Source organism: Triticum dicoccoides, chromosome 6A (assembly GCF_002162155.2).
Source record: "Triticum dicoccoides isolate Atlit2015 ecotype Zavitan chromosome 6A, WEW_v2.0, whole genome shotgun sequence".
NCBI lineage: Eukaryota > Viridiplantae > Streptophyta > Magnoliopsida > Poales > Poaceae > Triticum > Triticum dicoccoides.
Window position 1 is genome coordinate 383560470 of NC_041390.1, and position 72089 is coordinate 383632558.

Below are 72089 nucleotides of genomic sequence, written 5' to 3' on the forward strand. Positions count from 1 at the left end.
TTGACCAAGATCTGAGCTCGTTAAGGTTCAAACGGCGGCTTGTCATGTGATAGCACGGTTTATAGATAGTCAGGATAGATCCAGACTTCATAAGCCGCCTTCCTTGAAACTTGGATAAATCGGCCCGTGATGTATGCTGTTACTCTGACCCCGCGTACTCCTGCTATGTCTATAAAGAAAGATATGACTTTATCTGGGTTCAAATGTCGATTGGGTACTGTGAGTCAGGCTCACAGAATGCACGAACAATCCAGTGGCTCCGGCTTGTTTCATTGAAGAAGACACTTTGGCTTGGCAGCCTACAAAAGCCTCGAATTTCTTTTGATTTCTTATTTGTATTTTTCATATGGTTTTTTCGTTTCCTTCTGGTTTTTTACAAGTTGGGACCAGCTGCCCTATTTATGGCTCATATTTGAAGCATACTCTGGGTTTCTACAACCCCTCAGGAGGATAGACTCTAAGTCGCCAGAGCATAATGAATCCTATGTTTAGAGTCATAGCTCTAACACCTCTAACTGCATGAACCTAATAAGCCGGCAGTCTAAGTATATACCACAAGTATGACATCTTATTTAAACAATTGTCAGATCGGCCCTGATTATGGACTATTCGTCCTCAATGGCTTTAATTGGGTATCATGACCCGCCCGGCGGTAAACCGCCAAGGCACTTGTGACTTGTTTGTACGCAGGAAATAATCAGGTTTGATTCACGTAAATCAATACTGTTATAAGAGTAAAAGGATCATCTTTCAAATTGGCGGATCAACAGTGTTCGGCAAAAATAGAAATGTGCACAATGGCACGACAGATTCAAGTTTTCACTACCCTATTACATGGCTCCATGAGCCGAATAAGATCAAGTTTTTTAAGGATCAAATATATAAACCACCAGGCCATTCAATCTTCATGGCCTTGCTGATTGGAGCCCTCTGGTTCATCCATGTCTGGTTCTCCATCCTTCTCCGCCGTCTGGAAGTTCGGTGTTGACCAGTCAATGCCACGTAAGGCATAGAATTCAGCTTCGTCATCAATAAGATTTGATGGGTCAATTTCAGGAGCGAAAGTGTGCTTACGAATAGGAGGAATCAAATCCATCAGTTTATATGCAGGAGTATGCATCTTCTGGTTCTCTGCATCATAAGCCGGCAGATACTTGGAAAGATTGGTCTCTTCAGCAATCACTGTCGCGCGAGGACGAATTTCTCTGACACAAGCAGTAAAGTCCTGCTGGTCAAAAGGAGTACCATCTTCCTTCAGACTTGGATAACCAGTAGCCACCTCAGCCGGGCCTAGATCTGGTACCCATGCTTTGGCACGGCACAAAGATGTTACGGCACCGGCTCTCGCACAAGACCACTTTATCTCTTGAATTATGGTGGGAAGGATTGACAATTTCTTCAACACATCACTTAACAGATTGGGTCCTTGGTTTTTTGGAGAAATGGTAGCTAATATACGCTGAGCTCCGGTATACAACTGCTCAACAAGAGTATAGACTGCCTTGAGCTTCACAAGCATGTCCTGGTTAAGGTTGCTGCTCCTGGGACCTGAGTAAATCACAGATCGGTTATATGGCGGTTTATATTACTACAACAAGTGCTCATTTTGGATGAATAACAAGGCGACTCACCAAACATAGTAGAAACCATCTGAGATACACAGTTTTTTAAGCCGGTGAGCTCAGTGGTTACCTCTTCAAGAGGTGCCTTTGCCTTTTCAGCTTGCTATATTAAGGCAGTCTTTTCCTCAGCCCAAGTCTTTTTCTCCTCCTCAAAATTGGTCTTCAGCTTTATCCGACTCAGCCACACTAAACTTGAACTTTGACTCAACTTCTTGGGTCTTGGTTTCCTGAGTCGCCAACCGGGTCTTTGCATCATTTAATTGAGATTCCAGTTCAGCAGTAGCAGCCTGCATGAAGCGCAAACTTGTCAAACACATTCATGGCGGATTACAACAATATAAGTCCCAAGTCCTTTGCAAGCAACAACACTTGGCACTTGGGGGCTAATGTCTGTCAAAGCAATTTTTTCAAGGAAATGGCTCTTATGAATAAAGTCCCAAGAACTTTGCAAGCAACACTACTTGGCACTTGGGGGCTAATGCATATTGCTTGTATCTTATTAATGATGAGCCGGATGTGCGTCAAACAGTCTCCGCCAACTCATGGGGGCTATGCAGTTAAGCTCTACTTTCTTACACAATGATAAATAGGACCGGCTCATTCATGCTGATTAAACCGGCCCTTGGGGACTATGGATGCAAAGTTAAACTGCTTCAACATCCGGTTTAATTTTAAACCGGACTTGGAGGGAGTCTATGACAGAAGCTTATGGATTCTTCTAAGTCTACAGCCTATTCAATCTTATCATAGCCAGTAGACTTGGGGGCTGGCAGGATGTACATAACTTATTTAAAAGCCAGAAGTCATAATCCATATTTCCGGTGCATCTATTTTACCATATCAATCTCAAGGTCGCGACTAGAATGAACTTGGTTAAGATAACCAGAGAATACTTCATTGACGGTCAGTTGAGAGTAATCAGCAATGTAAAATTTTATTTTTCACTTCTCAATGAACACGTCTTTAGCGGAGTGCTTGGCTAAGACGGTTGGACCTCCTGGTTCTCTGAAGCTGGTGCCAGTAATGATAACATCTTCACCATGTTCTTCTGGCGGCTTAAGTGGATTGGATGATTTAGTGAGCGCAGAATTGGCATCCGGATGATCATGGGAGAGGTCGGGAATCTCAAGCGGAGTGTTAGTGGTAGGTTCTTCTGGTTGTTTGTCAGAAGCTTCAGGTATAGGGACTTGCTACACCGGCTCAGCAACTTCAGGTGCCTCAGTTGGCCTGGTCACCTTTGCCTTCTTGTTAGGCTTTGCTTGACCACTGCACGGGTTATGAAAAGTCATTATAAATATAAGAGTATAAAGAGTGCGGAGTAAAATTAATTGCCATTACCCAGAGGTAGTTTTAAAAGCCGGCAACTCGGTGTGCGATGAGTCACCAGAAGAAGAACTGGCAAGTTCCTGGTCAATAGTCATCAACAGAGTTAAGTGATAGGCAAATAAGACCCGCCAGCGGGTTAAAGGAGCAAGTTAAAAAAATCACGTTTTGCCATTTCTGAGGAGCGGGGGTGTTCGGTAAACCGTAGGACAATTCTTCACCTCCACTGGTCTGGATCTGACATCGATTCTCGTGTTGCTATCGTTTCAAAAGAAAGTGAGGATCTAAATAAGCCAAGGGGTGTGAAAACCTTACTTTCCGAAGTTTCTGTCTTGGCAAAGGGTCTGAGCCGTAGGAAATAATAGTTAATTCTTCTTCAACTGCTTGGCTAGCTCCCGTGTCATCCTGATGATAGTCAGTGTCAATAAGATGATTGAAAAACAAGCCAAGAGAGGCAAGGGCTACCTCCGACTCAGAGGTGTCATCCAGATTAAGAAGATCAGAGGCGCTTGGTTTCTTCTTTTTCTTGGTCGTCTCCTTGATGGTTTTCTTGGCGGCTTTCTTGGCAGCCCTGGCCTTCTTGGCAGCTTCATGATCATATGTCTTCTTCCAAAAATCAGACTTATCCTATAAAAGTCATCAAAGGTTGAGTTAGCAAAATGTTTGAATAATGAGGTAAATATAAATAAGTTTAGAGACTCACATCCCGTGGTGGGTTAAGTTTACAAAAAGTGTTTAGACCCACTTTGCTGCAGTCTTCAGAATCTTCATTCGGAAGAGTTCTTGTCATTTCAATAATTGCATCATCAGACAGACGCAAAGGGCTATGGCGTAATGGATCCTTTGTACTGCCTGTGTATGTACACACTAAACCTGACCGATGGCTTAAGGGTATGATCCGCCATGCAACCCAACATCGAACTAAGTCAATGCTGTCAGATTTCGTGTTCCAGCAAAACCCTTGAGGTTCAAACACTAGGGTGCGCACAAAGATCTCTCCTCACCCTTGGACTCTCCCTCACCGCGATCTCAAGGCTCAGCGTGTCAAACTCGCAGAACAAAGGGACACAAGATTTATACTGGTTCGGGCCACCAATGTGGTGTAATACCCTACTCTAGTGTGGTGTGGTGGATTGCCTCTTGGGCCGAGGATGAATAGTTACAAGGGCAGAACAGTCTCCTAAGGAGAGGTGCTCTTGTGCTTGGTGAGTTTGTCTAGATGAGGATGATATGAATGGCCTCGGATCCATCTGTCCATTTGTTCGTTGCCTCCTACTGTGGTGGCTATCCCTATTTATAGAGGCCCTGGTCATCTTCCCAAATGCTGGCGGGAAGGAATGCCACAACGGCCAAATTTGAAGGGATACAACTAGTACAAGTTATCCTGACTAAAGATGGTCTTCGCCTGCCAAAGGCTCTGGTGGTGACGCCGTCCTGGGTTCCATGGCGACCTCCGTCCTGCCATCCTGCTGGTCTTGATCTCGTTGCACTGATACGGAAACCTTTGCCTGATGCCTCGAGACTCCTCGCCTGTGCCTGTCCATTTAGCACCAAAGAGGAAACGAGGACACTGCACGCGCTAGCGCCCGCCTGGTGCCCGCCTGGCCTTGGTCGTCATGGCTTGCGTCAGAGGAACCTCGCGAGGTTCCCCTTTTCTTGATCTCTCCGCCCCTCACGAGCCAGCCTGGTGAGGCCGCCCCCGGGGAGGTCTTGCATCGTCCACCTCGCGAGTCTCGGCCCCTCGCGAGGCTCGGCCCGTCGCGACGGTCTTGAGTCTTTGCTGGTAAAGATGGGTCATACGGGGCCGCTGGCGGAGCCACGCTGTGGGCCGCAGGCAGGCAAGTCTGGGGACCCCCATTCCCAGGACGCCGACAGTAGCCCCCGGGCCCAAGGCGCGCTCGGACTTGGCATCGAGGCAAAGCCAAGGGGCAAGTGGCGAGCTCCGCGGGCCCCAATAGCCTACGGCCTCAGTTAACGCATGGCGATTGATGGGACATGGGCGTCTCCGCTTCCCCATGCTGTCTCGGCAACTGCCTGCCTGACAAAAGGCTGGCGCGGGCTGCATTTTCCTTCATTGCTTTCCATCGACTTTCTCCAGATCCCCTTTCTCGCTCCTTGCTTCCGGAGACTCCAAATCCGCCTGGATCCTCCTTCAAGCCTGCCGCCAATGGCGCCCAAGAAAGCTCGGGCCACTCCCTCATCGTCTTGGTACGAGCCGGTGCTCAATGCGCCGAGCGTTTCGGAGAAGAACCTTGCCTTCGTGCTCCTGATGACGACGGATGGTGATAAGAAGAGGAATACTGTGCTCCGGAATGGCTCCGATGAGCCGGAGGCCTCAGGCAGCACCTTCTACCCCTTCTTCATGAGCAGCATCGTTGCCGATCTGGTTCCCCCCTTCTCCTAGTTCTTCTACTCTGTCCTTAGCCATTACAGGATCCATGCTCTCCATATTCATCCCAACTCCATCCTCCTCCTATCGATCTTCGCTTTCTACTACGAGGCGTATGTGGGGGTGATGTCGTCCGTGGCGCTTCTGCGCCACTTCTTCTTCCTCCGGATCAAAGAGGTCCACTTCTCTGGGTGCGTTGGCTTCGTCGCGGCCAACAAGACCAATGCCATCTATAAGGCCGGGAAGAAGGCCGAGGGCTTCAGGGGCAAGTGGGTCTTGATGGACGCCAAGCGTGCCCAACCCTGGATGGTGCTGCCAACGGAGATTCCTTTGTCCCACGAGGGGTGGCTTCGTGCGAAGCTCACCGACTCCCTGGCGGCGCAGGTGTTGGAGAGGATGACCGTCGACCCGTGGCCTGGTGATTCTAGGGCGGCGAAGTTGACGGGGGCCATGATCATCAAAGAATTCATGAAGCAGCGCGTGGCTCCCCTCCAGTTGCGCCCGCGCCCTTTGTGGAAGCTTGGAGACGAAGGGGACGACCTCCGCCTACGCCCATAGGCCCTCTCTGACGAGGAGCTACGCTCGGCCCTCTGCTCTTTGGTTGGGGATGACCAAGGGTACCTGCCGGACTCCTTCGTTCCCTTGTACCGCCGTCCGGATGGGGCGAAGGTTGTCGCCGCTCTGCCTATCTTCGACGGGCGTGGGATCGTGCCGCCTGTGCCCTCGAACGTCCCGGTGAGGAAGAGTCCGGTGGACATGTCTTCCGATGAGTCTCAAGCGGAGGAAGAGGAGGAAGAAGAGGAGGAGGAGCGTGACTCTGAGGCGACCCGTGAAGGGGCAGGGGAGACCTCCCCATTGCGCATGGTCGACATCCTCCGCGCCCTGCCTGATGACGATGACGAGGCCGATGTCCTCCTAGAAAGTGGGGAGCTGCGCGTGGGAGGGGGCTCCACGGGGTTCAAGGTTAGTCCTCGGAGGGGGTCACTGGCCGAGGTTCCAACAAGGGGAAGGTCGGCGCTGATCTCCCAAAATGACGCCCCCATTCTGATGCTGCCTGGAGCTGCTTCCGACCTATCTGCTGCCCCCTCTTCAGCGCCTGGAGGCCGCGCGCTCGCGCCTCAGGCTGCGAGGCTCTCAGGTTACAAGCTTAGGAAGCGCAGAGACTACGCTGCAGTGGACCAGTAGGTATTCCCGTCCTCCCTTGTTTTTGCTTCTGCTGTTGATTCTTGACGCTTCTCCGCTGCGCAATTAGGCCGACGCCCACGGCGAAGAAGAGGATGGAGGAAGCGACGGTACTGCTCGGGACCAAACCGCCTGCAGCGGCCGCACCCTCGTCCGCGGGGAAGGGCAGTGAGAGCGCTCGCGCTTCCCCGGCCTAATTGTCCTCGCGAGACTTGGGGGAGCGTCCTCCGGAGGAGGCAGCCCCCGTAGCCCCGCTGGCTCCAGAGGTGCCGACGTCCGGCTCGGTTGCTCGGGCCCCCAAGTTCGGGAGCTCCTAGCCTCTTAGGTCATGGTGATGACGTTGTCTCCTCCTCCTTCCACCGCACTGCTGACCTTGCCTTCCGCCTCCCCTGACGTCCTGGAGTGCGCTCTCTCCGCGCTGACCTTGCTGCGAGAGGATCTTCAAGGCACCGACCGTCACCTGGCGGCCAGGCGCCTGGAGCTGATTTCTGGCTGGCTTCACTTTGATGCATCCGTCCAGGCGACATTGAGCCAAGATGCGGCGGCCTCCGAGAAGGACAAGCAGGCCGCCGCCCAAGCCATAGCTGCTCGTGAGGTGGCGTTGAAGGACGCCAGGGCCGCCCAGGATCGCTGTCGGTCGCTGGAGGCCGAGCCGCACAACGAGCGTGCGACCGAAGCTTGAGACCACAAGGCGGAGGAGGAGAAGATGAAGGCCCGGGAAGACGCTGTCAGGGGTCGCGACGCCGAGCTGGAGCAGCTGGCGAGGGCACAGGCCGCGGAGCATAGCCAGCTGGAGAAGCTGGAGCAGAAGGTCAAGGCGGAGAAAGCCAAGCTTGAAGTCAAGGCAAAGGTCCTGGCTGAGGACCGCGTGGTCTTCACGTCCCTTAAGGAGAGGTCCTGCATGGCCCTACGGGCACTCTACGAGAAGGGCTTGGAGGAGCCGCTGGCGACAGCCGACGAGGGCCCCACCCAGCTGCTTCCTCATCTGGTCGCAACACTTGAGGATGTCATGGACGGGATCGGCCCCTTGGTGGAGAAGGAAGCCCGCACGCTTTCCTCGGCCGCGCTGACACGCGTCATCAGCCATCTCCATCTTTCGTGATCCCGACGCCAACCTTGACGAGCTGCTAGAGCCTGTGGATTGCAAGCTCTACGCAGCTGCTGCCGAAGCCGTGAAGGGCCAGGTGGAGGCTCTACTAAAGAAGTTCCACGCCTTCAACCCTGCTCCCCCAACTGGTGACGCAGCTGAACCTACAACTCCTGCTTGCGGCTCAGGTGAGGGCGGCATCACTGTCGAAGGGACACCTCTTGCAAGCGACGGTGGCGTCCAGGGATGATGGGATGACTTGCCAGTGGCTCCTTTTCCTGCTTTGCTTCTGCAACATGAACCATGCCTCGCGGAGGCGTTTAAACTTGTGCTTGGTATTCGAGAAACAGTATGTCTTGTAATATTTGTTTGAAATTCCGTGATTTCCTTTCCGTTTGCTTTGGTGTTCTACGTTGGCAGGGCCCGACCCCGCACATACCTCAGCCGCCATTGGGCCGTCTGGATCACTAGGACGGACCAAGGAGTGAGGGGCTACGTGGCCAATTAGGCTCATGAGTCCCCCTTGACGCGCAAACAGCTTATAGAAAGGAGATGCGAGAGTAGGCCTAGTGTTCTACGTCGGCAGGGCCCAACCCCGCTGTTGGTGTCAAAACCGGCGGATCTCGGGTAGGGGGTCCCGAACTGTGCGTCTAGGATCGATGGTAGCAGGAGATGGGGGACATGATGTTTACCCAGGTTCGGGCCCTCTCTATGGAGGTAATAGCCTACTTCCTGCTTGATTGATCTTGATGAATATGAGTATTACAAGAGTTCATCTACCACGAGATCGTAATGGCTAAACCCTAGAGGCCTAGCCTGTATGACTATGGTAATGAGTATATCCTTTCTGGACTAACCCCTCCGGTTTATATGGACACCGGAGGGGGGGGGGAATCTAGGGTTACATAGAGTCAGTTACATAAGAAGGAATCTTCATAGTCGGTCACCAAGCTTGCCTTCCACGCCAAGGAGAGTCCAATCCGGACATAGGTACAGTCTTCGGCCTTCATGTCTTTACAGCCCATCAGTCCAGCCCATGGATAAGAGGCCGGACGCCCGAGGACCCCTTAGTCCAGGACTCCCTCAGTAGCCCCTGAACCTGGCTTCAATGACGAGGAGTCCAGCGCGCAGATTGTCTTCGGCATTGCAAGGCGGGTTCCCTTCTATCCAAACTTCAATATAGTCTTTGGATGCGATGATAGTATCCGGACCTGTCACACACACCATACATAACCGCAGAGAGAATATATTTTTACACGAGTCTAATCTGCTGACAGCTTTTTACAACATGACATCACGTCTGTCCGGTGATAATTTCGAACCGTCTCTCGTCTGCCGCTCCATGTTTCGAGATGCAGTTTCCATTGGCACGTCTTGTCGAAGCAGAGATCATGTCCCCTTATTACGGGATTCTCATTAATATGGGTGTGGGTGACCCAATCGTGCCGTTTGCACGACCCTTGGGAATATGTGAGTTTAAGGCGAGTGGGGAGACACTTGATATTCATGGCCTTTATAAGGGGATAAGGATTCCCTTTCTTGACCCACACCTTGGCTCCTCCTCAATCATTCCGTCCCTGAGCTCCAGCGCCCAAGCTTTTAGCTTTTTCCCTCGACCGAGAAAGCACTCCAAAGATGTCTGGATCCGGAGCTGGGGGTAAGTGGATGGCCTCCTCCGTCAAGAAGAGGGATATCAAGGTGCTCCGGGAGGCCGGATATCTGGCCAAGGAGATCGCTCACTGACTCCCGGCCAAGGGACAAATCGTCCCTACTCCAGAGCCCCACGAGAGGGTTATGTTTCTTACACATTTCGTCCATGGGCTGGGCTTCCCTCTTCACCCCTTCGTCCGTGGACTGATGTTTTACTACGGGTTAGACTTCCATGACGTAGCCCCCAACTTCATCCTCAACAACACGGCATTCATTGTCGTGTGCGAGGCCTTTCTTCACATCCCGCCTCATTTCAGCCTATGGCTGAACACCTTCAATGTGAAGCCGAAGGTGGTGAGCGGCCAACAAGCAGAGTGCGGAGGCACCATGGTGGGCAAGATGCCCAACGTTACCTGGCCCGAAGGCTCATTCGCGGAGACGGTGAAAGGGTGGCAATCGGGGTGGTTCTGTATCACCGAGCCGTGTGACGCCAACTGGGTGGCGGCCCCCGAATTCCGATCCGGAATCCCGATGCGGCTCACCTTCTGGCAAGAGAGGGGCCTAACCTGGGGTCCCTTGGACGAGCTGACTGGGCTCTAGACGTGCGTCCAGAACATGATAGATAGGAAGATCAAGCTTGTCAACGTGGTCCAGGTCATGCTCATTCGTCGGGTCCTTCTGTGCCAATGTTGGACTTGCTATATGTGGGAGTACGATCCGGCCAAGCACCAGACGCTACTACAGCTCTTCGGCAGGACGCACGAAGAAATTTGGAAAGTGCTCTTCAAGGCCGGCGAGACGCCACCGCCCACGACCGAAGATCGCGGGCTTAGCTTAAAACGCCAGGCTAACCCAGTAAGTTCTTTTAATGTTTTCAAGGCGTACCCTTTACTAGCATATTTTGAGAAAAAGTCTAAGATTTCCTACCCATGTTTTCAGGCCTGGATCAAGGTAGCTGAGGGGATTAACTGTCCGGCTCCGCTGCCCGAGGACCAAGAATTCCCATTGCTGATGAAAATGCTTTTTCCAGCACCTTATGAGGTGCCAGAGAAGACGGCGAAGAAAGCGGCCAAAGGGGCCAAGAAGGGCCCTCGCCAAAAAGGTGCTCCGGACGTGATGTCCGAAGATGAGACTTCCTCTTCGTCCGCTGACGACGATGACGAAGAGGAAGAAGAAAATGACTCCCCACCTGAAGTGGGGAGGAAGAAGAGAGCGGCCCCCACACATCCGGATGCGAAAGTGCCTAAGAGGGTTAGAGGCTCCCTTGCGGATAACTCTGTGTGGGATGTTGATAGCAGTCCAGAGCGACCTTGCCGGACCAAGCCTCGAGCCGCCTCGTAAGTACAAGAATCCGGAAACGTCTGTCCTTCCTGGTTGGTAATATTGATATACCTTAAACCTTGTTATTGCAGTCCAGCACGCGTTGGCTCCTGCGATCCTCGACAGAGGGATCGCTAGACTCAAAGCAGATGGCTAGCATGTCTCCGCCACCTACTCATTCTATCTCTACCAAGGGTAACGACGAGGTGGTGTCGCAAAAGACCTTCCCCGACAGGGGGAGCTTCCGGAGATCGACAGGGTGGCGCCGCAGGACGATTCCTCAGTCGCATGACACATGGGGGAAAAAGCCCCTATGGGGACTGGTGACGGTGGCTGAGTTCCCTTCGGACCTGAGCCGGATACCATTCCGGAGATCTACGCGGCTCGAGAGTCCAGCGAATGGCATTCCCCAAAAGGAGGGAGTGTGCCTGTTTCACCGGTGACCTCTATCCAACCAGAGGCACCAGATAATCTGCTGGAGACGCTACGAGGCACCTCTATTGTGGATGAACACCGCACCCTTATGGGCATGGTAATAGAGAAGGTCCAGTTCGTCAAAAGCGGACTGGCCGAAGCCTGCATTAGCCTTCTATCAGGATTTGAGGTAAGTAATCCGTTTGTAGGAAGAATATCACAGTATAGACAGTAGCACCTGATGCTCTGTTTGGTGTTTGGGAAGAAAAAGCCGAACAGAGGATCAAGAAGAAATATCGCAGGAGTCTAACATAAGTTGTCTATGTGAATAAGCAGGTATCGCTGCAGGCTACCACTACTCATGCTGCGGAGGTCTCCGGACTGAAGTAGAAACGGGAGCGGGCCAAGGAGGAGTTCGGTCTGGTGAAGAAGCAGCTGGAGGATAGCCAAGGTATGTAGTAACCTGTGGGTATATTTTAAGAAAAAATGAATAGTCCATTCAGACTGAGGTGTCATAAACTTTATTAGGGGCCACGACCGAGATGGCAGTCCTCAAGAAGACGTTAGCTGAGGCCAAGGACAAAGCGGCCAAGGAACACGCCGTGCGCGAGAAGCACGAGGCCCGGGTTGGCGAGGCGCAGCAACAGCTCCAGGGCGCGATCGAGAGATTTGAGTCCTTGGAGCGCGATTCTAAGGCACAAGAGTCCGAACTAGCGAAGGCCCGCCAGAGCGCCCAGGATGCACGAGCCGAAGCCCAGAACGCCCTCCAGGAAATTCAGGTAGCCAAGGAGATTCCGGCGGGTAATTCTTTCACCATGCGAAGCAAGTATGTAGAAGAAAATTTTCCTTGTACTTATCCGAATTTGGGTTTTCCAGGGGCGTTTACGGATCTGCCATGCAGTATATCAGATGCTGCCGAGCATTATAGAGCCGAAGAAGGGATGTCTACGGAGAAGCTATTCTGGTCCCAATATCTTGGACCCGAACATCCGTTGCCCTTCAGCGACCAGCTAAACAGTTGGTCGAGCTGCACAGGTTGGCAGAACTAGCCATGAAGGATCTGATAGTCCGGTTGTGGCCCACTGAGCCTATAACTAGCAGCTACTTCGGACTTGTTAGGCGGCTTGTAAGTGCCTGTTCGTGGCTCGAAGCCAGTCTGTATTGAAGGTGCGTGTATGGCATTTGCCAGCGTCAAGACGCATTGGGAAAAGCTGGATGCCAGGAAGCTTATGACCGAGGGGCCGCCAGAGGGCAAGGAGCATCGTCGACTTGAGCTCAATTTTGATGGCATCCTGGAGGGGTCCCGCCTTGTGGCGGAGCAATGTTCGAAGGATGTCATATTCCGATGAGAACATTTGTATTACCCTGTCCTGTAATATGGAACAATGATGTTATGTATTATAATGCTTGCGATTTACATTTTACCTCCTGTGCGGCCGTTTATGAAATCTGAGGGTTAACTAGTCGTCGGCTTCTGCCCCCGCGTAGATAGTATGGGGGTGTTCGGGATAAATCTAAACACTCTTTACTCCACATTCTGGAGGTGTTTAGCGCAACGAACAAGGCAATCAGACTATGCGGCCTTTACCACCCTCACTTGGCCATAGGAGTTTGACAATTAAGAAAGTTGGTGAAGCCCCTGGTATTTGGAAGGCGGAACTAGGGGCGTTATACACGCCTAATCGGAGGAACCAATTCTTTGCAAGAATCAGAAAAAAATCTCTAACGATTTGGAACCTCTCGAACAGCTGACCAGCTCTCGCCGCATCATGACAGTCAGGTTTCGGCTTTCTCTACTGAGTGCTCGTCCGGAAGAACCGGGACACAATCGCAGTAGTTCTCCCTTTACTACCCTAGCCGATATAGAGGAACATAAGGTAGTAAGCACAGGAGCCGGGCAACCCAACTATTGACCAAAGACATGATTCGGAGCCGATGCATATAATGCTATAAGTTCGGGGTGTAATGAACCCCCTGGTGCAGTAATACGTACCGTGGTGTACGTGTGCAATAAGTAATATATACAAAGGTGAGGAAACAGAAATATTAAGTAATAAGCTGACGCCAGCATTTATTCACCATTGTGATGTAATTAGTACGTCGAGGCATACTTTGTGCAAGTAATGTAAGCAAGTAAAGCTATTTAGCATGCCGCAACCAAGGGCGAGCTGCGTGCGGGTGTGTAAAACAAATATGGCAATCATTTAGTAGAGACCACCTGGGGATTCCCTTGTATGCCAGAGCTCCTTGCCTCCTTGGTATGTTCTACAAGCGGGTCATCCGCATAGACCTCGAAATGAGAAAAACCCGTAAAAAGAAAAAGTAAAGGCGTGCGAATACCAGGGTCGATCAAGCCGCACTATGGATCGTGAGTGAGTTATGCCTCCGTCAGTACCCATGGGGTTTTGAGTGCGTAGTTATGTACGCGCGGTATGGATGCCATTTCCTCATCGAGGTTGGGATGGAGGCCGAATTTACTAATTCAACTCTTGACGAACTGAGCTTCCCTGTTGAAGTGTAGTCCGGACCTTCTTAACGATCTCCAGGGCCTCGGCAGCCAGATTATGGTGCCGCTTGAGAAGGCTGAGGGAGTCCTGGATTAGGGGGTCCTCGGACAGCCGGACTATATACTTTGGCCAGACTGTTGGACTATGAAGATACAAGATTGAAGACTTCGTCCCATGTCCGGGTGGGACTCTCCTTTGCGTGGAAGGCAAGCTTGGCAATTTGGATATGTAGATCTCCTTCCTTGTAACTGACTCTGTGTAACCTAGACCCCTCCGGTGTCTATATAAACCAGAGGGTTTAGTCCATAGAACAACAATCATAATCATAGGCTAGCTTCTAGGGTTTAGCCTCTATGATCTCGTGGTAGATCAACTCTTGTCATACTCATATCATCAAGATCAATCAAGCAGGAAGTAGGGTATTACCTCCATCGAGAGGGCCCGAACCTAGGTAAACATTTTGTCCCCCGCCTCCTGTTACCATCAGCCTTAGACGCACAGTTCGGGACCCCCTACCCGAGATCCGCCGGTTTTGACACCGACATTGGTGCTTTCACTGAGAGTTCCACTATGCCATCACGATAAGGCTTGCTGGCTCGTCTTGTTGTCAAGGAAAACATTACCTCTAGGGGAGCCCTGGCTATCGGCCAAACTCTCCAACTAGGCGGCTTCGTCATGACTGCCCGTTCGGTCGTTGCGCCGACGATGACTTCTCGGGTCATCAAAAACAGCCTCCACGCCGGCTCGGGATTCACCGAGCAGATGGATCCAATGGAGCTCTCTTCCTTGAATGATCTCTTGGATCACATCACCGCCTTGGGAGTTGCTACGGACTATGATCAGATTGGTCTTAAACCCGACCAAAGGGAGATTAACTCTCCGCCAGTCACCCATCAGATAGCGGTGGTGGAGGAGCGATGCAACGATTCTTCCTCTATTTTGAGGACAAACTATGTCCGAATTCCCGAGCTCTCCGAGCCGGATACCCGTCTACGGGAGGACATGGCCCAAGCTTCGAACCTAGAATCGGACAGTGGGCCAGAACTATTGGGCAACGTCCCGGAGCCCGAACTGCCAAGCTCGGAAACTCCTCTGCCCCTGGGTCTCAGATCGGGTCAGGGTTTGGACCTAAATCTACCCACCCACCCTAACATAAGTGATCTTTCCCACATTAGACAAGAGCCCCAAGAGATAGTACATCACTATTGGGCCAGATTCCTCCTTGTAATGAGCAAGGTCAAGGACTATCGCGGGGAAGACGCAATTTCATTCTTTTGCAAAAATTGCACGGGCAAGGGAATCCTCAACGCCATAAGTCGCCGTGACATAGCACAATTCACTGACTTGGCGGCCATAGTACAGAAGTACTGTGCGATGGAAAGCACCTGGAAAACCCAAACGCAATTTTGGGATAATCCGGCTCAAAACCCCCAGTGCGAACTAAAAGGGTGTACTCTCGTAAGTCACCCGACCCAATTACAAAGAAACCAAAGCCCACTACAGGGCGTGGAACCGTATTGGAGGGATGGCCCAATGGGCCATGCAAAATTCATGGTACACCGGATACCATGCCAACACATAGCCTTAGAGCATGTTGGATACTCCGGCAGGTGGCCAAGAGCGGCGAGGATCTCCTCATCAACAATACCACAAAGCACCATCCCGTGGAAAATAAAAATACAATATTGACAGTCTTCGAGACTTTCGCCTCAAATAATAGGCGCAAGCGAGCACTCCGCAGCCTCGCCGAAGTCTGCCACGTTGCAGCAATAAATCCATGGAATGGTACAACCATAACCTTCAATGCCAGTGACGAACCTCAATTCCAAACAGCCCGAGCACCAGCCGCTTTGGTCCTTAGTCCAATTGTGGACGGATTCCGGGTTACTAAAGTGCTCATGGACGGTGGCAGCGGATTAAACCTCATTTACGAGGAGACTCTTAGCAAAACGGAAATAGAAAAGAGCCACATTGAGCAAAGCAGCACGACCTTCAGAGGAATCATCCCTAGCCGGGAGGCATGATGTGCAGAAGAAATCACACTAGATGTGGTATTCGGCACGCCAGAGAATTATAGGTCCGAAGAAATCACATTCCAAGTGGCCCCGTTTATTAGCGGATACCACGCCCTTTTAGGGCTGGAGGCATTCACGATCTTCCAAGCTATACCCCATTACGAGTACATGAAGCAAAAGATGTCGGGCCCAATGGATTCATCACTCTAGCTAGTGATCCGGACATAGCACTCCGTGCCGAAAATAAAACCGCCGCACTAGCCCTCGAGGCGTTATCTGAATCCCTCGCGGCCGAATAACTAACTGCGTTGTGCTCCACAGTGGACAGGGACAACGTGATACTCGACAAAAGACCCAAGTCCACCTCTTTTAAACCAGCGGACGAAATAGTCAAATTCCAGGTCCACCCAATGGACCCTATAAAAACAACATCCATCGGGGCACAGTTGAACCCCACAACAGACACCACACTGCGGGAGTTCTTGCACAAGAATTGGGACATCTTCGCCTGGCATCCTTCAGACATGCCAGGAATCCCACGTAGGCTGGCTGAGCATAGCCTAAACATTCTAAAGGGATACAAGCCGGTCAAGCAGACTCTTCAGCGTTTCTCAGAGCCTAAGCGACAAGCCATGGGAGAAGAGCTAGCCAAGTTACTCGAGGTCAGATTTATTAGAGAAATAAAACATCCAGACTGGCTAGGAAACCTGGTGATGGTACCAAAGAAGGACAAATCTTGGCGCCTATGTGTCTAGTTCAAGGACCTTAACAAGGCTTTCCCCAAGGATCCCTTCCCCCTCCCCCACATCGATCAAATTATCGACGCTACCACAGGACACGACTCATTGTGTTTCCTCGACGCATACTCCGGATACCATCGAATCAAGATGGCGGAGTCCGATCAAGCCGCAACGGCATTCATCACTCCATATGGCCCCTTTTGTTTTAACACCATGCCTTTCGGGCTCAAAAACGCCGGTGCAACCTATCAACGCATGATTCAGACATGCCTGGAAACACAAATCGGCAAAACAGTGGAGGCATACATAGACGATGTGGTCATCAAAACCAGACACGTCGAATCTTTAATAGACGACTTGAGGCTTACGTTCGACAATCTCCGAACATATGACATCAAGCTCAATCCGGAAAAATGCATTTTCGGCGTGCCCGCGGAAAGCTCTTGGGCTTCATCATTTCCAATAGAGGAATTGAAGCAAATCTGGCTAAAATCCGAGCTCTGTCACGGTTGGCTATCCCAACAGACCTCAAGCAAATCTAGAAATTAACCGGATGCGTGGCTGCCTTAAGCCGCTTTATGTCACGATTGGGAGAAAATGCATTACCTCTTTATCGCCTTCTTCAACGCACCAAACACTTCGAGTGGACGGATGCGGCCACGACTGGATTGGAAGAAATAAAAGCCCCAGCAACCCAATCTTGGCCGCGCCAAATATCGGTGAACTAATGTTGTTATATATAGCGGCAACACACTAGGTTGTAAGCGCAGTGCTCGTTGTCGAACGAGAGACGGACAGACATAAGTTCCCGCTTCAAAAGCCGGTATACTACGTATCCACTGTCCTCACTCCACGCAAATCACGGTACCCACATTATCAAAAGATAGCATACGCGGTCTTCATGGCATCCTGGAAACTACGACACTACTTTCAAGAATGTTCAATCACGGTGGCCTTTGAAGTACCACTCAACGACATAATAAATAACCGCGATGCCACGGGCCGGATTGCTAAATGGGCTATTGAGCTCCTCCCATTTGACATAACATACAAGCCACGACGTGCCATTAAGTTGCAAGTACTGGCTGATTTCGTTGCCGAATGGACAGAAGCCGAACTCCCTAAAGAGTACGGCGCGTACTCCAATTGGATCATGCACTTTGACGGCTCTAAGATGCTGGCTGGTCTGGGGGCGGGCGTCGTCCTGACATCCCCCACCGGAGATACAGTCCAATACGTACTCCAAATATTATACACAGACTCTAACAATGCAGCAGAATATGAGGCCCTGTTGCATGGTCTCCGGATGGCAGTCTCCATGGGCATTCAACGCCTAGTGGTGCGCGGGGATCCGAACCTTGCAATATCTCAAATGAATGGAGACTTTGACGCCAAGGACCCAAAGATGGCGGCTTACCGCAATGTCGTCCTCAAAATGTCAGCTCGGTTCGAGGGGCTCGAATTTCACCATGTGGCCCGAGAAAACAATCAAGCGGCGGATATCCTCGCCCGCATCGGCGATAAGCGCGACCCTGTCCCACCTAATATCTTCTTGGAAAGGCTATTTAAGCCATCCGTGGTGTGGGAAGGGGAGACCGGCAACAACAGTCCGAATCCGGCCACAACACCAGATCTCGAACACTCTGACGTAATCGGAGGCTCCGCCACCCAAATAACACCTTCGACCCACGTGATTATGGCTGTCATCGCCCCGTGGACAGATCCCTTCTTAGCTTACCTAAATAGGCAAGAACTCCCTGAGCACCCAAATGAGGCATGTTGCATTGTGCGGCGGTCTAAAGCCTACAAGGTCCATGAGGGAGAGCTTTACAAGAAAAGCGCTACCGGCGTACTTCAAAGGTGCATCTTCGAAGAGGAAGGACGACAACTTTTGGCAGATATTCATGTTGGACTCGGTGGCCATCACGCCGCAGCTCGGGCCCTTGTAAGCAAGGCCTTCCATACAGGTTTCTACTGGCCGACAACCTGAGCAGATGCACAGGACCTCGTCCAACATTGCGTCGGTTGCCAGCTTTTTACAAACCAAAGCCATATGCCACCTACCGCTCTCCAAACAATCCCCATTACTTGGCCCTTTGCGGTCTGGGGGCTTGATATGGTCAGACCCCTTAAAGGAGGAAGCCATAAGAAAAAGTACCAATTAGTCATGGTGGATAAATTCACCAAATGGATAGAAGCCAAACCAGTTAAAACGGTCGAGTCCGGACCAGTGATAGACTTCATATCCGGGGTTGTACACCATTATGGTGTCCCCCAAAGCATCCTCACCGATAACGGCTCGAACTTCACAGCTGACGAGGTAAAAACTTGGTGTGGCAACATGGGCATTAAGCTCGATTATGCCTCCGTCTATCACCCCCAAACAAACGGTCAAGTCAAACGAGCAAATGGTCTTATTATGAGCGGCATTAAACCCAAATCAGTGTGATCCTTGAAGGAATCAGATACGCACTGGGTTGAGGAGCTCAACTCCATACTATGGGGCCTGCGGACCATGCCGAATCGCACCACCGGATACACACTGCTTTTTATGGTGTACGGCGCAGAGGCGGTACTGCCCTGCGACATCATTCACGACTCACCCCGAGTGCGCATGTACGAAGAGAAAGAAGCCAAGCTTGATCGGCATGATAGTTTAGACACCCTGGAGGAGGAGCGTAATGTTGCAAAAGCCCGCTCTGCATTCTATCAGCAGCAGGCTGGACGGTATCAAAGCAGAGAAGTACGGGCCAAAACTTATAGCATTGCCAAACTCGTTCTACGCCTACCCTAGAAGAAAAAGACAAGCTTAAGCCCAAATGGGAAGGTCCCTTCATCATCGACAAAATTTTGACCGGTGGAGCATACCGTCTGCGTGATGCATCGGACAATCAACTCGAGCCAAATCCATGGAACGCGGCCAGACTCCGAAGGTTCAACGCCTAGTGCTGGACTCTGTGTTCGTCTCCTTACCTCCGCTTTTTTATATATATCTGATATCTGTCTTTCTTTCTTTCTTTCTTCCCTTTTTCTTCACGGCCTTAAAAGGTTAAAATGTGTCTTGACTACACAATCTTGATGCGCCATGCGTGCTCATTATACCTGGGGGCTTCTTATGCAGAAGCTTAATATAATTACGTTCTGGGCTCTATGCCCCATACACATGTGTTACTTTTCCACATGTACCTTTTCTTCACCATTATATGCATCAACATGACTTAAGTTCTGGCCAAGCTGGGTTGCCTGGCTCTTGTGTTTATGCCCTAAGTTCCCGTTAATTCGGCTAGGGCATAAGGGGAGCACCTCTGCGATTGTTACTGTTGGGTCAGCCGGATGTGTACCTCAGACTGGGTGAAGCCGAAAGCTAGCGTTCTTAAGGGAATATCCAGTCGGTGAACAAAAGATGACTTTTACTTATTGCAATACGTGCCCCCGGATGTTTATATCCTGCGTCTCTTTTCGCAGTTCGGACATGCACATTAATGCATGCGTACCCACGGAAAGGAACCCTTAACGGAACTATTCTCCCTGGAAGATGTTTCTTACTATCCATGTAATATAACATAGCTAGTTGGGTGCTTGTCTGTTCAAGCACTTATGACCCCTACGCCTAGTTTCCACGCGTACCTCGGTTTTTACATAACTGAGTGGGTATTCGGATACACTCCGGACTGACGGGTCCGGAGGTCGAAGCGAAAAGGTCCGCCATGAAAAATGATTTACAATCGGGCTAGGGACAAAATATGTCACTTGAAGTACACAGTCACTTAGACTGACTAAATTCTTCTTCTATACCATCCAACATGATGTCTAGCCTACAATCCTATTGGGAATACTTTGCGGCTAATTTTACCTGGTCATATACCAGACTAACGGGGATCTCTTTCCCATCAGACCCTACAGGTCCGACCTCGGCCATGTGGTTCGGGTCAGCCTTGGTATATCGCGTCTTCACCATGGCACAAGCTTCCCTCGCACCTTGTCGGCAGGCAGATATCTTCCATAATCGGAAGCGCCGCCGCACTCCCTTGAGCATCTCTACCAGCTCCCCCATGCCTCCTGGCAGGGAGGCGGATGGCCACAAGGCCTAGGCAATGCACTGCATCACCAGCCGAACTTGTTCGTGCAGTTGTGAGAGCTCTTGCAGAAGATCGCTCGCAGATCTGGGCATCTCCTCTTTGGGACGACCCGTCACCATACCTACAGATATAACTCTGTTAGCCGGTTTCTTCGCCGAACTCTATAAAAGTTCGTTCAAGCACTTACTAAAGATGCCACGTCGAAGCCTCTTATTCTCACTTACGGAGTCAGCGAGCTGGGACCGAACATCTTTCAGTTCAACGCCCAGCCGGGTACTGGCATCTTGGAGATCGTTTTTCTCCCGCGTAAGCACGCGCTCGCCATCCTCTAGCTGTCGTTGAGCATGTTGATCATCCCCAATCTTCGGATTCACTCCGGGATTATCTGCAGAATCTATTGTTAGATTTGCATGCATGCCAAATACTAACTGGTACATGTCATTTCATTCTTTTCAATCAGGACAAGTATTACCATATGGGGCCTTCTTGGACTCCTCCATTCTGACAACTGTGGCCCGTAGCTAGGCTTTGCACTCCTCCAGCTCTTGAGACAACTGGGTATTCTTCTCCGTAAGAATCTACGCATATAATGATCCTTAAATCAGTTGTGCCAACTGTTTCAAGTCTCAGGGGCTACTGATATACATAATTATCATATTTTCTTACCCATATGTCCTTTACATACCGGTATGTGGCTCTGGCAAGGCCATTTTGAGCAGCTCGGATGTACGCATCTCCTGAGTTGAAGGCATCGAATGCCTCTTCGGAGAAACTAGGGTCACGGAGTACGGCCCGGCGACGCCTGTGATTCATGGTACTCTCCACTTCGGAATTCATAGCGGACAGCCTATCCGCATCCTCTGTAGGAGGAACATCCGGTGTTGTCCCCACGTTAGCATCTGCCCCTAAGTCCGGCTCTGGAGTCCGGCTAGTGGAGGCGTGGCCGGTAGGCTCTCCGGACACGGTCCGATGAGCATTTTTTCTGCCAGGAACCATGGACATTATTATATTTTAAAGACGACAACCACGGAGCAGGGTTCTTTTTCATACCTCTGCGACGGCGTCTCAGTCCTGACCGCCTTCCTTTTAAACCAACCCGGCTTCGGTGCCCCTTGTTGATGAGTCACCACGGGTTCGGCATGGCGCCCCGAGGGCCTTCCCTGTAAGACGCAATACGTGTGCGGTGGGTGAAGTGCAAAAAAGGGATCCTTCTCGGAAATTGGGACTCCGGTTTACTTACATGCGATGCAGGGAGCAGGACAGGATAATCGGCTATGATGGCCACCAAGGCACCATCGCAGCTTAATTGATAGAACGTCCTGTCGACGAGCTTCACAAATATGTCCGGATCTTCTTGGAGTCCAGGGTCGGGGGCCCGGTCCGGGTCCTCTGGCTGTAGAGACGGGTCGTGGACCTCCCTCACAGCTTTTTGCAGTTCCTGCTATGAAATAGCAAGGTAAATATTTATGATGAAGAATGCGGGAAGGTCTGGAGTAAAAGATAGCATCTCACCCAGTTTGGGGGGTTGTACATGGAGAATCCATCCCATGGCTTAATGCGGACGAACTCCTCTTCCTCTCCTTTGTACAAATCGGACAGTATTTTCGCTAGAGCAGCGACGGAGTCCGGATCTTTACGACCGCAGCGGGTGGCATCGTCTTCTCCATTGAAGTGCCACATGGGTTTCCCCCGATACTGAAGTGGCTGCACCCCCCGCATTATACATATTGACATAACCTCGACTATTGTCAGTCCTGATTTGGCCAACGTTTTTATCCTGCCCATTAGGTAAAGGACATCTCTGTTATCTTCCTCCTGGGGGCTCCGAGGGTGCCAGCTGCGGCGTTTCTTCAAAGGGGCATTATTAAATTCAGGAAGGCCCATCCGAATAGGGTCCGGAAGGGGGACGTCCTCCATATAAAACCACTCTGAAGGCTAGTCTTCGGATGTCTTCTTCGGACTACCGGACAGGTATCCGGTCCCGGCGATGCACCATATTTCGGCTCCGCCCACTTGATATATTGACCCCTCCTGTGTACGGGGTACGAGGCAGAATAGTCTCTTCCATAGCTCGAAATGAGCTTGGCAGCCCGGAATTAGCTCGCAAAAGGCGATGTAGCCGGCATGTGCAATATGGAGGCGGGAGTAAAGTTATGCAGCTGGAGGCCATAGAACTCTAGGAGCCCGCGAAGGAACGGATGGATTGGAAATCTGAGTCCCCGCAATAAGTAAGGGACAAGGCATACCCGCTCCCCCTGGATGGGTTGGGAAAGCTCTCCGCTTGCTCGCCGCCATTATAAGTGGCTAGTCCGGCTCGGGCGGGGATCATATACGCAGGAGGGAGAAACCCCTGGGTCTGCAACTCTACTAATTGGCTGTGGGGGACGGAACACTTCTCCCAATTGCCTGGCTTAGTGCTACGGGAGCGAGAGGAGGAGCTACGATGGCCAACCATGATGGGATGGACTTTTCCGGGCGCGCTCCGATGGATACTCGCTGTGGGAGGATGGTGTGATATGGATCTGAGGATCCCCGACTCTTTAAATTGACGATTTACTTACATGGTTAGGGTGGCAAATGTAAAAATGCCCGACTTCTTGCATTCGCTCGACACATGGAAGATAGCCATTATTAAAGCATAGAAGCCGAGGAGTGCAGCATTCATGGGAAGCCGGACACTACTCGTTACGACAGGTACTCGGGATTTGGAGAAGAACCCGCCTTGCAATGCCGAAGACAATCTACGCGCCGACTCATCATCATTGAAGCCTGATTTAGGGGCTACTGAGGGAGTCCTGGATTAGGGGGTCCTCGGACAGCGAGACTATATACTTTGGCCGGACTGCTGGACTATGAAGATACAAGATTGAAGACTTCATCCCGTGTCCGGGTGGGACTCTCCTTTGCGTGGAAGGCAAGCTTGGCAATTTGGATATGTAGATCTCCTCCCTTGTAACCGACTCTGTGTAACCCTATACCCCTCCGGTGTCTATATTAACCGGAGGGTTTAGTCCGTAGAACAACAATCATAATCATAGGCTAGCTTCTAGGGTTTAGCCTCTACGATCTCGTGGTAGATCAATTCTTGTAATACTCATATCATCAAGATCAATCAAGCAGGAAGTAGGGTCTTACCTCCATCGAGAGGGCCCGAACCTGGGTAAACATTGTGTCCCCCGCCTCCTGTTACCATCAGCCTTAGACGCACAGTTCGGGACCCCCTACCCGAGATCCTCCTGTTTTGACACCGACAAAGGCCGCTCTTTACTTCTGCTGCTAGGGCTGTGGTATGCTCCTCTGTACGGAGGGAAGGTTCCGTGTTTCCATTTACTGTAATGACACCGCGTGGAATGGGCATCTTTAGCTTGAGATAAGCATAATGTGGCACCATGCTGAATCTAGCAAACGCGGTTCGTCCGAGCAGTGCGTGGTAGCCGCTGTGGAAGGGGACGATATTGAGGATTAACTCTTCGCTTCGGAAGTTATCCGACGAACCGAAGACCAGCTCCAGCGTGATTGAGCCCGTGCAACGGGCCTCTACGCCTAGTATAACTCCTTTAAAGGTAGTTATCGTGGGCTTGATTCGTGAGGGATTAATGCCCATTTTTGGTAATGTATCCCGATAGAGCAGGTTGAGGCTGCTACCACCATCCATTAGGACTCGTGTCATGTGAAATCCGTCGATGATTGGGTCGAGTACCAATGCGGCCAAACCGCCATGACGGATGCTAGTTGGATGATCACGACGATCAAAGGTGATCGGGAATGGCGACCATGGGTTGAATTTTGGGGTAACTGGCTCTACCGCATAAACGTCCCTGAGTGCGCTCTTGCACTCCATTTTGGGGATGTGTATAGCATATATCATGTTCACCGTTTTGACTTGAGGCGGGAATTTCTTCTGCCCCCAGTGTTCGGCTGCCGGGGCTCCTTGTCATCGTCCTCGCTCTGCGATTCCCCTTCCTTGTTTCCGCTATTTACCTTGCTGGCTTGCTTAAAAACCCGGCAATCTCTGTTAGTATGGTTGGCCAGTTTGTGTGGGGTGCCATGTATCTGGCACGGATGAACGAGTATGCGGTCCAAGCTGGATGGTCCTCCGCCGTTCCTTTTATAGGGCTTCTTTCGCTGGCCGGAGTTGGAGCCACTGAATCCGGCATGAACTATAGTGTCATCGGTGTTATTGCCATTGCTTCGGCGTTTGTGTCTATTGCGCTGGAGCTTGCCGGTGTTGTTCTTGGCCTCGGAGGGGCCTGTGTCGCTGGCTGTGTTTTTGCTACGAGCCAGCCAGCTGTCCTCACCCATGCAAAAGTAGGTCATGAGTGCCGTAAGGGCTGCCATGGACTTCAGCTTTTCTTCGCCAAGGTGGCGTGCTAGCCATTCGTCACGGATGCTGTGTTTAAACACCGCTAGGGCTTCGGCATCCGAACAGTCAACGATCTGGTTCTTTTTGGTTAGCAACCTAGTCCAGAATTTTCTGGATGATTCTCCAGGTTGTTGAACTATGTGGCTTAAGTCATCGGCATCGGGTGGCTGGACATATATACCTTGGAAGTTGTCAAGGAAGGCTTCTTCCAAGTCCTCCCAGCTATTGATGGAATTCTCGGGCAGGATATTTAGCCAGTGTCGAGCTGGCCCTTTGAGCTTTAGTGGGAGGTATTTGATGGCGTGGAGGTCGTCTCCATGGGCCATGTGGATGTAGAGAATAAAGTCCTCAATCCATATTGCGGGATCGGTTGTTCCGTCGTATGATTAAATATCGACGGGCTTGAACCCCTCGGGGAATTCATGATCCAGCACCTCATCTATGAAGCAGAGAGGGTGTGCGGCGCCTCTATATCGGGCCGCGTCACAGCGCACCTCCGATGAAGTCCGTCTGCGGTTATCGGCCTGGGTGTGACTAGGTTTGTCACGTCCGAATAGGTAGCAGTCATCCCGAGTCGGGAACCGTCCTCGCGATCCGTAGATTAATCTGGTGTGTCCTGCTCTACTGTCCAGATCCTGCCGAAGGTCATATGTATGGTCCTGAGCTGTTCTGTCCCTGTTTTTGCAAGGCGGTTGGGCGGGCTATTGTTCGGCCTTAGTTGCCGTTCTATCCCGACCACGAGGTGGTCGGTCCGCCGCACTATCGCAACCACGTGGTGGTCAGTACGCATTGGTGAGGGAGGTATGCGATCTGTCTCAGAAGGTTTATTCGCAACTGGATCTCCTTTGTCATCGTCGCTAGCTTTTTCAGGTGTGTCGACCATGTACACATCGTACGAAGAGGTGGCCATCCAACGTCTAGTAAATGGCAGGTCTTGGCCTTGCTCCTTGTCAGCATCGTCATCCATACCGTCGATGTCTTCAGAGCCGTAATCAAGCACGTCGGTTAAGTCATCGACAGTGGCTATGAAGTGGGTGGCGGGTGGGAAGCGAAATTTCCCATCATCAGCCTCTGGCTCGAACCGAACATAGTTCGGATGTGAGTCCGTCTCCAAGGACAAGTTCTTTAAAGAGTTGAGAACATCACCCGAAGGTGAGTACTGGAAGATGTCTGCGGCGCTAAATTCAAAAATCGATAACCGATCCAGCTCGGTGTCTGCAGGCGTACCCGGTCCGGAACTAATAGCCGGAGACGAGTCCGGAGTTTCATTGACGCAAATATTGTGGGGTGCCGAGTCCATGCGCGGCTCCAACACCGCGGACTCTGTGGCCTCGGATGGCATGATCTGCTCTGGTTCAAAGGCTGTTGCAGCAAGAGGGACCATCTCCTGGATATGATCTGATGTCGGATTTAAGTCATGTTCATCGGGGTGAGGGGGAGCGATCGCTGCGGTCTCAAATCCATTAAAGATCAAGTCTCCACGGATATCCATGACGTAGTTCAAGCTTCCGAATCTGACCTGGTGGCTAGGGACGTAGCTATCGATCTTCTCCAGATGGCCAAGCGAGTTGGCCCACAGTATGAAGCCGCTGAACACAAAAATCTGTCCAGGGAGGAAGGTTTCTCCTTGGACAACGTCACTATAGACGATTGAACGGGCCACCGAACCTTTCGTTGAGAGCATAGTGGAACTCTCAATGAAATCACCAATGTCGGTGTCAAAACCGGCGGATCTCGGATAGGGGGTCCCGAACTGTACGTGTAGGATCGATGGTAACAGGAGACGAGGGACACGATGTTTACCCAGGTTCGGGCCCTCTCTATGGAGGTAATACCCTACTTCCTGCTTGATTGATCTAGATGAATATGAGTATTACAAGAGTTGATCTACCACGAGATCCTAATGGCTAAACCCTAGAAGCCTAGCCTGTATGACTATGGTAATGAGTATATCCTTTTCGGACTAACCCCTCCGGTTTATATGGACACCGGGGGGGATCTAGGGTTACATAGAGTCGGTTACATAAGAAGGAATCTTCATAGTCGGTCGCCAAGCTTGCCTTCCATGCCAAGGAGAGTCCAATCCGAACACAGGTACAGTCTTCGGCCTTCATGTCTTCACAGCCCATCAGTCCAGCACATGGATAACAGGCCGAACGCCCGAGGACCCCTTAGTCCAGGACTCCCTCACCCGCGCATACCTCAGCCGCCATTGGACCGTTCGGATCACTAGGATGGGCCAAGGAGTGAGGGGCTACATGGCCAGTTAGGCTCTTGAGTCGCGATGCTCAGGTGTCCCCCTTGACGTCCAAACGACCTTCATACCTTGGCTCTGCTTGGGAGGGCGCGCGACGACCAGGTCGGAGGGAGCTGGCAGGGTGGCGTACGCTTAGGCGTGACCCGAGCGCAGCCGCCGTGCCTAGCCCCCTCGTGCGACTCTCCTGAGGGGAGCTGTTGCGATGAGGCCAGACACTAAGCTCGGAGGCTCCCTGAGGTTGATATGGCCATGAGGCCGCCCTCAGTTGTTTATCACCAGCGCGGAGCATAGTGCTTCCGCACTTGCACGGGCATAGCCACTCCTCGGCAGTGTCGACTGCCAGCGCGGAGCATGGTGCTTCCACTGGTGCGTGGGTGAGGGCTCCCTCTTACTGGGTCCCCCGGGGCGTGTACAGCCCCGCCCTAACATGTGGCTTGCACGGCAGGGCTGGACGAGGTGTGTCTGGGCATTCGTGAGCCAGCACGGGACTCACGAGGCCCTACCTCAAGGCGGGTTGCACCTGGTCTTAACTCTTGATGGCTGTGGTGGTCCTGCGAGATGGTTAGGCAACCTACGCCGAGCGGATCTCCTAAGGGTATGGCATGAGGAGGCCAAGCACCAACGACCCCAGGAGGTGACATGAACGGGGCCGACCCACCAGACAGAGCTCAGCTGTTGGGTTTATCAACACTGCAGGGACGGACCCAAGCACAGGCGCCGTGCTTAGTATTCTCATGCGAAGGATCCTAAAGAAAAACGATCGACACGCGGCTCTTGTGGTGGGTGGCAATCAAGCAGGTGATGACTATAAATAACTCATGCATGGGAACCGGCTAGCTTAGATAGATGCAAGAATGACACATGCCACTAGGACGGACCCGAGCGCCCTGGGGATGATGCAGCCCGAGGGGTGCCCCCAATGAGGTAAGCTAAAGATGCAAGAGGATACACGCCGCAGGGACATGCTGATGACCCACAAGTATAGGGGATCTATCATAGTCCTTTCGATAAGTAAGAGTGTCGAACCCAACGAGGAGTAGAAGGAAATGATAAGCGGTTTCCAGCAAGGTATTCTCTGCAAGTACTGAAATAAGTGGTAACAAATAGTTTTGTGATAAGATAATTTGTAATGAGCAACAAGTGACAAAAGTAAGTAAGGTGTAGCAAGGTGGCCCAATCCTTTTTGTAGCAAAGGACAAGCCTGGACAAACTCTTATATGATGTAAAGCGCTCCCGAGGACACATGGCAATATCGTCAAGCTAGTTTTCATCACGTTCATATCATTCGCGTTCGGTACTTTAATAATTTGGTATGTGTGTGGACCGGTGCTTGGGTGCTGCCCTTACTTGGACAAGCATCCCACTTATGATTAACCTCTATTGCAAGCATCCGCAAATACAACAAAAGTATTAAGGTAAACCTAACCATAGCATGAAATATATGGATCCAAATCAGCCCCTTACGAAGCAACACATAAACTAGGGTTTAAGCTTCTGTCACTCTAGCAACCCATCATCTACTTATTACTTCCCAATGCCTTCCTCTAGGCCCAAACAATGGTGAAGTGTCATGTAGTCGACGTTCACATAACACCACTAGAGGAGAGACAACATACATATCATCAAAATATCGAACGAATACCAAATTCACATGACTACTAATAGCAAGACTTCTCCCATGTCCTCAGGAACAAAAGTAACTACTCACAAAGCATAACCATGTTCATAATCAGAGGGGTATTAATGTGCATATAGGATCTGAACATATGATCTTCCACCAATTAAACCAACTAGCATCAACTACAAGTAGTAATTAACACTACTAGCAACCTACTAGCACCAATCCCGGACTTGGAGACAAGAATTGGATACAAGAGATAAACTAGGGTTTTGAGATGAGATTGGTGCTGATGAAGATGTTGATGGAGATTGCCCTCTCCCGATGATAGGACCGTTGGTGATGACGATGGCGATGATTTCCCCCTCCGGGAGGGAAGTTTCCCCGGCAGAACAGCCTCGCCAGAACCCTAGATTTGTTCCGCCAAGGTTCCGCCTCGTGGATGCGGAGTTTGGTCCGAGAAGATGGCTTATGATTTTTTTCCCATCGAAAGAGTCCATATAGCAGAAGATGGTCACCGAAGGGCCACCAGGGGGCCCATGAGGTCGGGGGCGCGCCCAGGGGGTAGGGCGCGCCCCCCACCCTCATGGGCAGGGTGTGGCCCCCCTGGTGAAGTTCTTGCGCTCAATGTTTTTGTATATATTTGGAATACATCATCTGTGAAGTTTCAGGACTTTTGGAGCTGTGCAGAATAGGTCTCTAATATTTTCTCCTTTTCCAGCCCATAATCCCAGCTGCCGGCATTCTCCCTCTTTATGTAAACCTTGTAAAATAAGAGAGAATAGGCATACGTATTGTGACATAATGTGTAATAACAGCCCATAATGCAATAAATATTGATATAAAAGCATGATGCAAAATGGACGTATCAACTCCCCCAAGCTTAGACCTCGCTTGTCCTCAAGCGAAAAGCTAAAATCGAAAAATATGTCCACATGTTTAGAGATGAAGGTGTCGATAAAAATAAAATACGGACATGAGGGCATCATGATCATTCTTAGAACAACAACTTATATAATTCTTGTCATATGATATCTTATGCTGGAGTAATAATTCAATCACAATATCAAGTATGAATCGTAAACTTCATTGAAAACTAACAAACTATAATCTCAGTCATTGAAGCAATTGCAATTTATCATAACATAGGAAAGAGTCAATGTATAAGAGCTTTTTCAACAAGTCCACATACTCAACTATCATATAATCTATCACAATTGCTGACACTCACGCAATACTTATGGGTATGGAGTTTTAATCAGACACAGAGAAAGATAGGGGCTTATAGTTTTGCCTCGCAACGTTTTTCCGCAAGGGTAATGTCAACAGTAATAGTTCATGAGAACTCACATCCAATTAGCCATATATACCCGAATCTTTCCAACATATTGTGCTTGCCAAAGGATAAAACGTAAAAAGGAAGGGTGAAGATCACCATGACTCTTATGCAATGTAGGAGATAAAAGTAAAAGATAGGCCGTTCGCAGAGGGAAGCAGATGTTGTCATGCGCTTTTATGGTTGGATGCATAAAATCCTAATGCAAAAGAATGTCACTTTATATTGCCACTTGTGATATGGACCTTTATTATGCAGTCTGTCGCTTTTATTACTTCCATATCACACGATCGTATAAAGCTTATTTCTTCCACACCAATCAATCATACATATTTAGAGAGTAATTTTTATTGCTTGCACCGATGACAACTTACTTGATGGATCTTACTCAATCCATAGGTAGGTATGGTGGACTCTCATGGCAAAACTGGTTTAAGGGTGTTTGGAAGCACAAGTAGTATCTCTACTTGGTGCAACGAATTTGGCTAGCATAAGGGGGAAAGGCAAGCTCAACATGTTGGATGATCCAAGACAATATAATTTATCTCAGATGTAAGAAAACATAACCCATTACGTTGTCTTCCTTGTCCAATGTCAACTATTTAGCATGTCATATTTTAATGAGTTCTCACAATCATAAAAGATGTCCAAGATAGTATATTTATACGTGAAGACCTCTCTTTCTTTATTACTTCCTATTAATTGCAACGATGACCAAAACTATGTTTGTCAACCCTGAATAATTTTTATTCATCATACTATTTCTATGTGAGCTCATTACTCTCCATAAGAGTCACATGATCTCTTTGTTTCTTTTTATTTCTTTCTTTCTCTTTTCTTTTATTCACTTAGGATCATGGCAAAATAATCAAGCCCTTGACTCAACACTAATCTTTATTATATAGCTCACGGACTCGATTACATAGAAGGATAATAAAGCAAAACTCACAACTAGATCATACTAAGAACTTTTATTCTACTAGATAAAGATATTACCAAAAGGATCGAACTAAGAAAAACGGTAAAGATAAAAGTGACGGTGATACGATACCGGGGCACTCCCCCAAGCTTGGCAGTTGCCAAGTGGAGTGCCCATACCAGATGCTCAATTCTTCTTTGTTGGAGGAGACAGTGGTGATTTTGTTGATAGTGTAGGCTTGTCGTCCTTCTTCCAAGGCATAGGCTCACCATCATAGAAGGATGACCAAGTCTCCGGGATTCTCAAATCTATAGCCAAACTCATCCTTTTGAATCTATATTCATACTCGCAGTTTTGGTTTTGCAGGTCATAGATCTGAGCTTGAGGGTGCTCGATTTTCTCGTGAAGCTTGAAGATGGTCTCCCCGATGTTGTCGGCATCCAGCTTGTGTTTGTTGGTGAACTCTGTGATCATCATGTAGTTGGAGTTGAGTCCATGCTCCACCATCCCCTGACACTTGAAAACTTGTTGCTCCATTGCTTCGAGCCTCATCTCCATGCTTCTGTTCCCCTTCGGTCCCTCAGCATCACGTATGTGCAGCAACCCATCACGCATCTCAATGGTTTGAGGGTGTCTCTGCACCTCCGCGGGGTAAGGGTTGATGACCTTCTCGAAGAACTTGTCCTTGGGAGCACTTGGAGACGTCATGATAATCTAGATCTGTCAGAAAAACAGCTCAAAACAAAGACAGGAGATTTTTGCATGATACTAGAGTCAAAACCCCGGGGAGGTTATATAATGAATTTTTACCGACCAAAATACGTGTCCTGTAAGAAAACAAAGTCCGGAGAGCACACGAGGTGCCAACGAGGTAGGGGGCGCGCCCAGGGGGGTAGGGCGCACCCTCCACCCTCGTTGAGCCCTTGTGTCCTTTCCGGACTGTTGCTTATTTTTCTATTTTTCTAAATATTCCAAAACGGAGAAATATTGCCTTAAAAACTGTTTTGGAGTCGGTTTACTTACCGTACCACATACCTATTCCTTTTCGGAGTCTAAAACATTCCGGAAAGTGTCCTTTATGTATTCCTCCAGGGTTACGGTTTCAATAACATTGGTTTCAATATTTATGGGATTACCTGAGATATAGTGTTTGATTCTTTGACCGTTCACCACCTTTGGATTTGTGCCTTTGAAGTTGTTGATTTTTGTGGCACCGGAACGGTAGACCTCCTCGATAACGTAAGGACCCTCCAATTTAGAGAGAAGTTTTCTTGCAAAAAATCTTAAATGAGAGTTGTATAGCAATACATAATCACCTACGTTAAACTCTCGCTTTTGTATCCTTTTATCATGCCACCTTTTAACCTTTTCTTTAAACAACTTGGCATTTTCGTAGGCCTGGGTTCTCCATTCATCAAGTGAGCTAATATCAAATAACCTCTTCTCACCGGCAAGTTTAAAATCATAATTAAGTTCTTTAATAGCCCAATAAGCCTTGTGTTCTAGTTCAAGAGTTAAGTGACATGCTTTTCCATAGACCATTTTATACGGAGACATACCCATAGGATTTTTATATGTAGTTCTATAGGCCCATAATGCATCATCAAGTTTCTTGGACCATTCTTTCTAGACCTATTAACAGTCTTTTGCAAAATTAATTTGAGTTCTCTATTACTCAATTCTACTTGACCACTAGACTGGGGGTGATAAGGAGATGCAATTCTATGATTAACATCATATTTAGCAAGCATTTTACGGAAAGCACCATGAATAAAATGTGAACCACCATCAGTCATTAAATATCTAGGGACTCCAAACCTTGGAAAAATAACTTCTTCAAGCATTTTAATAGAAGTGTTATGATCAGCACTACTAGTTGGAATAGCTTCTACCCACTTAGTAACGTAATCAACAACAAATAAAATATGTGTATAACCATTAGAGGAAGGAAAAGGTCCCATATAGTCAAAGCCCCAAACATCAAATGGTTCAATAACAAGTGAATAATTCATAGGCATTTCTTGACGTCTACTAATATTACCAATTCTTTGACATTCATCACAAGATAAGACAAACTTACGGGCATCCTTGAAGAGAGTAGGCCAATAAAAACCAGATTGCAGTACCTTATGTGCAGTTCTATCTCCAGCATGGTGTCCTCCATAAGCTTCGGAGTGACACTTGCGTAGGATCTGTTCCTGTTCATGCTCAGGTACACAACGTCTAATAACACCATCTACTCCTTCTTTATAAACATGTGGGTCATCCCAAAAGTAATGCCTCAAATCATAAAAGAACTTTTTGTTTTGCTGGTATGTGAAACTAGGTGGTATAAACTTAGCAACAATGTAATTAGCATAGTCAGCATACCATGGAGCAGTATGAGAAGTATTTATGACATTTAATTGCTCATCAAGAAAGCTATCATCTATAGGTAGTGGGTCATCAAGCACATTTTCTAACCTAGACAAGTTGTCTGCAATGGGGTTCTCAGCTCCTTTTCTATCAACAATATGTAAATCAAATTCTTGTAGCAAGAGAACCCATCTAATAAGTCTAGGTTTAGCATCTTTCTTTTCCATAAGATATTTGATAGCAGCATGATCAGTGTGAATAGTTACTTTAGAATCAACAATATAAGGTCTAAACTTATCACAGGCAAATACAACTGCTAAGAATTCTTTTTTAGTAGTAGCATAATTTCTTTGAGCGTTGTCTAGAGTATTACTAGCATATTGAATAACATTTAGTTTCTTATCAACTCTTTGTCCTAGAACAGCACCTACAGCATAATCACTAGCATCGCACATAATTTCAAAGGGTAAATTCCAATCAGGTGGCTGAACAATAGGTGCAGAGATCAATGCTTTCTTAAGTATTTCAAATGCTTCTACAAAATCATCATCAAAGACAAATGGTATACCATTTTGTAATAAATTAGTCAGAGGCTGTGAGATTTTTGAGAAGTCCTTAATGAACCTCCTATAAAAACCGGCATGACCAAGGAAACTTCTTATACCTTTGATGTCCTTGGGGCATGGCATCTTTTCAATAGCATCAACCTTGGCTTTATCAACTTCAATACCTCTTTCAGAAACATTATGCCCCAGGACAATACCTTCATTAACCATAAAGTGGCACTTTTCCCAATTCAAGACAAGATTAGTTTCTTCACATCTCTGCAAAACTCGATCAAGGTTGCTCAAGCAGTCATCAAAAGAAGATCCATAGACGGAAAGGTCGTCCATGAAAACCTCACAAATCTTTTCACAAAAGTTAGAGAATATAGCCATCATGCATGTTTGAAAAGTAGGAGGTGCATTACATAAACCAAAAGGCATACGTCTATAAGAAAAAGTACCAAAAGGGCAAGTAAAAGTACTCTTTGATTGATCTTTGGCTGACACATGTATTTGAGAGAAACCAGAATAACCATCTAGAAAGCAAAAATGTGTATGTTTGGATAATCTTTCTAGCATTTGATCGATAAAAGGTAAGGGGTAATGATCTTTTTTAGTAGCCTTATTTAATTTGCGGAAATCAATTACCATCCTATAACCAGTGATAATTCTTTGAGGAATCAATTCATCTTTATCATTAGGAACAATAGTAATACCTCCCTTCTTAGGGAAACAATGGACAGGACTTACCCACTTGCTATCAGCAACGGGAGAAATTATACCTGCCTCAAGGAGCTTTAGTATCTCCTTTCTTGCCACTTCTTTCATTTTAGGATTCAGTCGGCGTTGATGATCACGAACTGGTTTAGCATCTTCTTCCAAATTAATTTTATGTTGGCATAGAGTGGGACTAATGCCCTTAAGATCATCAAGAGTATACGCAATAGCAGCACGGTGCTTCTTCAGAGTTTTTAATAATCTCTCTTCCTCATGTTCTGAAAGGTTATAGCACTAATAATAACAGGGTATATCTTTTTCTCATCAAGATAAGCATATTTAAGAGTATCAGGTAACGGTTTAAGCTCAAACACGGGATCACCCTTGGGTGGAGGAGGATCCCCTAGGATTTCAATAGGTAAATTGTTTTTCAGAATAGGTTCCTGTTTAAAGAATACTTCATCTAATTCCATTCTTTCATTCATAAACATATCATTTTCATGGTCTAGCAAATATTGTTCTAAAGGATCACTAGGAGGTATGGCAATAGAAGCAAGACCAATAATTTCATCCTTACTAGGTAATTCTTCTTCACGGTGTTGTCTACTAAATTTAGAGAAATTAAATTCATGAGTCATGTCATCTAAACTGACAGTAACAACATCCCTTTCGCAATCTATGGTAGCATTAATAGTATTTAAGAAGGGTCTACCAAATATAATGGGACAGAAACTATCTTGTGGGGAACCAAGAACAAGAAAATCAGCAGGATATTTAGTTTTCCCACACAAGACTTCAACATCTCTAAAAATTCCCATTGGTGAAATAGTATCTCTATTAGCAAGTTTAATTGTGACATCAATATCTTCTAACTCAGCGGGTGCAATGTCATGCATAATTTCTTTGTATAAGTCAATAGGTATTACACTAGCACTAGCACCCATATCACACAAGCCATGATAACAATGATCTCCTATTTTAACAGAAATAACAAGCATGCCTACCACAGGTCTAGGTTTATCTGTATCATAGGGTTTAACAATTCTAGTAGTTTCATTACAGAAATAAATAACATGCCCATCTATATTATCGGACAAGAGATCTTTAACAATAGCAATATTAGGTTCAACTTTAACTTGCTCAGGAGGTGTATATGTTTAAATATTGCTTTTACAAACCACAGTTGAAGCTTTAGCATGATCCTTTATCCTAACAGGGAAAGGTGGTTTCTCAACATAATAAGTAGGAACAATAGGATCATTATAAGTAATAGTCTTTTCTTCAACTTTAATAGGTGCAGCTACTTTTACTTCTATGGGAGGATGATATTTAAACCACTTTTCCTTGGGGAGATCAACATAAGCATCAAAAGATTCACAGAAAGAAGCTACTATCTCAGAGTCAAGTCCATATTTAGTGCTAAATTTACGAAAAATATCGGTATCCATAAAAGATTTAACACAATCAAAACTAGGTGTCATACCTGACTCCTTACCATTGTCGAGGTCCCAATATTCGGAGTTGCATTTAATTCTTTCCAATAAATCCCATTTGGATTCAATAGTATTCATCATAAAAGAGCTAGCACAAGAAGTATCAAGCATGGTGTGATTGTTACCAGAAAGCCGAGCATAATTTTTTTGAATAATCATTTCTCTTGAGAGCTCATGATTGGGGCATGAATATAACATTGATTTAAGCCTCCCCCAAGCTTGAGCGATGCTTTCTCCTTCGCGAGGCCAAAAATTATATATATAATTGCGATCATGATGAACAAGATGCATAGGATAAAACTTTTGATGAAATTCCAATTTCAATCGTTTGTAGTTCCAAGACTCCATATCAGCACATAGCCTATACCATGTTTATGCATCTCCCCTCAAAGATAAAAGGGAAGACCTTGTTCTTAACAACATCTCCGGGTACACCTGCAAGCTTAAATAATCCACAAACTTCATCCACATATATTAGATGCTCATCAGGATGTTTTGTTCCATCTCCTAAAAAAGGATTAGCTAGCAGTTTTTCTACCATACCCAAAGGAATTTCAAAGCAAGCTTTTTCATTTTCGGTAGGTTCAATAGGTTGAGGAGCAACTCTTTGCTCTACTGGTCGGGGTGAAGATACCCCGAACAAGCCCCTCAGAGGATTACTTTCCATAGTAACAAGTGACAGTAAATTTCAGCACACTATATAAATTTTTCCTTACCAAATTCCACCTACCAAAGGCGCTTCACTCCCTGGCAACAGCGCCAGAAAAGAGTCTTGATGACCCAAAAGTATAGGGGATCTATCGTAGTCCTTTCGATAAGTAAGAGTGTCGAACCCAACGAGGAGCAGAAGGAAATGATAAGCGGTTTCCAGCAAGGTATTCTCTGCAAGTACTGAAATAAGTGGTAACAGATAGTTTTGTGATAAGATAATTTGTAATGAGCAACAAGTGACAAAAGTAAATAAGGTGCAGCAAGGTGGCCCAATCCTTTTTGTAGCAAAGGACAAGCCCTGACAAACTCTTATATGATGTAAAGCTCTCCCGAGGACACATGGGAATATTGTCAAGCTAGTTTTCATCACGTTCATATGATTCGCGTTCGGTACTTTCATAATTTGGTATGTGGGTGGACCGGTGCTTGGTTGCTCCCCTTACTTGGACAAGCATCCCACTTATGATTAACCTCTATTGCAAGCATCCGCAGATACAACAAAAGTATTAAGGTAAACCTAACCATAGCATGAAACATATGGATCCAAATCAGCCCCTTACGAAGCAACGCATAAACTAGGGTTTAAGCTTCTGTCACTCTAGCAACCCATCATCTACTTATTACTTCCCAATGCCTTCTTCTAGGCCCAAACAATGGTGAAGTGTCATGTAGTCGACGTTCACATAACACCACTAGAGGAGAGACAACATACATCTCATCAAAATATCGAACGAATACCAAATTCACATGACTACTAATAGCAAGACTTCTCCCATGTCCTCAGGAACAAAAGTAACTACTCACAAAGCATAAACATGTTCATAATCAGAGGGGTATTAATGTGCATATAGGATCTGAACATATGATCTTCCACCAATTAAACCAACTAGCATCAACTACAAGGAGTAATTAACACTACTAGCAACCTACTAGCACCAATCCCGGACTTGGAGACAAGAATTGGATACAAGAGATAAACTAGGGTTTTGAGATGAGATGGTGCTGATGAAGATGTTGATGGAGATTGCCCTCTCTCGATGAGAGGAGCGTTGGTGATGACGATGGCGATGATTTCCCCCTCCGGGAGGTTAGTTTCCCCGGTAGAACAGCCTCGCCAGAACCCTAGATTGGTTCCGCCAAGGTTCCGCCTCATGGCGGCGGAGTTTCATCCGAGAAGGTGGCTTATGATTTTTTTCCCATCGAAAGAGTCCATATAGCAGAAGATGGTCACCGGAAGGCCACCAGGGGGCCCACGAGGTAGGGGGGCGCGCCCGGGGGGTAGGGCGTGCCCCCCACCCTCGTGGGCACGGTGTGGCCCCCCTGGTGAAGTTCTTGCGCTCAATGTTTTTATATATTTGGAAAACATCATATGTGAAGTTTCAGGACTTTTGGAGCTGTGCAGAATAGGTCTCTAATATTTGCTCCTTTTCCAGCCCAGAATCCCAGCTGCTAGCATTCTCCCTCATTATGTAAACCTTGTAAAATAAGAGAGAATAAGCATAAGTATTGTGACATAATGTGTAATAACAGCCCATAATGCAATATATATTGATATAAAAGCATGATGCAAAATGGACGTATCACAGGCCCATGCGACCTGGGAATAATGCAGCCCGAGGGGCGCTCCCAACTGAATGAACTTGGAAAATGTCACCCGGTTTTGTCGTCGAAGGAGCATTGGGGTAGCTGAAGGCGCGCGCTGAAGGCGCACGCTGAAGAAGTCGCTCTTCATGAGCCGCCAAGACCCTGAGCCTTGGGAGGCTCTAGGGGCTCAGGTGGCTCCCTAAGGACCGTCTCCATCTCTGCCAGGACCGCATGATGCCTGGCCTCCTGGGTTGCCAGGATGCTTCGTAGGTTGCGCTCGAAGGCGGCTGCCATGCTCGGCAGGCCAAACGGCATGCGAACGTAGCTTTGAGGTGAACCCTCGCACCGACCAGCGCGCGATGGCCAGAAGCGCTCCTGAGATGCGGCCCTGTTGAGCCCTGGGATGTCGATGCAGACGCGCAGCTCGCCACCCTCGCCTGGATGGGGAGCTACACCAGGTGGGCTGCAGTCGCCGCGTATTGCCCTTGCTTCCTGAAGCTCCTGGGTGGCCTTGACGATGAAATCTTGAGCGTCGGGCGCTCCTCGCCCGATGTCCTCCTGAGGGAAACGTGCCACGAAGCACGCCTCCACGTGGTGCCCAAGCGCCTCCCTCATGATGTCGGCTAGTTCTGAGGCTCCCCATAAGAGATACCTCTAGCCCTGCCTGAGGAGGGCGCTAGGCACGCCTTCCTATGTGAGGGAGGGAGGTGCGCCAGGTGCGGGCGCCGATCCTGATGTTGCACCGCTAGAGGTGCCGCCCCCTAAGGCCCTGTGCGGAGTAGTTGCTTCTTCTTCTTGGGGGTGGCCTCAGGAGGGTACTGTGTGACCTCGCTGTCAAGGTCTTCGATTGTTGCGGCTTGGAAGGCGCGCTCGAGGGAGCACACCGCATATCTTTCTTCGCAGGGGACTGTGATGATTCCGCCGCTTCCTGGCATCTTCAGGACGTTGTAGCCATGGTGGGTCACTGCCATGAATTTGGCTAGTGCTGGGTACCTGAGGAAGGCATTGTACGACAAACAGATGTGGGCGACGTTGAAGTCGATGAGCTTGGTGCGGTAGTTGTCGCGCTGACCGAAGGTGACAGGGAGATGAACTTGCCCTATCAGGGTGGTGGAGTTGTCAGTCACTCCTGAGAAGGGCTTGGTGGGCTGAAGCTGATCGTATGGCACTTGGAGGTTGTTGAATGTCTCGACGGACAGGACGTTAAGCCCTGTGCCGCCGTCGATGAGGGTCTTGGTGACTTGGACATTGCCAATGACGGGTGAACAGAGCATCGGGAGGACGCCGGCGGTCGCCACACACTTGAGCTGGTCCGCCGAGCTGAAGGTGATGGCGTACTTAGACCACCTGAGCGGGCGCGTGGCCTCGAGCCTGGGAAGGGCTGCATTCACCTCGCGAGAGAACTGCTTGAAGATGCGCTGGGAAGCCAAGGCCTGAGCACCGCTCAAGATGCAAGCGATGGCACGTGGCTCCTGGAAGCCCCCAGCCCCCTCATCCTGATGGTGGTCATCGTTCCTTCTTGGTGGTGACGGCAGCGGAGGGAGCCAAGATTTCCCTAAGGACGGCTCGCCAGGCGCCCTCACGAGGATGCTCCTGCCAATGGTCCTCACGAAGCTGATCGCGCCATTCCTGGCGGGGGCCGCGGTCGTCCCAGCATCCTCCACCTCGTCCTCCTCCTCCTCTGTCGTAGCCCCAGTCGTTGTGCTCGGGGCGTCGACCGAAGCGTCCTTCTCGGATGGCCCTGAGCTCTTGACAATCGTTGGTGTTGTGGCTATATATGTTGTGGAAGGCGCAATATGGACGACTGCTCTTGGACGACTCAGGGTGGTCCCGGCCGTGCTTCGTGTCCGGCTCCGCTGCGAGCACGGCCACTCCCTTGCGCTTCACGTCCTTGGCCTTGGCTCTCTTCTCCTCTGGGTCGGCAGCAGGGAGCTTGAGGAGGGAGAGATGCCCCTCCTTAGCTCTTGCACACTTGGTTGCTATGCTGAATAGCTCCAGAGTTGTGCATAGCTCCTCGTGGATGGCGAGCTCCTCCTTCATCTTGATGTCGCAGATGCCATCGGAAAATGCTGAGATGATGGCCTCGTCCGTCACCTTGGGGATCTTGAGACGAACATTGTTAAAGCGCTGGAAGTACTTCAGCAGGGTCTCTCCCGGCTGTTGCTTGATGCGGCACAGGTCACCCGTGGTCAGAAGGCCGTCGCGAGTGCCTTGGAAGTCAACAATGAAGCGGTTGCGCATCTCACCCCAGGAGGAGGTTAATCCCGCTGGCAGGTTCAGGAGCCATGAGCGGGCGCCATCCTTGACAGCCATGGGAAATCAGTTCGCCATGACCTTTTTGTCGCCGTTGGCCGCCTTGATGCTCAGCTCATAGATCTATAGGAACTCCGCGGGGTCGGGGGTGCCGTCGTAGCGCGGAGGCAGATCCGGCTTGAACTTGCCTGGCTAAACAATGTTGTGCAGCTCGGGAGCGAAGGCGTGGCAGCCTGCGGTGGCCAACAGGGCCCTCTGCAGGGGCGGAGCCTGCCCTTGATGTCCGCGCGCAGCCGCCGCAAGCGGCACGCGGTCTTGTCGTGGTGGTGCCGGGAGCGCTGGTGCGTTTTCTTGGGGCCAGGGAACCTCTTGGCAGCTTCCTTCTTCATGGGCGGGCACACGGCATGACGGATCACGCCGCGGGACCATGCGTCTTGGGACGAGGACACCGTCTTGACACAGAGGGGGCGGTGGCACTCCGTGAGCTGCGCGTCTTGGCGCAAGGGCGTCGTCTTGATGTGGAGGCGATGGAGACGCTCCATGAGCTACGTCGCCCGCGGCCGGAGGTGGGCGAGGCAGCGAGAGTGATGGTGCAGGAGAGCCCCCGGCGGCGCTGACGAGCTCGACGATGCGGTCTAACCAGTCCTCGTATAGGTCGTCGACCGGGTGGTAGCGTAGGAGCTCGCGTGCCATCAGCAGCGCAGCCTGCGCGTCTGTGGGTGCGCGATGAGCATGAGACAATGAGTCGGTCGGAGTCAGCGACAGGGTGGTGGTGCGGCCGTCCCGCCGCACGAAGGGGTGCAGTGATGATGCTTGCTGCTTGTTTGCTGCCGGGCCGGTAGCGGCATTGGCGATAGGAGATGGAGAACGACAAGGAGGCCCGCCGACAGGGGCTTCTAAGCGACACGGGCGGCGAAGGCGGCCCGGCGCTCGGTGCGGCCTCGACGCGTGTCTGACATGGACGCGTTGTACCGGTGGAACGTGGATCCATGGAAGGGAAGCTTCAGCGCACCCCTACCTGGTGCGCCAAATGTCGGATTTCAGGTTCCGGCAAAACCCTTGAGGTCTGAACACTAGGGTGCCCACGAAGATCTCTCATCCCCCTTGGACTCTCCCTCACTGTGATCTCAAGGCTCAGCGCGTCGAACTCGCAGAACAAAGGGACACAAGATTTATACTGGTTCGGGCCACCAATGTGGTGTAGTATCCTACTACAGTGTGGTGTGGTGGATTGCCTCTTGGGTTGAGGATGAACAGTTACAAGGGAAGAACAGCCTCCTGAGGAGAGGTTCTCTTGTTCTTGGTGAGTTTGTGTGGATGAGGATGATCTGAATGGCCTCGCATCCGTCCGTCCATTTGTTCGTTGCCTCCTACTATGGTGGCTAGCCCTATTTATAGAGGCCCTGGTCCTCTTCCCAAATGTTGGCAGGAAGGGATGCCACAAGGGCCAAATTTGAAGGGAGACATCTAGTACAAGTTATCCTGACTAAAGGTGGTCTTCGCCTGCCAAAGGCTCTGGTGGTGACGCCGTCCTGGGCTCCACGGTTACCTCCATCCTACTGTCCTGCTGGTCTTGGTCTCATTGCCTGATGCCTCGGGACTTCTTGCCTGCGCTTGTCCCTTTAGCACCAAAGACGAAAAGAGGACACTGCACGCGCTGGCGCCCGCCTAGTGCGCGCCTAGCCTTGGTCGTCATGGCTTCCGTCATAGGAACCTCGCGAGGTGCCCTTCCCTTGATCTCTCTGCCCCTCGTGAGCCAGCCTAGTGAGGCCGCCCCCGAGGAGGTCTTCGGTCGTCCCCCTCGTGAGGCTCGGTGATATGTCTCCAATGTATCTAAAATTTTTGATTGCTCCATGCTATATTATCTACTGTTTTGGACTATATTGGGCTTTATTTTCCACTTTTATATTATTTTTGGGACTAACCTATTAACCGGAGGCCATCCCAGAATTGTTGTTTTTTGCCTATTTTAGTGTTTCGGAGAAACAGAATATCAAACGGAGTCCAAACGGAATAAAATCTTCGGGAACGTGATTTTCTCACCGAACGTGATCAAGGAGACTTGTACCCTACTCCAGGGAGTCAAAGAGGAGGTCACGAGGGTGGGGGTGCCCCCCTAGGGGGCGCCCCTGCCTTGTGGGCCCCTCGGTGCTCGACCGACGTACTCCTTCCTCCTATATATACCTACGTACCCCCCAAACGATCAGAACAGGAGCCAAAAACCTAATTCCACCGCCGCAACTTTCTGTATCCACGAGATCCCATCTTGGGGCCTGTTCCGGAGCTCTGCCGGAACAGGGCCGTCATCACGGAGGGCTTCTACATCATCCTAGCCCCTCTGATGAAGTGTGAGTAGTTTACCTCAGACCTTCGGGTCCATAGTTAGTAGCTAGATGGCTTCTTCTCTCTCTTTGAATCTCAATACAAAGTTCTCCCCCTCTCTTGTGGATATCTATTCGATGTAATCTTCTTTTTGCGGTGTGTTTGTTGAGACCGATGAATTGTGGGTTTATGATCAAGTCTATCTATGAATAATATTTGAATCTTCTCTGAATTCTTTTATGTATGATTGGTTATATTTGCAAGTCTCTTCGAATTATCCGTTTGGTTTGGCCAACTAGATTGGTAGTTCTTGCCATGGGAGAAGTGCTTAGCTTTGGGTTCGATCTTGCGGTGTCCTTACCCAGTGACAGAAGGGGCATCAAGGCACATATAGTATCGTTGCCATCGAGGATAACAAGATGGGGTTTATTTCATATTGCATGAATTTATGTCTCTACATCATGTCATCTTGCTTAAGGCGTTACTCTGTTTTTAACTTAATACTCTAGATGCATGCTGGATAGCGGTTGATGAGTGGAGTAATAGTAGTAGATGCAGAATTCTCATAACTATGCTCAATTCTGTCAATTGATCAACAGTAATTTCTTCACCCACCGTAGAATACTTATGCTCTTGAGAGAAACCACTAGTGAAACCTATGGCCCCCAGGTCTATTCTCATCATATCAATCTCCATTACTTTAATCTTGCTTTGCTTTTTTACTTTGCCTTTACTTTTTACTTTGCATCTTTATACCAAAAATACCAAAAATATTATATCTATCAGATCTCACTCTCGTAAGTGACCGTGAAGGGATTGACAACCCCTAATCACGTTGGTTGCGAGTAGCTATCTTTTTGTGCATGTACGAGGGACTTGATCGTGGCCTCCTACTGGATTGATACCTTGGTTCTCAAAAACTGAGGGAAATACTTAAGCTACTCTGCTGCATCATCCCTTCCTCTTTGGGGAAAACCAACGCAAGCTCAAGACGTAGCACTTGGCCCCTCGTGAGGGTCTTGAGTGTTTGCTGGTAAAGATGGGCCATACGGGGCCGCTGGCGGAGCCACGCCGTGGGCCGCAGGTAGGCAAGTATGGGAACCCCAATTCCCAGGACGCCGACAAATTCCAGTTAATCCGTTTCCTAGTAGAGCTTTAACTTTCGCTATGGTGGGTGCAAGTTTCCTATGTTCAGTGGCTAAAAGATTTCCCGAAAGATCATGTTTCGGGTCAAGACATTCAGCGCGATAACCCGGCAATGGATTCTCGTCAGCCGGAGAAGTATCTTTGCAGCAAAACCATATCTAATTCCAATCTTTTGGGTAACTCGGCAGGAAGGCATAAGGGAAGATGGCGTCTCTTCTGCGTTGAATCGAAATTCCACCAAGTTCCAAGCTAGGGCCATTCGTGAACTCATTCTGGCGGTTCAAATAAAAGTATTCTCTGAAAAGCTCAACACTAGGCTCCACTTGAAGGTATACTTCGCATAAGACTTGAAAGTTGCAGATATTCGACACGGAGTTGGGTCCAATGTCTTGAGGATGGAGCTGGAAGAAGTGCAGGACATCTCGGAAAAAATTGGAGTCGGGTGGTGAGAATCCACGGTTCATATGATCAGTGAATACAACGACATCGCCCTCCTTCGGTTGAGGTCTTTCTTCGCCCGGTTCAGGGGCACGGTAGTGCATGACATTCTTTTCTGGCAAATATCCGATTTTGACGAAATCTTTAAGCATGCCCTCAGTGACAATGGAGGGAACCCAGTCGCATGCATAGAATGTCTTTGGCGGCATTGCGAAGAGAGAAAGCCTAAAGAAAGGGAAATTTTGGCCAGTTCAAATCAGATTGGTGAAATCACAGATTAACAATTACAACATATATATTCAGAATGGCGGCTTAAGTGAGGACTAATGATATATGGGTAATTATAAGCCAGGCATGTAAGCCCCCATGACACGTACTGGTATTCAGGATCTGACAAGAGCAAAATTTTACTAAGTGTTCGGACAAACAGGTTTCCCAGATTGAGGCTATAAGATTGGATCTGCAGCTATTCAGAAAAATGGAATAAAATCTAAACCTAAGGTGGCGGCAGTATAAGAGTGGGGGTGTTCAGATGAGATCTATTGCAAGAAAGATATGGTCTGATATCAAAAATAAGTGCTAAAACTGTTACCGTGTAAGGTTTATGTGGTTTTTCGGATCTAAGCCATGAATCTAAGCAAGAAGAAAGAAGGGCAGTGACGAACATCGATGAACACTGAAACCCTAATGACAGATCAATGGCAAGGAAAGGGAAGACTTACTGATGCTGATGAGACAGCGGAGAGGCGCCGCGGTGTTCTGGTCCATTCAGGGTGATGCAGCGGCCAGAGTTGATGAGGAAGACGAAGGTCGATGACGGCGGAGCTCGGGTGCACTGGGACGTCGTGAGGAGGAAGAAGAAGGAGATAAGGAAAAGGGGAGAATGAGAAGTGAGCTCGTGGTCCTATTTATAAGGCCGGAAGGATAAGTGGCAAGCACGGGAATCGAGGACACAGAAAAGTGGATATGTGACGGCGTGCGCACCTCGATTTTCGGAAAGGTCAGTTAAGAAAAAGATTTATTTGGGCCATGCGTCATATTAATTACAGGTGACGTCACAGCGGGTTACCGTAATTTCCGGAGATGATGTCATGGCGGGTTACAGCATGGCACATGAAGATGAAGAAGGCTTTTTTCTAAATGTTGAAGATTGACATGAACAAGTTCAAATCAACCTGGGGCCTAATGTTGGGGATATGACTATCAGATATGACCCGCCCAGGAGGGGCCGGGTCATCCAGTATGGTGGTTCATCTAAATGAAGCCCAAGAATATACTAAGGATGGCGGTTCATAGATAGGTTTGTTAAAAGGCCCAAGTCTGGGGGTGGCATAAGGCCCGTCAGTGTAAACCGCCATGTATATGTAAACTTGTATTGTAAGTCATGTAAGATAAGTCACCGAGCCAGACACGTTTGTATGAGCCGGCTGGGACTCTGTAGGCCGCAGTGTCGGATTTCGGGTTCCGGCAGACCCTTGAGGTTCGAACACTGGGTGCGCGAGGAGATTTCGCCTCCTACCTACCTGCACCCCTCCGCCGTGCTAGGGTCAAAGCTATGGGAAGAACAGCGCAAGAGACACAGGGTTTATACTGGTTCGGGCCACCGTTGTGGTGTAATACCCTACTCCAGTGTGTGGTGTGGTGGATTGCCTCTTGGGCTGATGATGATGAACAATACAAGGAAGAACAGCCTCGCGAGGGTCCGTTCTTGGCTGGGGCGATGAACTGCCGGGAGGACTTCAGTCACCTTTCTCTCTCTCTCTCTCTCTCTCTCTCTCTCTTTCTCTCTCTCTCTCTCTCTGCATCCAACCGGCCGACCCCTTGCCATGTGGGTGGCTGGTCCTATTTATAGAGGCCCTGGTCCTCTTCCCAAATATCAAGCAGGAAGGGAGCCAACAATGGCGGGCTAATTTGAAGGGGGACAACAAGTATGAGCTATCCTGACAAAAGTAGTCTTCGCCTGTGCAAAGCTCTGGTGATGACGCCGTCTTGGTCTCCACGGTGACCTCCGTCTCGTAGTCCTCCTGGTCTTGGTCTCGTTGCACCGAAATGGCAACCTTTGCCTGATGCCTCGGTACTCCGCGGCTGCGCTTGCCTCCTTTGCACCAAAGAGCAAAGGAGGACGCTACGCGGGCTGGCGCCCGCCTGGTGCCCTTGGTCGTCATGGCTTGCGTCACAGGCACCTCGTGAGGTACCCCGCCTTGATCTCTCCGCCTCCTCGCGAGCCAGCCTGACGAGGCCGCGCCTGAGGAAGCTCTGCGTCATCCGCCCCGCGAGGCTCGGCCCCTCGCGAGGGTCTTGAGTTTGTGTTGGTGAAGATGGGCCGTGCTGGGCCCCCCTTTGAGCCACGCCGCAGGCCGCAGGCAGGCAAGTCTGGGGATCCCCGTTCCCAGAACACCGACAGTAGCCCCCGGGCCCAAGGCGCGCCCGGACTTGGCCGTGCAGGGAGGCGGAAGGGCAAGAGCGAAGCGCCGCGGGCCCTAACAGCCTGCGGCCTTAGGCGCCGTGTGGCAGTTGATTGGACGTGGGTGGCACTGTCCCCCACGCCCTCCTTATTTTGCGCCTTGCTAGGCGGACCTGTAGTCGTACACAGCCGTTCCCCTTTCATCGCTCGAGCGCTTCCTGTCCTTCCTCCGCTCGAACCATGGTTTCTGTTTTCAATTCAATCTTGAATCCTCCCCCCCCCCTTTCCTATCGCCATGGCCCCGATGAAGAAGGGAAGAGGGAAGAATCCCGTGTCTCCGCCTCGCCCGCCGCCGTTGGCGGCCCCCGCCGAGGGCTTTGGCAAGGTCAGCCTGGCTCTGGCCACCATCTCCAATGAATGCGGGAGGACGACGGCCTGGCCTGCGTCCCACTTCTCAATCGACAGGATAGCTACCGAGGTCCCATATTTTGCCGACGCCCTATGGGCTGGTCTGGTTCCCCCCTTTTATGATTTCTTCAATGCCGTGCTCTCCCACTATCAGATCCACATGATGCATCTGAGTCCTGAATCCATCACCCTCCTTTCGGTCTTCGCCTTTGTTTGCGAAGCCATGGTGGGAATCCCTCCTTCGGTTGCCTTGATGTGCCACTTCTTCTTGCTGCATCTTGTCGACCCTACCCAATGCTGGGCGTGCATGAGCTTCGTTGCCGTGTCTGAGACTGCGGCCTCTGGGATTGACTTCAAGCTCCCCCTGCCCGCGGTTGGGTTCCACGAGCGGTGGCTGTATGTGGACACAGGGGTGCCCAGCCCCCTGCTATCGGAGCCGGCCTCGCCTGCTGTCCCCAATTCGGGTTGGGGCCAGGAGACGCTCGAGAGCCCCCGGCTCATCTTCGTCTAGCGCCGCTTCGCGCTCTTGAGGTCGCTTGGCGTGACAGCGCCCAAGGTGGTGAAGGAGTTTCTGCTATGCCGCGTTGCTCCTCTTCAACGCCACTCTCGCCAGATGTGGGCCTTCCATGGGCGCGAGGATCGTATGAGGCTCCAGGAAGAGGACCTGGCTCCTGAGGTGCTTAAGACAGCGCTCTTGACCTTGGCCGGGGACCCCAACCCCGGCAGCGTCCGGCAGGGAGCGGCCTTACTGTACCTCTTCCAGAGCAGGGTCGACTTCGTGAAGCAGATGCCCGTCTTTGATGAGTGGGGGCTGCGCCCTGTTGGCCTCCAGGGACCTCGCGAGAATCTAGTGGTGGTGACTGCCCTTCCAATCGGCCAAGGCGACTCTTCCTCAAGTGGGGAAGCAGGGAGGCACGAGGCGCCAGAGGCCGAGGGGGCTCCCAGCATGGTGACAGCACCAGGCGAGGCTCATGAGGAAGCAGTTATCGGGGCCCGTACCGCTGAGGCAGAGGGTGACAAACAGCTGCCCTCTACGCCTGCGACTGGGGCCCCTGAGGCTCCAGCTGCATCTCTTAGGGAGACAATTGGCGGCGCACATCAGGCAAGCGCCCCTGACGCTGATCATCTTGATGCTCCATCTTCGTCGCAGGTCGATCCCTGCGCCCGACTCTTAGGCCGCTTCCGCGTGGACTTTGGGGCCCTCCGGAAGAGAAGGGAGGCCCTGGGCGACAGTTACCCTTGTCGCCTGCTGAAGCGCAGAAAGTACTTCGCCACTGATAGTAAGCCTTCTCCTTTCCCTGCTCCTGATCCTTCTGTTGCTCTTACCGACCCTTGCTCCGCAGGCCCCTTCCAGCCGAGCTTGCTGAGACGGCTGAGGAGCCGTCCCCTTTGGCTACGCCCCCTCCACCGTCCTCGAGCACTCCGAGCAGCGGAGCCCTTGTGGTGAGGGCGATCAAAGAGGCGAACCATCCCGAGGCGTATCGTGGCCCCACGCACCTCGCGATCCTCCTTTGCGAGCCTTCTCATGGCATAGTCAACCAGCCATGGGCTTCTCGCCTGGTCGTAGACTGCGATTGGCTGAGGCGCTTCCTGCGCTCTTCTCCTGAGGTCGGGCTGGCCCCAGGCCGGGCTTCTGACGCGGCGTGCCCGGCCGTCGCGAGGGTGCCAGCCCCCAGCCCGGAGGGGGAGTGCTGACTTGCAGCCCCGGCGCTTTCTTGGGGCAGATGATGGTGTGGAAGACGTGCTTCAGCGCGCTCGGGAGCATCGCACTCTCTGTCAAGGATTCCTTTGAAGGGCGACTGACGCAGTGAGCCTGCTTGGTGAGGAGCTTGCTGATGAAGACGCATGCCTTGAGGCCGAGGGCCTGCGCCTGGCTGCAGAGAGGCGCGAGCTGGAGGGCGCCATCGCCCTTGCGCGCCGTCAGCGCGACCTTGATGAACCAGAGGCCAAGGCGTCGTAGGTGGCCTCTCGGGAGGCCTGGTCTCGGGCTGCCGAGGAAGCTCGGGAGGCCGACCAACGGCGAACGGCTGCGGAGGAGCGGGCTCAGGAGCTCCTGGCCTGGTGCCACTCGCTGGAGGAGCAGGTGGAGCTGCGCGAGGCAGCCCTCGCGTCGATGAAGGTGGCCTCTGGTGACTCAGTAGAGCTCCTGAAGTGTGAGGAGGAGCTGACGTTGGAAGCCGCCGAACGTACCCGCGAGTACGAGCGTCTGGAGATGAGGGAGCGCCTGGTGATGCAGGCGGAGGACGATGTCGCTGCACAGGAAGCCCGTGTCCTGGAGGAGGTCGGACGTCGCGTGGCGATGGCGCATTTGAACCTCGAGCACGAGTTCGAGGAGAAGCTGGGGTTGATCCGGGCCAAAGCCGAAGGCAGGACTGCCGCCTTGAGGGCCAAGCTGGAGGAGGTGACGCGGCGGGCCGATGCTTCCCAGGCCGCCCTTGAGGTGGCGCAAGGTGAACTAACCACCTCCCAGGCTGAGGTGCTCCTTCTTCGCCAGCGGGTGGAGGAGGCTGAGGCCGCCGCGCGCCAGAATGCGGACGAGATACGTCAGCGGCGGCTCCTGGAGCATGAGCATGGCCCCATGCTCACCACGCTCCGGGAGAGGGCCAATGCAGCCTTGGGCAACATCTGCGAGGAGACCGTCGGCGAGCCGCACGCGGTCAACTATGCGGGCAATCTTCAATTATTCACTGACGTAGTGACGCAGCTGGAGGCGCGGTCGATCAGGGCTGACAGGTTGGTGGAGGAGAGGAGCCGCGCTCTGCTCAGGCGCGCCTTTTCTCGCGTCTTCACCCATCTCCAGAGCATGGATCCCCACTTCGATTTCGACGCCGCCATCGCCCCAGTCCCCCAGGCCGTCCGAGGTGAGCTGGCGCACTGGGTGGAAGACAATGTGGAGGCTCTTATCAGGGCCTTCGCCTCGGATAACGACGACGCGATCGTGGTGGCCGACGAAGGCGGCGTGATGGGCGGCCCTGACGCCGCTGGTGGCAACGCGGGCAGCGATGGCGAGTTCAGCGACGCCAGCAACGGCCCCAGTGGTGCTCCTGAGGACGCATTGGGAGATTCATCCGACTGATTGTGCATCGTTCCTGCTTATGCTGCATGAATAGAACTCAGGTTTTGGCCTGATAGCTATGAGAGCATTTTGGAGGGGGAGCCCCTCATGTAAAACTTGTGTTTATCGTATCAGTAGGAGCTACATTGCCCATGCGCCCATGCCAAGTGGTTGGCTTAAGCGACACGCTGGTCGGCTAGTTTACCTTTGTCCCGTGCTGGCCCTAGGGCAGCCCGCAGGAGGCTGTGGTGCCCTGAGTGTTTCCTGATTGAATCCATTGGACCTCCAGTAAGACACCCTCCTGAGAGGATGCGACGGCGGCAGTCTGGGCTGCGCGCAAGCTAGGCCTGACCCGGCTCGCGAGGGGCTCATGAGGGGAGGCAGCTGAAGCGAAGTGGTAACCAAAATGTGAGAAATTGCTCGAACGAGACTAAGCACCCCTTCCCCGAACACACGCAAATCTCAAATTCGAATCCAACTTGAATCCAGCGGGGGAAAGCGACAACCAAAGGGAAGAGCAACGAAAGCAAACAAAAGGCCGCATCCGGCACCTAGTCTAGTCTTGGACGTCTTCTCACCAGCGTGGAGCTAAGTGCTGCCACTGGGCGTGGGAGGGAGCCCCAGGGCCTGAGGCCGGCACCCCTGAGACTCCGGGGCGTGTACAGCCCCACTCATTATTACGTGAGAGTGTCACGGGGCGGAGAGCTTCACAGGCACTGGGCCTTCTTCACAGGTACTGGCCTTGCTTTATATCGCCAGATGAGGGCCCCGCCTTGCGCCACACTCTAGTGCCATCAGCAACGACCGGAAACCAGGACGCCGCCCGATGGGGTAGAGCGGTCGCTAGCGGTTCCCCCGACGACCACGGGTCCTCCGCCGGGGGCAGGCCCTGGGGCACCTCCCCAGCAGAGGGCCTACCTCCTGAGACCGCCTTGCTCCGAACACCGCGGTGGTGATGTCGGATCCCTGCCCTCTCGTGCAGCCCCCTGCGCCCTCCTCCCGAGGGGTAGGAGACTGTAGGAGCGGGGCAGTTGCTCGCTGTGGCAACCTGCACCTCCTGCGATCCATGGTTAGCGTATACCTGCCCCTGAAGAATTAGCGGAACCCGATACTCGTTGCCTCCAGCGTGGCCAGTGGGACCGTCCTAGGGCTCCTGGAAAGGCTCAGCTTCTAGTGCCTCATCCCCCCAGCTTGGGCTGAGGAGCGAGCCTTGTCCATTCTTGTGAGGGTGTCCTTGGTCCATCATGAGGGGCACGTATTCCTCCGGCGCCGTCATTCAGAATGCCACGCCGTAATGCCCCGCGTGCTACGCGGTCCTGCCTGACGCGCCTACCGTGGGGTGGCAGGGCGGCCGCCCACTAAGGCCGCGGGTCGCATTGAGTCCTTCTTCCTCGCGGACTGGGGGTGGGGGCAGCGCCACCGCCGGTCCGGCGCTGACAGCTTCGTTGGTGTCGGAGTAGCTTTGGGGCCCGCAGGCGCGCGCGGATCCCCCGCGTGGGTCGCTGTCGGTGTCAAAACTGGCGGATCTCGGGTAGGGGGTCCCGAACTATGCGTCTAGGCCGGATGGTAACAGGAGATAGGGAACACTTTGTTTTACCCAGGTTCGGACCCTCTCGATGGAGGTAATACCCTACTCCTGCTTGATTAATATTGATGATATGGGTAGTACAAGAGTAGATCTACCACGAGATCAAGGAGGCTAAACCCTAGAAGCTAGCCTATGGTATGATTGTTGTGTATGGAGTTGATTGCCTACGGACTACGACCCTTCGGTTTATATAGACACCGGATAGGGTTAGGGTTACATAAAGTCGGTTACAATGGTAGGAGACCTTGAATATCCGCATCGCCAAGCTTGCCTTCCACGCCAAGGAAAGTCCCATCCGGACATGGGACGAAGTCTTCAAACTTGTATCTTCATAGTCCTGGAGTCCGGCTGAAGGTATAGTCCGGCTACCCAAACACCCCCTAATCCAGGACTCCCTCAGTAGCCCCTGAACTAGGCTTCAATGATGATGAGTCCGGCGCGCAAATTGTCTTCGGCATTGCAAGGCGGGTTCCTCCTCCAAGTCCTTCATAGAAGATTGTAAACACCAAGAGTAGTGTCCGGCTCTGCAAAATAAGTTTCCACATATTGCCATAGAGAGAATACTATTAATACAAATCAAATCTGCTAACGTATTCCGCAGTGTGTCATCACACTACAGCCAAGTTCTTCGCTCGAATTGTTTTCACTTTTCCACCTCAGCATGTTTTGCGAGGCGGTTTCCTTGGCACGTCTTGTCAAAGCAGAGATCGTGTGCCCCCCTTTTACGGGATTCTCATCAATACGGACGTGGGTAACCCAATCGTGCGTGTTAGCATGTTTTCTCGATTAAAGGCGAGTCCCAAACGGTTACGGGGAGGGCTCCTGGTATTCAACCTCTTATAAAGAGATCAAGGCCTTACTCCTTTTTCCAATCTCAAACGAGTTCTCCCGTCGCCTCGAGTTCCAACACCCTAGGCTCCAGATTCCAGGCGCTTCGGACCTTCGACAATGTCCGGTTCCGACCTTCAAGGCCGATGGATGCCCTCCTCCGTCATGGAGGAGGACATGCTAAAGTTGAGAGAGGCTAGTTCTTGACCGCCGAAATTCCGCATAGGTTGCCTGCTCAAAGGCGGGCTATTCCCGGTCCCCAGCCCGATGAGAGCGTAGTGTTCATGTCTCACTTCCTTCGGGGGTTAGGCGTCCCGATGGATCCCTTCGTGAGGGGGCTGCTGTTTTATTATGGGCTGGAATTTCATGACTTAGCCCGGGAGTCCATCCTCCACATTTCCTCATTCATCGTTGTGTGAGAAGCGTTCCTCCGTGTTACTCCTCACTTCGGATTATGGCTCAAGACTTTTGGAGTGGAGCCGAAGATGATCGAGGGACGGCACACAGAGTGCGGAGGTGCTGTCATAAGTACGAATGCCGATGCTCCATGGCCCGAGGGCTCCTTTCAAGAGGAACTCGGCTTGTGGCAACGAGAGTGGTTCTATATCACCGCTCCCAGGAGCGCCAAGTGGGTGGCGCCTCCTGCCTTTCGCTCGGGTCCCCCACCATGGCTAGCGTCATGGATCAACAAAGGATTAGATTGGGGGTTATCCAAAGACGTGCCCCTGTTGCAGGGCCGCATTAGGGATCTCTTAGAAGGAGACCTCAACCTGGTCAAGGTGACGCAGGTCATGCTGATTCGCCGAATATTGCCCGGCAAACGTCGCCCCCTTCGCCTGTGGGAGTTTAATCCAGAGGGACCGCGAGCTCTCCAGAACTTTATGGGCGCAACGCCCGCGGAGATGAATAGACTGTTCTTTGGATCACAAGAGATGTGTCCAGATTTAACCGAGGACGCAAGCCTAAGCTGCAATCGCCCGGATACTCAAGTAAGCAACCTTGTGCCCGGACCTTCTATCCGTATAATTGTCATAAACTTGCCCCTAAAAGAGTCGTCCTTTTAAACAGGAGTGGATAGCGAAGGCGAAGCTGATCAGGTGTCCGGCTGCCCTCCCTGAAACCAGGCCGGATCCCGTGCTGGTCAGGATGCTGGAGATAATGCCTTTGGAGGGGGAGGACAAGGAAGCTATGGCCTCCTCAAAGGAGGCTGCTCCGAAGGGAGGAACCAACAATTCCTCTCCCAAGAGGAAGAAGAGAGCTGCCTCTGACGACCCGGAAACCATGGCCTCGAAACGGGGGAGAAAATCCTCGTCAGAGGGTCCGACGCCGGGGAGTTCCTCGGCCGGACTACGCCCTCAAGGGGGTCAGCCCTCCAGCAAGCCGTAAGTAGAGAGAGGTTTTCCTTTTGAGGGATGAGAAAAATCCTTGATTTATATCTGAGAAGATTAACCGAAATTTTACCTTGTAGCTTGGACCTCAGCCCTTCTCAGCAGAGCTCGTCTTCGGGGGATCTTCTTCCGGAGATGATGGAGAGCGGGACGCCTCCCCCTGCCGTACCGCCTAGCGAGGCGGGTGACCCTGAGGTGTCGTCGCGGAGGGTTCCTCTGAATCCGACAGGGGCGGAAGATAGCTATGTGGCCCCCTAAGGCTCTCCGCGTCCGGCCTTCGAAAGAGGCCATAGGACAAGTCCGACACCGTCTGGTGCTCGGCCGGAGGAGCTAAAGGTTCTGCTGGGGCGAGCTTCTATCTCAGAGGAGCACCGTGCATTGATGGGCACGGTGATTGAAAGGATTTCATCCACAGAAAGTGGATTGTATGAGGCCGTCAAAAGTTTACTGACGGGTTTTGAGGTACTTTACATAATGTACACTTTTCTCAGTTGCGCATAAGTAAGATGCGCCCTGTGTAGATAGTAGCCCCTGAGACTCTGCATGTTGTCAAGAAATGACGGCACGCAGAGGATCATAATCCCAGGTCTAAGATGTCGCCTTTGAATGTAGGTGGCGAGGTGTACGGAATCAAGCCGAACTGATGATGTGGCCGAACTAAAGCGGTAACTGGACATGGCAGATGCCGACATCGCGCTTGTCAACAAGCAGCTTGATGAGGCTCAAGGTATGTAATTCTTCGGGCGGCATCAGGTAAGAGGAGCTTCATGCCAGTGTCTTACAATGTGTGTGTTTGACGCAGATGGTACGACCGCCGTGGAGAATCTTAGGGCAGAACTTGCCCGAGCTAAGGAGCAAGCCAGAAAAAGCGATGCGGCTGCCGAGAAGGCCCTTGAAGAGCTAAGAGCCAAACAGGCTGCTCACTACTGAAGCAAAGAAGAGATGGCCGAGATGGCCGAGAAGTTAAAGAGCGCTGCAGACCGTTGCAAAGTTCTTGAGAAAGAAGACCGGGCGAGACAGACGGACTTAGAGAAGGCCGTTGCCGATGCCAAGGACGCTCGCTCTGCGATGAGAGCTGCGAAGGAGGAGCTGCGTCAGGCCGAACAGATTGTGGCTGGAAAGCCCTTTATGCTGTGGAGTGTGAAGGACACCTATCTGGATTTGGCAGCAAGTGCTGCTGATGCGACCGAACACTTTCGAGATCTAAAAGATCGCGAAGTGGAAAAGCTTTTCTGGTCACAGTTCCACAATCCAGAGCGTCCACTTGCAGTGGATGATCGTTTGGCTGAATGGGCCGAACTGAATAGGTTGTCTGCACTCGCCATGAAGTATGTCATGGGTCACCTGTGGCCGGGGAGTTCGGAGCCGAAGAGTTATTTCAGCTTGGTGCAGCAATTCCTTGACGCGGTGCCGCCTATAAATGCAATGAAGAGGTCAGCATGCATAGAGGGCGCTAGGATGGCTCTTGCCCGTGTTAAGACATACTGGGCAGAGATGGAGACCACCGTTGTTGCGTCCCGAGATTCGGACAAAAGCCGAGTACCCTCCGAGCACTATTTTCAGGAAGTTCTTGAAGGCGCTCGTGTAATAGAGACGCAGTGCCCGAAAGATGCTATGTTATGATAGCATATGTAATTATAAAGTAATATTTTGATAAATTGTAGTGGCCTTTTTTATACTTGTGCCTCCAAGTATTGGGCACACCTCCTGTGCGGCCGTTTTAAGATATATATATATATATATATATATATATATATATATATATATATATATATATATATATATATATATATAGAATCTGAAAGATGGCAGTCGTTGGCTTCAGCCCCCACGCACATAGTGCGGGGGTGCTCGCAGAAGACGCATTTTCACACTTAACCCAACGTCTTGGTCCTACAAAGGAGGTGATAGCGCAGCGGGCCAGGCAACCGAACTATAATGCTTTAAGACTTTCACTTAGCCATAGGAGTTTGAAAATGAGACTCTTTAGGTAGCTCCTTGGTGGCAACTGCCCTCGTCCAAATTTGGGGCGCGTATGTGCCTGACCGGGAAGCGGCCCTTCGTTAAAGCGGAGGAATCCGATAGATTCCGATAGATCATCGAGTGGCTGACCAGTCTCACGCTACATCATGACAGTCAGTTTTCGGCTTTCTCTATTGAGATGCTCGCCCTGGCAGAACCGGGGGCACAATCGCAGTAGTTCTCCTGGTGCTACCTTAGCCGATAGAGCGGAACGTAAGGTAGCCGAACTCAGGAGCCGGGCAACCCAACATTTGACCAAAGACACGATTCGGAGCTGATGCATATAATGCCAAAACTCGCGACGCCGAACACTCCCTAAGGTGTTTGGTCTTTATGAGTGCGGGCGAAACAACACTCTTTATTAAAAAAGCCCCTAGTGTCCAGCTATGTGCAAAAATTCTGACGTGGCCACATGCCAAGACGCCAGCCTCCTCCTTGGTTAGATTAGAAAGAAAAAAACCAGGGGATGTGTAGCAACAAGAGACAGTAAAAAAGGTTTACGCAGGGTCTTAATCTAAAAAGAATCCTTTAGGGCGGGTCCCTACTGCACGTCTGCGCCTGTGTCTCTGTTGTGCCGTATTCTGGACGGGCGCCGCACGACGTTCATCTGTAAAAGAGAGGAACTGAGTTGAAAATGGGTCATGCCGAAAAAGTTTAAAATAAGAAAAGTATAAAGTAAGATATATAAGATTGAGCTTTATCGTCTCTTATTGTATATGCGTGGAGCCCCTAGTGCAGGGGTATATGGCTTCTAGGCCTGCATCAATGATGATTTTGCACCGAACTCGTCTATCCGCGTTCGTGGTCTTGAATGACCTATTTCGAAGTGTTTTGGCCGGTGAGGCCATTTTGCTGTGGGGCTGTCAAAGCGGCCGCACAGTCCTCCGCTTGGGGAGGTGCACTTTAGTGCTTCCCCTTCAAAGAGATGATGCCTCGTGGAATGTGCATCTTAAGCGCAAGAGATGCATAATGCGGTATTGTGTTAAAGCGAGCGAAAGCTTCGTGTCCCAGTAGTGCTTGATAGCGACTTGAGAACGGGACGATATGGAAGGTCAGCTTTTCACGGCGGAGGTTATCGGCAGAGCCGGATGTGACTGTGAGCCGGAGAAAACCCGTACAATGGGTGTCTGGACCAGGTATTACCCCTTGAAAGGAGGTTTTGCTGCGGTGGATTCTTGCTGGGTTTATCCCCATGTGCTGGATTGTATCCTGATATATCAGGTTTAGTCCACTGCCGCCGTCCATAAGGACATTTGAAAACTGGAGTCCGCCAATTATTGGATCGAGTATCAAGGCAATCCAGCCTACATTATTGGTCGGTTTTGACAACCAGTGGTCGGACCCTTTGGGGATGGGCCGTGTGGTGCGTACCTTTATGGGCGCCGCACGTTTTGTTATGTGAAGTGAGTTCACTGTTTTTACTTCTTGTGGGAAGTTCTTTTGTTTCGTGGTGCTCTGCTTTTGGGGTTCGTCCTCATCTTCGCTTGGTGTGTTGAGCCCCTTGTGTTCGGCATTGAGTCTGCCGGATTGTTTGAAAACCCAACAGTCTCTGTGGGTATGGTTAGCAGGCTTCTCGGGAGTACTATGTATCTGACATATCCTGTCCAGGATTTTATTTAGGTTGGATGGATCGTCCCTGTTATCCTGGGGGGCGATTTTTTCTGATTTTGTCGTGAGCCTTTGAATCCGGCATTGACTGCCGTGCTCTTTGGACTTTTGTCCTTAGTCCAGCGACGGTCCTTGTTGCATCGCGGTTTTCCATTTCCATCCCTGGTTTCGGATGTACTTGGGTCGCTGGGGCTGCACCTTGCCAACCAACTGTCCTCTCCTACACAAAAGCGGGTCATGAGGCTTGTTAGTGCGGCCATTGTTCTTGGATTTTCTTGGCCGAGGTGTCTGGCGAGCCATTCGTCTCAGACGTTATGCCTGAAAGCTGCTAAGGCTTCGGCGTCCGGACAGTCGACTATCTGATTCTTTTTAGTGAGGAATCTATTCCAGAACTGTCGAGCTGATTCTCCGGGTTGCTGAGTTATGTGACTAAGATCGTCTGCATCCGGAGGGCGGACATAGGTCCCTTGAAAGTTTGCTCGGAAAGCATCCTCGAGCTCTTCCCAGCTTCCAATTGTGTTTTCGGGAAGGCTTTTAAGCCAATGCCGGGCTGGCCCTTTAAGCTTGAGGGGTAGATATTTTCTGGCGTGGAGATCATCTCCTCTAGCCATGTGTATGTGGAGGATATAATCCTTGATCCAGACTCCAGGGTCTATTGTTCCGTCATATGCCTCTATGTTTACGGGTTTGAATCCCTCTGGGAATTCATAGTCCAGGACCTCATCGGTGAAACATAGGGGGTGAGCGGCGCCCCTGTATTTGGGTGTGCCGGATTCTGATGATGGCTTCATAGCGTTGCTTACGAGAGCTTGCTTTCTTGGCCCATAAATGGACCTTACTGGGCCATGATGCGAATCCTTAAGTGGGTCGCATGCCGATTTAGGTGCAGCACCGTTTGCCGCTTTATGGGGTCATCTATCCGACCGTGTGGATTTTTCATTTTTTGAGTGCGAGGGCTCTAGGGCCTCTTCGTCGAATTCAGGCAGTAGCTTTCTTTTCGGATAGCTTTTAGTGCGGCGATTGTCGCCGTACTTATCTGTGCTGTTGATTACTTTGCTCCATCTAATCTGGAGTGCATCTTCCGCTATTTTTAGCTTCCGCTTCTGCTTTTTTAGGCTGCGTGCAGTTGCAACGAGCCTCTCGTGGAGATTCTTCTGCTCCATAGGTTTATTCGGCATGAGGTCGTCCGAAATGCCGTTTTCGCTGGGGGAGGGATGTTCGGTTTCTCTATCCATGTTGCCCTGTTCAGATGGTTGCTCTAAGGCCTGCTCGTCGTCTACTGGCTTGTCCTGCTCTATGGCTGGGTTTTTGCCGAGGCGGGGCTTGGGTCGGCATTTACGCCGACGCTTTGATTGCTTTTCGGGGGGTCGATCTCCCATCCCATCCCCTTTTTCCTCGTTGTCGCTTCCTTTAGGGGTATCCACCATGTACACATCGTGAGATGAGGTGGCTGTCCAATGCCTTATGGGCGTTGGTTCATCGATATCTCCTGCATCATCATCCATGCTGTCGATGTCTCCGGAGTCGAAGTTGAGCACGTCGTTTAAATTGTCGACAGTGGCTACCAAGTGGGTGGTGGGTGGGTTTTGAATTTCTTCACCGTCCGTATCCCATCCTCGCTGACTGTAGTTCGGCCAGGGCTCTCCTGATAAGGAGAGAAACTTGAGGGAGTTCAGGATATCGCCGCAAGGCGAGTGCTGAAAGATGTCTGCGGTGGTGAACTCCATTATCGGCGCCCAATCGGATTCGATTGGCAGGGGCGCGGGGGGTTCGGAGTCTGGGGAGGAGTCCGGATCCTCGGAGTCACGGGTCGTGCAGAGTGCGGGGCTAGCGTTCGGCTCGATCGCTTTCGGGATCGCAACCCCCGAGGTGATTTCCAACCGCTCATCCTCAATTGGCGCAATAGGCTCCGCGTTAGGGGTCAGAACCGATGCGTGTGCGGCCTCTAGGACACTGTCTGGGGGCAGAGCTAGATCATGTCCCTCGAGATAGTGCGGCGCGCTTGGCCGTGGCTCGAACCCGTCGAAGATCAAGTCTCTGCGGATGTCAGCCGTGTAGTTTAAGCTTCCAAACCTGAATTGATGGCCAGGGGCATAGCTTTCGATCTACTCCGGGTGGCCGAGCGAATCGGCCCATAGAGCGAAGCCGCCGAAGACGAAGATCTGTCCGGGGAGAAAAGTCTCACCTTGGACCGTATCGTTGTTGATGATCAAAGGAGCCATCGGGCCTAAAGGCGACGACACAGAGGAACTCTCCATGAAAGCACCAATGTCGGTGTCAAAACCGGCGGATCTCGGGTAGGGGTCCCGAACTGTGCGTCTAGGCCGAATGGTAATAGGAGACAGGGAACACTTTGTTTTACCCAGGTTCGGGCCCTCTCGATGGAGGTAATACCCTACTCCTGCTTGATTAATATTGATGATATGGGTAGTACAAGAGTAGATCTACCACGAGATCAAGGAGGCTAAACCCTAGAAGCTAGCCTATGGTATGATTGTTGTGTATGGAGTTGATTGCCTACGGACTACGACCCTTCGGTTTATATAGACACCGGATAGGGTTAGGGTTACATAAAGTCGGTTACAATGGTAGGAGACCTTGAATATCCGCATCGCCAAGCTTGCCTTCCACACCAAGGAAAGTCCCATCCGGACACGGGACGAAGTCTTCAATCTTGTATCTTCATAGTCCTAGAGTCCGGCTGAAGGTATAGTCCGGCTACCCGAACACCCCCTAATCCAGGACTCCCTCAGTCGCCCTGGGCTTGTGATGGGAGCTGGGTGGAGAAGGGGTGAGCCCCCGAGGCGGTGAAGCCCAGGAGCTCTACCACTCGGTCCAGCAGCACGTCGTGGCCGCCCTCCAGCAGTCTGCACTGCAGCAGCTCTCAGGCCACCGTGAGCACGGCCCTCGAGTTCGCCTGCTCCCGGCAGGTGTACGGTGTCGTGGTCGTGGCGTGATTGGAGGCCCTTGCTGCCGACTGTGCCTGCCGCAGTGTGAGGGTTGTCGAAGCCTATCCGCGTCGCCCGCGGCCCGCAGCACCCTGCAGACTGCGAGCTACCTGGAGCACGGGGTCGCCCGAGGCGAGCGGCTCTGCGCGGGCGGGCCACGCCGCCTATGGGTCTGGGTTTCCCTCCTGGTCGCCGGGCATGGTGATGACGACGCAACGGGGCACGGAGCGGTGGAAGACAAATTCCGGCGCACCCCTACCTGGCACGCCAAATGTCGGATTTCGGGTTCCGGCAGACCCTTGAGGTTTGAACACTGGGCTGCGCGCGGAGATTTCGCCTCCTACCTACCAGCACCCCTCCGCCGTGCTAGGATCAAAGCTATGGGAAGAACAGCGCAAGAGACACAGGGTTTATACTGGTTCGGGCCACCGTTGTGGTGTAATACCCTACTCCAGTGTGTGGTGTGGTGGATTGCCTCTTGGGCTGATAATGATGAACAATACAAGGAAGAACAGCCTCGCGAGGGTCTGTTCTTGGCTGGGGCGATGTACTGCTGGGAGGAGTTCAGTTACCTTTCTCTCTCTCTCTCTCTCTCTCTCTCTCTCTCTCTGCTTCCAACCGGCCGACCCCTTGCCATGTGGGTGGCTGGTCCTATTTATAGAGGCCCTGGTCCTCTTCCCAAATATCGAGCGGGAAGGGAGACAACAATGGCGGGCTAATTTGAAGGGGGACAGCAAGTATCAGCTATCCTAACAAAAGTAGTCTTCGCCTGCGCAAAGCTCTGGTGATGACGCCGTCTTGGGCTCCACGGTGACCTCCGTCTCGTAGTCCTCCTGGTCTTGGTCTCGTTGCACCGAAATGGCAACCTTTGCCTCGTGCCTCGGTACTCCGCGGCTGCGCTTGCCCCCTTTGCACCAAAGAAGAAAGGAGGACGCTGCGCGGGCTGGCGCCTGCCTGGCGCCCTTGGTCGTCACGGCTTGCGTCACAGGCACCTCGTGAGGTACCCCGCCTTGATCTCTCCGCCTCCTCGCGAGCCAGCCTGACGAGGCCGCGCCTAAAGAAGCTCTGCATCGTCCGCCCCGCGAGGCTCGGCCCCTCGTGAGGGTCTTGAGTTTGTGTTGGTGAAGATGGGCAGTGCTGGGCCCCCCTTTGAGCCACGCCGCAGGCCGCAGGCAGGCAAGTCTGGGGACCCCCATTCCCAGAACGCCGACACGCAGGGCGTCAACCCATGTATATAAGGGGACGACCCGGTGGCGGCTTAGGGCAAGAGACAACAAATCGAAAGCCAGGCAAAGCGTGTTTGCTCCTTGGTAATCGAAACCCTAGCAATACCACCTCAAACTGGAGTAGGGCTTTACCTTCACTGCAAGGGGCCGAACCAGTATAAACTCTCCATGTCCTTTGTCCTGTTTAACCCCTTTAAGCTAACCTTGTCGCAATGGCTCCACAACTAAGTCCCTCTACGAGGACATCTGCCGTGACACTTCAACGACACAACCCGTACGGAAGTGCCTCATATTCGGCTTCATTGTTGGAGGAACCAAAGTGAATCTGGAGAACATAACTGAGTTTGTCATCTCATGGGGATACCAGGACTACTCCAGCATCAGAACCATTCAACATCTTGGACCCATCAAAGAACATAGTCCAATGTTCCAAGTAAATCTGAGTCGGTTGTTGCTGTTTAATCCACTCAACAAGGAAATCTGCAATGGCCTGGGACTTGATTGCTTTCTTTGCCTCGAACTTGATATCCAACGGAAGGAGTTCAATCGCCCACTTTGCCACTCGACCGGTTGCATCTCTGTTGTTCAGAATTCCTGATAATGGAGTGTCACTGACGACTGAAACCGAGTGGTCAGACAAATAGTGTGCAACTTTCTTCGTGGTTAAATAAATTCCATAAACAAGCTTCTGATAATGCGGATATCTCTGCTTGGGCGGATTCAAGACTTCAGAAATATAGTACATTGGGCGCTGAACTTTGTAGGCTTTGCCTTCTTCTTCCCACTCGACCATGAGCACAGTGCTGACAACTTGTCATGTGGCTACAATATACAACAGTAGAGGCTCTTTGCTGACTAGGGCAGCAAGCACCGGCTGGGTGGAAAGCAGGGCTTTGAGCTCTACAAACACTGCTTCAGCTTCAGGAGTCCACTTGAACTTGTCAGACTTTTTCATCAGTCGGTAAAGAGGCAATGCCTTTTCACCGAGGTGAGAAATGAATTGACTCAAAGCGGCCAAACAACCAGTAAGATTCTGAATGTCGTGCACACGCATAGGGCGTTTCATTCGAAGGATTGCACCAACCTTCTCTGGGTTCGCGTTGATTCATCATTCGGAAACGAGGAAACCAAGCAACTTTCCGCTTGGGACTCTGAATGTGCACTTTGATGGTTTAAGCTTGATATCATATCTTCTCAGGTTGGCAAAGGTTTCAATAAGGTCAGTTAGTAGGTCGGAACCTTTGCGAGAATTGAACACGATGTCATCCATGTATGCTTCCACATTCCGACTGATCTGAGGGAGCAAGTACTTCTGAATCATGCGCATGAAAGTGGCGCCAGCATTCTTGAGACCAAAGGGCATGGTAACATAGAAAAAACACCTGAATGGGGTGATGAAAGCTGTTTTTATTTTGTCGGGACCATACAGTTGGATCTGATGGTACCTAGAATAAGCGCCCAAAAAGGACAAACGATCACATCCCGCGGTCGAGTCAACGATTTGATCGATGCAGGGTAGAGGGAAGTGATCTTTCGGGCATGCCTGTTTGATATGCTTGAAATCGATGCACATACGAAGCGAATCATCTTTCTTGGGAACCATGACAACATTGGCGAGCCACTCGGAGTGGTATATCTCGCAGATGAACTCAGCTGCTAGAAGCCGAGCCACCTCTTCGCCAATTGCCTTCCTCTTCTCCACGGCGGATCGGCAGAGATGCACTTTGATAGGTTTTGCTTTTTGGTTGACTCGCAAATGGTGCTCAGCCAGTCCACTGGGTACACCTGGCATGTCAGAAGGCTTCCATGCGAAAATGCCCTAGTTCTGATGGAGGAACTGGATGAGCGCTTCTTCCTATTTGTTGTCGAGTGTTGTTGAGATATGAGTCGGAGCAGCATTGGGGTTGGTCGGGTGAATGTGAACGTGCTTTGTTTCTCTAGACGACTGAAATGCAGACTCTGAAGCAGGCGTCTTGGCACGTAACAAATCACTTAGATCTGCGTTCTTCTGATATCCTTGCATTTCTATAGCTACCATTTGTTCATCGGCAATCTTTGAGCCCTTCTGGAGGCACTCTTATGCTCTCTGCCGATTACCAGTGACTGCGATCACACCCTTGGGACCAGTCATCTCCAGCTTGAGGTACATGTAACATGGTCGAGCCATGAAACGAGCATACACAGTCCTTCCCAGAATAGCATGATAGGCACTGTGAAAATCCATGACCTCAAACGTCAACTTTTCCTTGCGGTAATTCTTGGAATCACCGAAAACCACGTCCAAGGTAATTTGGCCGAGTGAATTAGCCTTCTTCCCTGGAATGACTCCGTGGAAACGCATGTTGCTTTCGGTGAGTTTGGACATAGGAATGCCCATCCCTCGGAAGGTCTCAGCATACAAAATGTTCAGGCCACTGCCACCATCCATCAGAACCTTAGTCAGTCTAGTGCCCACAACAATTGGGTCGACCACCAACACTTGCAACCCTGGGGTAGCAATGTGCGCTGGGTGATCGGACTGGTCGAATGTGATAGGAGTCTTGTACCACTTCAGATATGTCGTTGTCGCTGGAGCGACCATGTTCACTTCTCTGTTGATAACTTTCAGTCGACTTTTGCTCTCTAGATCAGCAAAAATCATTAAGGTGGCATTGACATTAGGGTAACCATCAACCTCCTCTTTGTCTTCATCCTTATCAGATTCCTTTTCCTTCTCATCGGGATGACCCTCTCAGAAGCTCTGAATCAGGAGTCGACACTATCGAGTGGTATGCTTGGGGTAAATCAAGTTTCCCTCTTCATCCGTCTTAGTGTGTATATGACATGGCAAATCTAGCACGTCATTCCCTGCTTGATCTTCACCTTCTTGGGGGACCCATGGCCCCTTAGGCTTTCCTTTGAATTTTCCTTGAGTCACAACTGCTGCTTCCCCTGGATTTGCTGGTTCAGCTCTACGCTTTTGCTTCCGATTAGAATTTCCTCCTCCGATGTCCTGGGCGACTGGTTTGTTCTTGCCACTGCGGAGTCGGTCCTCTTCTTCGTCGTTAGCATACCGAGTGGCTATTTCCATCATTTGGGCCAGACTCATATCTCCGGTCCGACCGAATTTCAGGTTTAGCTCTCTGTACCGAATGCCCTCCTTGAAGGCGCAAACTGCCTGGTGTTGCGACACATTTTCCACTGTGTGATGCAAAGTGGTCCATCTCTGGATGTAATCCCACAAACTTTCATTCGGTTTCTAAACACAATGCTGCAATTCTGTCAGCCCTGCAGGCCGCTTGCAAGTACCCTCAAATGTCCTGACAGACACTCGGGCCAACTCTTCCTAACTGAATATACTGCCAGGAGCCAGCTGATTCAACCAAGACCTGGCTGAACCTTCCAACGTCAAAGGAAGATGTTTCATGGCTACATCATCATTACCACCACCAATCTGCACAGCCACTCGGTAGTCTTCCAGCCAAGTGTCAGGCTTGGATTCACCGGTAATCTTACTTACTCCAGTCGCCAACCTAAAGTTGGGGGGATTTCTGTGGCCCTGATGGCTCTGCTGAAACACTCAGGTCCGGAAACATGCACTCGACTGCTTGTTGAACGATCTCTGTCCTATCCTTCTCTGTGGACTCTGTTCCGCTCGACCAGACCCTGCACCAAAATTGACCTTGCATCAAATCTGAGTTCTCTGGGGTCAACTGGAAGTCTTTGCTCGTCACCATATGGACGCATGTCATCATATTGCCGGGGTGCATACAATCCGCCCCTCGGAGGGGGCGTGGGCACTCGACGGCGGTCTTCACGGCCGAACTGATGATCATATTGCTCGTGGTTTTGACCCAGGTACTGCTCTTGACGGTGCCCTCGACCCTCACGCCACAGAGGCGATCTTAGGCTATGAGCCGACTGGACGGTGTCTACTACCATGGATCTACTATTGATCATGTTGCGCGACTAGGAAACTACTGTGTTCTGCTCTCCTGCTGCCCGAAGCAGCGCTCGAATCTGCATCAAACCCCTTCCAGCCTCTGATTGGGTCGGCTGGATCGACTCTGGTATGCAGGCCGCAGCAGTAAGATTCTGAATCAGAGTGTGGTATACCTGAGGTTCGGGTGGGAACAATTGCCGTTGTCGTCGACTAGATTCATCGATCAGTCATCGAGAGCATTCGTCGAGTGAATGCTGAAGGTTCTCCAGCCGCGCACGCTCAGCCAATGTGGCCAGGCACGTAGCCTCCAAGGCCCGAGCCTCAGAGGTTTCCCCAACAATGGGAGTGTGGAGTGCCTCTACGTTGTGATGATGCAGCTCCTCCCTCTGCTGCGAAGTGAGGGCTTGAGGACGATATTCTTCATGAACATGCGACGGATCGACGCCGTCACTTTGGCGGAAACAAGGCGGGCTGCGTGGCGTGTCGACCATCAGGACTTCTGCCGCAGGGTCGCTATTGTGACACTCCGACAGGGTCTTGACGGAGCCAGTCAACAGGTTGAACAACCCGTAGAGAGATTCGTCGGGCTCGATTGCCCCGATTTCAGGGGTGGTCCACTGACGAGCCACCACGTGCTTTACCCACCGCTGAAGCTGCCTTCAATCGGATTGCTTGCGATGGCGAGCAGTGGGGAGCAAAGATGTTGTTGGATCCGACCGGTACTGGGTCGACGGCTACCGCAGAAGAACGCCGCGGACGCACGCGCGGAAGTGCTTCGCCCCGCGGATGGGGAGCGTCTCGACGTCGAGAGGGGTCTCTTGGAGCCAAGCGGAGTCGTCGGCGATGAAAACAAGCGCGCCGAGACAGATCTCGCGGCCCTCAACCAAACCGCCGCCAGAAACCATGATGATGGGGATCGGAAAAATCGCAAGCTCACCGGAAGTCCCTAAGACACCTGCCCCAAGGTGGGCGCCAACTGTCGTGGGAGTAAGTCTGGCAGTAGAATAGGGGGTACGTAGGAGGAGGCAACATCCTAGCTACCGTGAGATTGTGCATGCAAGATTTACGAGTTTAGGCCCTTCTCGGAGGAAGTAACAGCCCTATGTCTTGCTGCCCGAAGGCTTGGTCGACTGCATTATGCATGAAGTTACAGGGGGTGCGAGCCCTTGTCTCAGTGGAGGGGGCGGCTTATATAATGTGCGCCAGGACCCCAGCCAGCCCACGTAACAAGGAGTTCAATATACATTAAGGTGGGACGTTACTGGTAACATCAACAGTAAAGACATATAAATGACCATTAAGACTACGGAGTGAACGGCTGACCATTGCCATCTGATAATCCCCAAGTGCAGGGAATCATCGTAGCAATTCCCAATGGTGGAAGTGATAAGTATGAAGTGTCAAACCCACAAGGAGCTAAAGCTAAAATCAATATTCTCTCAAGTCCTATCTGCCACTGATACGACTCTACGTACACCGAACATTTGCTTCCAACTAGAAACGAGAAATAAAACTACGTTGTGGGTATGAAGAGGATAACTTTGCATGGTATTGGAGAGATAAAATATAAAAGTAGGTAATGTTATCATAAATTTAGAATATATTACTAAATATTATAAATAGCGAGTGTGGAATAATGATGGATCGGTGTGCGGAATTGTCTTAGGCAATTGTTAACAAGACCGGTAGTCGTCATTGCAATTTCATATGAGGGAGAGGCATAAGCTAACATACTTTCTCTTCTTGGATCATATGCACTTACGATTCGAACTCTAGCAAGCATCCGCAACTAGTAAAGATCATTAAGGTAAAACCCAACCATAGCATTAAAGCATCAAGTCCCCTTTATCCCATACGCAACAACCCCCTTACTCGGGTTTATGCTTCTGTCACTCAAGCAACCCACTATAAGCGAATCATGAATGTATTGCAACACCCTACAACGGGAATCCCTCACGCTTGCGCGACATGGAGGGCACAATAGGACAGCAGCAAAATAAACATACAAATCATACCAATCTAGATCATCAATCAACCCAAAGACAAAGGATATCTACTCAAAACATCATAGGATGGCAACACATCATTGGATCATAATATGTGGCATAAAGCACCATGTTCAAGTAGGGATTACAGCGGGGTGCGGGAGAGTGGACTATGTAAAAGAGATGAGGATGATGATGATGATGGTGATGTTGATGAAGACGATCACCGCGGCGATGATTCCCCTCCCGATGGCACTCCGGCGCCACCGAGAGAGAGGAGGGGAGGTTCTCCCCCTTGTGCTTCTTCCTCCATGGCCACCCCCTGGATAGGGAGGGGTTCTCCCTCTGGTCCTTGGCCTTCATGACGATGATGGCCCCTCCGGGATCCTCCTCCATGGCCTCCGGTGATGATGGCCCCCTTCGGCAGGGTACCGGAGAGGGCCTAGATTGATTTCTCGTGGCTATAGAGGCTTGCGGCGGCGGAACTTCCGAGCTAGGTTATTTTCTGGAGGTTTGGGCATTTATAGGAGAGGTTGGCGTCGAGAAAAAGTCAGGGGCCCCATAGGAAGTCCATGAGGCACAGGGGCGCGCCCCCCACCCTCGTGGGGCCCATGGGACTTCCCTCCGGTAGATTTTTGTTCCAGTATTTTTTTTATATTTTCTAGAAAAATTCTCCGTTGATTTGCATCGCATTCCGAGAACTTTTATTTCTGCACAAAAACAACACCACGGTAGTTCTGTTGAAAACAGCGTCAGTCCGGGTTAGTTCTAATCAAATCATACCAAAATCATATAAAACTATTGTAAACATGGCATGAATACTTCATAAATTATAGATACATTGGACTCGTCCTCGAGTAGGTAAATGATAAAAGAAATAATTTATGAACTGTGAATGCTAGCAAGTGCATAAGTTTGATCGATGATAGTTCCAATCACCTTTTCTAGCATCATTATATATCATAACAGTAGCTCAACTTGTAGGATCGAAAGTATGTCTAGAGGGGGTGATTAGACTACTTGACCAAATAAAAACTTAACCTTTTCCCAATTTTAGTTCTTGGCAGATTTTAGCTATTGTAGGACAAGTCAAGCAATCATCACAGAATTCAAGCAAGCATGCAAAGAGTATATTGGCAGCGGAAAGTAAACATGCAACTTGCAAGAATGTAAAGGGAAGGGTTTGGAGAATTCAAACGCAATTGGAGACACGGATGTTTTTCCCGTGGTTCGGATAGGTGGTGCTATCCTACATCCACGTTGATGGAGACTTCAACCCACGAAGGGTAACGGTTGCGCGAGTCCACGGAGGGCTCCACCCATGAAGGGTAATGGTTGCGCGAGTCCACGGAGGGCTCCACCCACGAAGGGTCCACGAAGAAGCAACCACCCACGAAGGGTCCACGAAGAAGCAACCTTGTCTATCCCACCATGGCCATCGCCCACGAAGGACTTGCCTCACTAGCAGTAGATCTTCACGAAGTAGGCGATCTCCTTGCCCTTACAAACTCCATGGTTCAACTCCACAATCTTGTCGGAGGCTCCCAAGTGACACCTAGCCAATCTAGGAGACACCACTCTCCAAGAAGTAACAAATGGTGTGTTGATGATGAACTCCTTGCTCTTGTGCTTCAAATGATAGTCTCCCAACACTCAACTCTCTCTCATAGGATTTGGATTTTGTGGAAAGAACATTTGAGTGGAAAGCAACTTGGGGAAGGCTAGAGATCAAGATTCATATGGTAGGAATGGAATATCTTGGTCTCAACACATGAGTAGGTGGTTCTCTCTCAGAACATATGAGTTGGAATTGTGTATGTGTTCTGATGGCTCTCTCTACGAATGAAGAGGAGGTGGAGGGGTATATATAGCCTCCACACAAAATCCAACCGTTACACACAGTTTTCCAATCTCGGTGGGACCGAATCAACAAACTCGGTCGGACCGAAAAGGTAAACCTAGTGACCGTTAGAGATTTTCGGTGGGACTGACATGCAACTCGGTAGGACCGATATGGTTAGGGTTTGGGCATAACGTAATCTCGGTGAGACCGATTACACAAACTCGGTGAGACCGAGTTTGGTAATAAGCTAACCAGAGAGTTGGTCAGGCAAACTCGGTGGGACCGATTTGCTCTTTCGGTGAGACCGAAAAGTTACAAAAGGGAAACAAAGAGTTTACATTGCAATCTCGGTGGGACCAATTCGCTCTTTCGGTGAGACTGAAAAGTTACGAAAGGGAAACAGAGAGTTTGCAATCCCATCTCGGTGAGACCGAGATCCCTATCGGTAGAACCGAATTGCTAGGGTTTGGCAGTGGCTTATGACAAGTGAAACTCGGTGGCGCCGGATAGAAAGAATCGGTAGGACCGAGTTTGGCTTAGGGTTTAGGTCATATGTGGATATGGGAAAGTAGTTGAGGGTTTTGGAGCATATCACTAAGCACATGAAGCAAGAGGCTCATTAAGCAACACCTCATCCCTCCTTGATAGTATTGGATTTTCCTAAAGACTCAATGTGATCTTGGATCACTAAAATATAAAATGAAGAGTCTTGAGCTTTTGAGCTTGAGCCAATCCTTTGTCCTTAGCATTTTGAGGGTTCCACTTTCACATCCATGTCATGCCAATCATTGAGCTTTCCTGAAATAGTCATCTTGGAATAGCATTAGCTCAATGAGCTATATGTTGTTATGAATTACCAAAACCACCTAGGGATAGTTGCACTTTCACAACTCATAAAACTTCTCATGATCAAGTAACAAGCTATTCACATGTTAAAGTATATATCATAAACTTTCTTGAGAACTAACAAACCGTGCTCTTAGTCATCAAACAATTGCAATTCATCTTATTTTTTGGGAAGAGTCTATGTAAGAGCTTTGATTCAGCAAACTTCACATACTCAACTATCATTCAATCTTTCACAATTGCTAATACTCATGTGATATTAATGGGTTCAAAGTTTTAATCGGACACAGAGAAAGATAGGGGCTTATAGTTTCGCCTCCCAACCTTTTATCTCAAGGGTGATGTCAACAATAATAATTTATGAAAAGCTACATCCAAGTGGATATATATCTGGATCGCTCCAACACAAAGTGCTTGCCAAAGGAAAAAGTGTAAAAAGGAAAGGTGATGATCACCGTGACTCTTGTATTAAGGGTAGAAGGTAAAAGTAAAAGATAGGCCCTTCGCAGAGGGAAGTAGAGGTTGTCATGCGCTTTTATGGTTGAATCCAGAAAATCTTAATGCAAAAGAACGTCACTTTATATTGCCTCTTGTGATAAAGATCTTTATTATGCAGTCCGTCACTTTTATTTCTTCCCTATCACAAGTTCGTATAAAGCTTATTTTCTTCGCACTAATAGATCATACATATTTGGAGAGCAATTTTTATTGCATGCACCGATGACAACTTACTTGAAGGATCTTACTAAATCCATAGGTGGTATGGTGGACTCTCATGGCAAAACTGGTTTAAGGAATGTTTGGAAGCACAAGTAGTATCTCTACTTGGTGCAAAGAATTTGGCTAGCATGAAAGGGAAAGGCAAGCTCAACATGTTGGATGATCCAAGACAATATAACGTTTCGGATATAGGAAAACATAACCCATTAAGTTGTCTTCCTTCTCCAACATCAACCTTTTAGCATGTCATATTTTAATGAGTGCTCACAATTGCAAAAGATGTCCAAGATAGTATATTTATATGTGAAATCTCTCTTCCTTCAATATTCTTTCATGAATTGTTCAAGTGACCAATTCTGCGTTTGCTAACTTCCAATAAGTTTACTACCTATACTTATTATGTGTGAAGTTGTTACTCCCCATGTTGTAAGCATATGAAATGTCTATAAATTCATATTTATGATATTAAATTCATTCAACCATTTACTCATATGATATATGTGAAGCACGTGAGTTAATGTCAAACTACTCCAAAAAGATATAAGTGAAGAATACTGAGTAGTCAAATAATTAAATAGCCATGGGAGGATTCTTTTTTATTCAAGATTTCAGATCCAAAGATTTTATTCAAACAGCAAGTAAAATTGAAAATACATTCCAAGAAAAACACATATCATGTGACAAATAAAAATATACCTTCGAGTAAGGTATACCGATAGTTTTAAAGATGAAAGAGGGGATGCCTTCCGGGGCATCCCCAAGCTTAGGCGCTTGAGTATTCCTTGAATATTACCTTGGGGTGCCTTGGGCATCCCCAATATTAGGGTCTTTCCACTCCTTATTATCCTCATCTCGATATCTCACCCAAAGCTTGAAAACTTCAATCACACAAAACTTAACGGAACTTCATGAG